This window comes from Leptonychotes weddellii, chromosome 16 (assembly GCF_054177405.1).
Source record: "Leptonychotes weddellii isolate Sample4059 chromosome 16, ASM5417740v2, whole genome shotgun sequence".
NCBI classification, from domain to species: domain Eukaryota; kingdom Metazoa; phylum Chordata; class Mammalia; order Carnivora; family Phocidae; genus Leptonychotes; species Leptonychotes weddellii.
The window spans coordinates 24,123,063-24,192,969 of NC_138384.1; the positions used below are offsets into that span (position 1 = coordinate 24,123,063).

Below are 69,907 nucleotides of genomic sequence, written 5' to 3' on the forward strand. Positions count from 1 at the left end.
CGCCCCTGACCCCACCCCCGCCACGTTTCCTTGACACCGTTCTCGTGTCTCACACATTCTATAATCCTCTGTCTCCTTCCGCCTTCTAAAAGCAACTCTGGGGGACTACGACGGAAAAAATAGTCCCTTGACTACAGAGTTCTTTCCACAAGGAGGCGGAACTGGGGCGGGGCTTAAGAGCGGAAGGGACCGGAAGTCCGTGATCCTTGTGGCAGGATTGGGCTCCGCGCGCTCAAGGGGCGGGTCAAGCAGGCGGAGGGATCCATGTTACGCGGCGCATGGCCCGCCGCCTCCACTTAAGGCGGGGAGAGCCCCTCGGGCGGCAGTTGCTGTGGTTTCCGAATTGAGGTTGTTTATTTCTTGTGGGAGCTGAAACTCGAGGACATAGCGTCTCGCGTCCGAGTTTAGCCGCGAGTGAATACAGATCAGGCGGTCAGGAGCGCAGCTTCTCATCTTCGGACCAGGGCCGGCCCCTGCTTTCCTTTCGCCACTTGGTGCCCGTATCTAGGTCGGCTCCGGCGCGGCTGGCCAGGCCGCGGGCGAGATGTTCAAAAACACATTCCAGAGCGGCTTCCTCTCCATCCTCTACAGCATTGGCAGCAAACCCCTGCAGATCTGGGACAAAAAGGTTAGGAGCTGGGGGGCGGTGGCTGGGCGGGGTGCTGGGGCCGCGCCCCCTCCTCGTCTGGGGGCTGGGGACGGGGTGGCGGGTAGTTGTGTCGAGTTGGAGCTCCGGGGTGGCCAGGCGGGCGCTGCTGTGACCTGTCCCCAGGCTGGCGTGACAGAGGCGCGAGGTGGGGACGTCGTGTCAGCAGCGGGGGGCGGGGGGTGCGTGTGGGGTGGGCGTAGCTGGGGTTTAAGTGTCCTGTGGCCGTGGTGTGGTTGGGACAGTGGTCCCTCGCCGCCGTCTTGACTTGGTCAGTCGGTTCCTCAGAGCCTCGGTTTCCCCATTTATATAGTGGGATCGATAGTGCCCATCTCCTACCGTGAAATGCATAAACTTACTTGAGATTGCTTTGGGAACACGCCGATGAAAGAAGCTGCTGTTCACTGATTTCACAAATATTTACTGATAGCCTGTTTTGTGCCAGGCACTGTGCTGGGCACAAGACACAGAGCCTTTGTTCCAGGCTACCTTATAAGGGCACAGCCAGAAGGCAGTTATGTTTGGATTTCATTCATTTGCTCCTTTCCTTCCAGTGATCTCAGGGCGGAATTCGGGGGCCTTTGGCACCTGCTCCACATTCATTGCTTCTTGGGGTCTGTGCTGTGCCTTCCGTGCTTGATGTCTACATCAGAAGAATGGCAAAATTGTGATAAAGTTTTGTTTGGAGTAATAAGCTCAGAGCCGGGTACCAGCCTCATTATTTTTATTGAGGTATCCACTGGATAACATTTTCACTGACCCCGGGAGATGATGACCCTCTCCTTCATCTCCTGTCTTTTTGGAGATATTGAATAGGGGATGTGCATGTCTAGCATGGTCTAGTTGTCTCGTGCATATTCCCAGTCAGCTATCCCTTTTTTTTTTTTTAAGGATAAGTTAAGACAGGCACTCTACTGTGGAAGACAGGTGATTCCTTAGGGGACAACTGAAAGAAGTGGTATGTTGAATGGTGTTTTTATAGAGATGGATGTGGAGTAATCTAAATAAGCAGTTTATTGGTAATGAAGCCAAGAATCTTGGATTTCATCTCAAAACAAGTCTTCCTGTATCCACAGATAAGCGTTTTGGGCCACCCAGAGATTGGGTGAGAACACAGATAGCCTTCTGCCTGTCATCACTAGGGAATTCTGCATTTCCAAAGCAGTTTTGAGGGTGGTGTGTTCTTAATGTCATTTTTATAAGATAGTTGAAAGATCTGAATATAGTGAGTTGTTTGGGCCTTATGCTTATGTGAAAAATCTGACCAATTTTCTTTCCTTTTTCACAGTGCTTCTATCCACAAATTCAGGGTAATACACAGGAAAGCAGTTCCTTAATTTTTTCCCTACATTTCTGAGGTTTTCAGTTCCTTGGTTTTGTTCACATTGGAATAAAAGCTGTAAACTGAAATCGCATCTCTGCAAAGAGAACCTGGAGTGAATGTACCTGAGAACTTTGTAAGGATGATGGCTTCCCAGCTGTGGCTTAACTTAGTTATGGGCTGTCAGGAGGCATGGAGAGAGTGACCTGTGTGCCGTTGAATATAAAATTGTAACAAAAGTGTCAATATGAGGCAGTCGAACTAGAGAATGGGACTTGATCTAGGAGAGGTTTACAGAGCAGGTCGGAGAACTTCCAGAACTTCCAGCGGTAGAGAGGCCTCAGCATTTCTAGTAGGTGAAACTTACCAGAGTTGTCCATTTTAACCCTTCCGGGGCTTGATCTTTTGTAGTGTGTTTTATTTTTCAAATGCAGCTCTTTGACTAGTCAACATGTTTACACACGGAATATAAAAGCAAAGTAACCATGGTGCACTGTGTCCCGTAACAACGCCAGTAGAGGTCGGATGGTACCCTAATAAACACGTGTGAAAACATTAGAACAACTGGCAGGGTTACATGGAGTAAATTAAACAGACATTTTGGCAAAGAAAACATTTAGAATAACACTCATTTTAATCAAAGTTCTTGTAATAGTAAAAGTTAATTACGTTTTCTACTTTTCGTATTTAGACTGAAAAGTGTTTAGGGGTGAATTTTTTCCCCTGGGGCAAGAAAAGGGAAGGGAGGAAAACGGCAAGTTTGGGGTCAGATCCATAGGCTTTGTTGTATGTGTGCCTTTTCTTGACTATATTACGAAGTCCTCAGGAAGTGTTGGGAATCCAACCCAGTTGGGGAAACACTGGGAATTGATATACTTATCAAAGATTTATTGAGCAACAGTTAAGTCACAGGTGCTGTGTAGATTTGGGGAGATACAAAGAGAAGAAGACATGTTCCCTGCTCTCAGGGAGTAAGGAAAAGTTTTAGTAAAGGCAAAGTTTGGAGGGAGGGATGGACAAATGACCCTGACCTTTGCCAGTAGGTATATATGGCTATTTTTGCTGTTTTGATTTCACAAACTTTACTATTCTCCTTCTCGAGTTTATGAAGACAGGATTTCTATAGTTTGTTTTCTGTGAAAAATTAGGTTTGGCTTCTGTTCAGGCTCTGTCTCCTTATGAACGTGAGGAGTGGATGCCATATTCTTGATACCAGTGAATGACAAACTCCGTTTTCACAGGTGTGGTTACTAACATTTGTAACACCTGCGTTTATCCATCACTCTTTGAAGTTCATACACTGCCCCCATCCCATCCTTCAAATCTCAAACATTATTTCACTGGGAGCTTAAGTTAGGTCTCCTGTGTGCGCCTGTGGCCCTCTACATCACACTGTATGGCAGTTGCCAGCTTATTGTGTATTTCCCACTAGACTGCAAGTTCCTTAAGGGGAAGAAAAGTATTTTACCTTAAAACCCCAGGGCTAGAGTTGGGACAGTGTGGATTTGTGTCCTGGCTCTGCCCTCTGTCCTCTGCCGTGTAACCTTGGGCAAGTACTTACCTACTCAGTTTTCTCATTTTGTAATGATGCCACCTCCTCCCATGGTTTTGGAGATTAAATGAAGATGTATATAAAATGCTTGGCAACAGAGTTACGGCGTACAGTATTAAATAGGGTAGGAAACTGAGGAATTTGCTCAAGAGTAAATAAGTCTATACCTGATGCCTAGGAATAGGAAGTGCAGTAAAGTCAGACTTCGGAAATTAGAATAATTTTGTCATTTACCAGGGCTTTTCCAGTCCAGAAACCTTAACATGGCTCTCAGGCCACACAGCACATGGTCTGGTGCCCGCTTCACTGGTTCTCCAGGCTCACCTCCCCCAGGTTCCCCCCTCAGCAGTGACCTCCCGCTCAAGTGAAAGAGGTCATGTTCTCGAACCTTCAGGCTTCTATACCTGACGGTCCCTCTGCTGGGACTCACCCTGCCACCTCTTCGTTAGTCTCTAGGTCACAGCGCAAAGGCACTTCCTCAGTTTACGTTAGTTTATATCCACTTGCCCCTCCAGGTTAAGTTCATTTATATCCCCTTATAGAATCTCTACTTCCTTTTCATCATACTCCTCATACTTGAAATTAGCTTCTGAAAATCTCTATGCCTGGCTACACTGTAAACTTCCTGATAAAGACCTCTGCGATTTTTTTTTAAAGACTTTATTTATTTATTTATTTGACAGAGAGAAATAGCAAGAACAGGAACACAAACGGGGAGTGGGAGAGGGAGAAGCAGGTTTCCTGCTGAGCAGGGAGCCTGAGGCAGGGCTTGATCCCAGGACCCTGGGATCATGACCTGAGCTGAAGGCAGATGGTTAACCACTGAGCCACCCAGGCGCCCCAAATAAACTTTTTTAAAAATTGCAGAGGCCTTGGGGTGCCTGGGTGGCTCAGTGGTTAGGCGTCTGCCTTTGGCTCAGGTCATGATCCCAGGGTCCTGGGATCGAGCCCCGCATCGGGCTCCCTGCTCAGCCAGGAGCCTGCTTCTCCCTCTCTCACTCCCCCTGCTTGTGTTCCCTCTCTCGCTGTGTCTCTCTCTGTCAAATAAATAAAAAATCTTTAAAAAAAAAAAAAGAGTATAAAAACATCTTTAAAAAAAAAAGTTTATTTATTTGAGAGCACAAGAGAGGGAGGGTGGGTGGTGGGGGGAGGGACAGAGAGAGAGGGAGAGAAAGTCTCAAGCAGACTCCCCACTGAGCCAGAGGCCAAAGTGGGACTTGATTCCATGACCCTAAGATCATGACCTGAGCCAAAACCAAGAGTCAGACCTTAACCAACTGTGCCACCCAGGAGCCCCAAGGCGGCTAATTTTTCAAACCAACACCTTAGGAGAAATTAAGGGTTTCTTGATGTTCCCTTAACTTCTGGGACCAGCAGATAATACATTTACTAAAGGACTTTTATGTTTAATGTAGACATTACTTCTGGTTTGTAAAGAAAATACCAGATGGTTCTCTTCCCATCTATGCTGTATAAAGCATAGTTTTCGTATTTCAACATATAAGTCTACTATACTAAAAGTCTACTAGATGAGAATGTTAATTCCTACCAGCCTCTCTGCCTTTCTCGCCTCTCACCTTGTCTTTCAGCTGCTGCTGATCTTCGCCTGTTCCAAAGCTAAATATTAGAACCAGACTTTTTGTGGTTGTTGCTGGATAGTATTAGATTCCCATTCCCCGTTCCTAATTTTATTTATTTTCCCTGTTCCCAATTTTAAAAATGAATTGTCTCCAGAAAAGTCGTTTCCACACCCTAGTTTTTAATTAGCAAACCTTATTGGTACGTTGTTAAACTGCTGTGGTTTCCAGTAGCAGAGTCGAGGGCATTTGGATGGGAAGGTAGTACAACTGTTGGTTTTTTTTTTTTTTTCCCAGACGTTCCCTGGATCAGTCTGATGATGTTTATTATTCTGAGTAACAGCTTTTACTATAATTGGGCGAAGGCATGGGTTTTAGTTATACTTGCCCTTGCAAGGCATTGCTAGGAAGACTGGTTAGCAATGCACTTAATTGACTCGTTGGAGCCTGCAAAGCCCTAGCCTTGAGACCGAGCTATGCCCAGCTCTCCCCACAGAGGTCTCCCTCTGCCTGTTTTCAGACTTAGATCCCAGCCCCTAGCTGCGGGCAGAAACTTTCCTGCTGAAATGGACAGCTCTAATGGCTTAATGTAAATTGGAATATGTGTCATTAAGACTAGGATGCCAGATGGCTGAGGGCTCAGCTGTCTGCCAGGGTAAGTGGGTGGAGCCAGAGAAATGAAAGGTGGGGGTAGGGAATGCATACAACTCATGTGTTATTTTTAAAACACTTGAAGAAATATGGAGCATTGGCCAGCTTCCTATCCCAGGAGTACTTTTTCCCCCTCAGCTTGACCCTCCTCCCTGGAGCTTACATTGAAAAAAAAAAAAAATCAGTGTTCTTTATTAGTTGCCCCAGCAACCATGGAAAGCCTGGGAGAGTGATTTCAAGAAGGGCTTGAAGGTTCCCTTCCTGGTGTCTGCAGAGGCTGAGAACCGTTCTCATTTGTAATAGCTAGCAGCCTGGGTTCTGCAGCTCATAGCTTGGGGATGGCAGTTGGGTGGGGGCGGTGGGGAGCAGGTAGGTGGGGATAGTGAGTTCATGAAAAAAAAATATAAGATTGGCTTTGTTTATTTTTTTGTAGGAATTAAACACTTGTAACCCACACCTTGATAGTGGGAATGTGTCATGAAATAAAAAAGAATTGAAAAGTCAAAAACAATTGGCACTTTCTCATTTAGAGAGGGAAGTAAAATAAAACCCACTTCTACCATAAGTAATAAATGCTGACCAGTTCATTTTTTCTTCATTTTAAAGCCAGGCCTGCTTAACAACCTCTGAACTAGAAGGAGCTAAGGAAAGGAAGTCCATGCTTTCTGAGGCCATGTATCTTGTTATATGTGTTTGTCAGAAGCTGGACTGAGGAGGGGGTGGCTTCCTGGAAGACCTTTACAATTTAAGGCGGTGACAGCCAGATTGCCAGGGCAGTTGGAAGGTCTTGCCCCCAATTGTCCATCCCCCTTTTCCCTTTGATCCTAGTTTTAGAGCCTAGAGAGGTTTTGGGAGATTTCCTTTAAGTGCTCATATCTCTGGTTGATTGCGCCCCCACCCCACCCTGCTTTTCCAATGAGTTTGTAGCCCTGTGAACTTAATAAAGGAGAAGAATCATACTTCACTAACAAATCAACTTAATTTGATTTCAAAGCTCTGGCAGCTGGTGATATGAGAATACTTAAAACTCCAGACAGACTGGTGGACATTCCTTTGAAAAAGCTGCCTTTTTTCCTGAGTTCTCTTGTTTTATGGATTACGTTAATTAATTTTGTAAGAATTAAGTCTGAGTGTGATGGTTGATGTGTTGTTGAGAGAAATTTCTCTTTAAGAAGTTATTGAAAGTCTAGCTAAAAATGAGCTTGCCTCTGGGGCAGAAGCAGAAGAGAATATACCAAGTCTGTTTTGGCTTCCAGTCTGTTGGCTTCTGCGTGCAGTGTAAGGCATTGTTTTCTTCTGTAAAGACTTGAATAATCGCATTTGCTGGAGTGAAGTCATCTGCTATAAACTTTGAGATGGGCAGAAGCAAGTTTCCTAACATTTCCTCCCTATGAAATCTGGCTGGGCTTTCTGAAGCTGAGAGAGAATTCTCACTGTGCTGGGAGAGACATAAGATTTGAGGCCATGCTTTCAAGCAGTGTTGGGTAAATTGCAACAAGTTGCCTTTTAGCTGTCCTTGAGCCCTTAATCTTTTCAAGTTAACCATCTGTTTGATAGTTGCATTATGTACCTTTTATTTTTATTTTATTTTTTTTAAAGATTTTATTTATTTGACGGAGGGAGACAGCGAGAGAGGGAACACAAACAGGGGGAGTGGGAGAGGGAGAAGCAGGCTTCCCGCTGAGCAGGGAGCCCCATGTGGGGCTCGATCCCAGGACCCCGGGATCATGACCTGAGCTGAAGGCAGATGCTTAACGACTGAGCCACCCAGGCGCCAGCATTATGTATCTTTTAAAGAAAGAATGAAGTTTTATTAGTTATAACTATAATTATATTAGCATAATTAGCAGTATGTCATAAAATTAGTGTTTGCATCTTGCTGGAATACTGGTGGCTCTTAGCAATGTGACTGCATCATGTTACTTGGAAATGGAAATAATTTCTCGTTTGATTCCTCCTTCACCAACAAGTCTGATTTTCCCCAGCAGCTGTGGGCTAGCAAACAGAGGAGGAATACTGCCACTTCGGTCCAGAGTGTTTATATGGGGGATGAGGTGGGCAGTGTTGGCATGTGCTACACAGACCCAAGGCTTTGTGCTCTTAATCTCCCTGGGAAAGTGGCCCAGAATTCGAAGCAGGAGGGCATTGGGTGTCACCAGCTTTGTTTGAGAAGCACTTCAATGTGACATTTGTGTCTTAAGAACCTAAGAAATGCTGCATTGGCAGAGATCTGGGGCCCATCCACCATGCATTCTGTCTCTGATAATGGGCACCAAAGGCTGATTTGTGGGAAAGCATTCTTCACACTGGCAGCCTCCTTGGCTTTGTGATAAACCCCAGGCTCTCTGGCTTCCTATAATAGTCCATGGTGGATATGTTATCCAGGAATTTTTAAAAAATCCTCCTTGAATCTATTCATCCTTGCCAACTCTCAGGGTGACAAATTCCAGAAGTCAGCAAATATTTGAATGCTTAGTTTATGCCTAGCATAGTACCAAGCATTGTGGAAGATACAAACGATGCTTAATACTTGATCCCTACCTTTGAGCTTAAAATACTTTTTTGAGGAGACAGGACTCAGTTGCATCTTGCAGAAAAAGATGGGCAGTGATATTACATATCCCATGGGAACACCAAGCACACCACAAGTGGATCAAATTCATAGTAACAGAGGTCACAGAGACTGAGGTCTTAACACAAAATGCCATATTATTAATAATCCGTTTTGAAAAATATAACTGTCTGTCAGACTTGGCACTGTGCTCTCTCTTTATATGCAAGCCTAGTGGAAGGCCAAAGGATTGAGTCATTGACTATGACAGGCCGATACAGCCATTTTCACTATACCTGGAAAAAGACTGCATGCTTTTGGTGCATACTATTCTAAAGCTGCTTGATCTTTTTCATGTGTGAATACATTCAGCCCTAATAGGCCAGCCCCGTGTCAAAAATGCCTGTGCCTATCTCTGCTCTATCCATATTAGGTGCTTCAGAGTTTAGAACTTGAAGGTAATTCTGCTTTCCTGAATTATTTTGAGAAGGGAAATCCGTACTGAGTATTGATCCCTCCCCATATTGTACCTCCTACATAGGCAGCAGACAATACAAAACAATGTGGGATGAAGTGCTAAATTATGTCCTCTAGGCTACATGAGCCGGACAAACAAATCAGAAAGAAGAGAGGTCGGTGTGGGATGAAATGCTAAAGAAGGGCTTCTGTGTATGGCAAAGATGAGACTTGAATTCTTACTTTAGAAAGTTGAAATTTAAGAGACTCTTAACAATAGAGAACAAACTGAGGGTTCCTAGAGGGGAGGTGGGTGGGGGAGGAGCTAGATGGGTGATGGGCATTAAGGAGGGCACTTGTTGTGATGAGCGCTGGGTGTTGTATCCCACCAATTCAGTGATTCACTGAATCCTCCTGAAACTAGTATTACACTGTGTTAACTAACTAGAATTTAATTTAAAAAAAAAAAAAAAGAAAACTTGAAAAAACGGAAATTTAGGGAACAGAAGGTAGGGAAGCAGGAAGTAGGAGCATAGTGTGAGAAGCATTGTGGAAGATAGAAATGATGCTTCATACTCGGGGCGTTATGCTTTCATGTTTTGGTTGCCCACCTCCTCCTCAGTGGCATCCAGCGTTCAGCCTTTCTGGCCGGAGTGCATGAGGCAGCGCGGGCCATGGAAAGCCTGGTCCTTAACCCTGACTCTCAGGATCCTTATTTGCATTACCCTGGGGCAGAAGCAGAGGAGAAAAATACCACCTACATCTGTAAAATACCACCTACCTTGAAGATTTTTGTTGTTGCTAGGATTAGTCAGAGAATGTATAAGAACGTCCCTGGTGCACAGTGCGTACAACGTTATCCTGACCTACAGATTGCCAGGTCACCTGCAATTCCTGTACTGGTTGATGGGACCCCGTAGAGAGGTAACATCGTGGCTTACTTCCATACAAGCTCAGTCTCCCATGTCGCAGAGATCTTTGCGTTACGCCCCAATGGCTACTGTGGTCTTCTTTAAATGGTCCATTCGGCCTTCACAATCTTAACAAAGTTATTGCCAAATATTTCAGTACTGATCAGTTTCATTTTCCTCATTGTAGGTGCGGAATGGCCACATCAAAAGAATCACTGATAACGACATCCAGTCCCTGGTGCTAGAGATTGAAGGAACAAATGTCAGGTAGGCAGCCTGCCTGTTCACCCGGAGACCCCCGCACCAGCGAGGCAGTACGTCGTGGAGGCTAATAGCAGGGACTGCGGGGCCGACCACCCACTGGGGATCCAGCTCTGCTGCTCACACCTTGCCCCGGGCAAGTTGCTTGATCCCCCAGGCCTTAGTTTTCTCATCTGTAAAATAGGGATAACAGGACACCTTCCTTACGGGGTTATTGTGAAGATTAAGTGAATTGTGTATAAACACACTTAGCGCCTGCTCAGCCCATAGTAAGTGCTGTGTGTTAGTTATGTTATTATACGTAACCAAGGCTCGTGGACATGCATGGGGGGGGCGGCACTAATCATCCAGTGGGTGGCCTGGGCCACAGTGTGGTTTTCCGGGCCACAGTGGTCTTAGTTGGGGTTTTCTATCACTTGATGGCTCTCTTAGACCAGAGGGGAGTCTTCTCTCACTGCAGGAAATTGCTCAGCTCACCAGCCTGGCTTTGTTTTTCAGGTATTTTCTTGTTGATATATAGTTCTGTGTGAAGCTTGTGTTTCAGAGTCCACCATTGTTTGTTTGTTTGTTTGTTTTTTAAAGCATCCGGATTGAGGGATTATTAGATGATGTATCTGGATCTTTTAGATCTACTCTCCAATTTACCTCTTGGACCGAGTGTTTTCACGGTGTATACCACAGAGGAAAAGGCAACTGGTGTGTTTACTAGTGTCCCCTCTCTCTGCAGCACCACATATATCACGTGTCCTGCAGACCCAAAGAAGACGTTGGGGATTAAGCTTCCCTTCCTCGTCATGATTATCAAAAATCTGAAGAAATATTTTACCTTTGAAGTACAGGTTAGTAGATGCACATGAATGTGTATACTCTTAGCTCTCCCAGAGGGATAGCCTGTCAACTTGCAGGAGAAAAGTAGCTCTAGGAAAGTATCCTTATTCTTTTGTGTGTCTTCTTTTCTGCCTCTGCTAGACACTTGATACGGCCATTATTATGACAACATAAAGTTGGTATTAGTAATCAGACTTTCATGCCAAGTCTTTTTTTTTTTTAATGTTTTATTTATTTATTCATGAGAGTCAGAGAGAGAGAGGCAGAGGGAGAAGCAGGCTCCCTGCTGAGCAGGGAGCCCGATGCGGTACTCGATCCCAGGACCCTGGGACCATGACCTGAGCCAAAGGCAGACGCTTAACCATCTGAGCCACCCAGGAGCCCCTCATGCCAAGTCTTTAAAGCAGCAGCAAGCACCTAGGAAATCTGAATGATAGCTATCAGATTTCAAAGCTTAAAGGTTAGAGTAGTGTCCGTTCCATACTGGTTATTGTTGGTCTCTGTTCTAATATTTGTGATTTTTCAAATGGGAGAACGTTTATGAAATCTTTCTATGGTCTGTGGGCCCTCGGCTGTGTCATGTGCCCTAAGAAGCTGGTGTTGTCTCAGCAACGGACAAGATAAACTTGCTACTTCCGGGCCATCTGCATCTAGTGTGACCTGTATCCGGTCTGTTTATTCTCCCTTGGGCCTCACTCAGCCTTGGGAAACCGGGCTGTGGGTGCTCAGGCCCTTGCCTCACCAAGGTTGTTTGCTTCTTCCAAGGTAGAGTTAATGTGGCTCTTTTTCTGTGTTTCATAGGTACTAGATGACAAGAATGTGCGTCGGCGGTTTCGGGCGAGTAACTACCAGAGCACCACCCGCGTCAAACCCTTCATCTGTACCATGCCCATGAGGCTGGATGATGGCTGGAACCAGATTCAGTTCAATCTGTCAGACTTCACTAGGCGGGCATATGGCACAAATTATATCGAGACCCTAAGAGTGCAGGTACTGGCTGGCTCCTTTTCTGATGGAGCCCCAAACGGGAGAGGGAAGTCTGCTCTGCCTGTTACTGGCTTGTGGCCCTTGTGACAGAACAGTGTGGCTTTCTGGCTGAGTGCCCAAGTCACTGTCTAGAGGTCTCAGAGAGGTCCAGGACACATCAGGTGTGTGCTCAGATACAGTGGGAGAACATAGCAAGCAAAATATCCCTGTTGCCAGAACCCACCCCTAAGCCATGCTGAGGAGATGCCAAAGAGATGAAGCTTTGACAGCATCATGGGAGGGGCTTCATGAGAAGCAGGACAAGAGGAAGGCCAGTCATATTTTGTTTCTTTTTTTTTTAAAGATTTTTTTATTTATTTGCGAGAGAGAGAATGAGAGAGAGCACATGAGAGGGAGGAGGGTCAGAGGGAGAAGCAGACCCCCCGCCGAGCAGGGAGCCCGATGTGGGACTCGATCCCGGGACTCCAGGATCATGACCTGAGCCTAAGGCAGTCGCTTAACCAACTGAGCCACCCAGGCGCCCCATATTTTGTTTCTTAAAAGAAGTCTTGCACCCACAGATCCATGCAAACTGTCGCATCCGACGGGTTTACTTCTCAGACAGACTCTACTCAGAAGATGAACTGCCAGCAGAGTTCAAACTGTATCTCCCAGTTCAGAACAAAGCAAAGGTAAGCCGGGCTTCCTCAGAGGAGTCCAGATGGTGAGTTGGGGCAGCCGGAAAGTGCACTCTGCTGAGGCCAGCTGCAGAGCATCTCCATGTTGACCTAGGGGCCGGAGTACCTTTCATCCTAAGGTCTTCCTAAGGTCTTCTTCCACCATCAGCACTGAATCAGGATTAGTCCTGTGAAATGTTCTGTTACTGCTGTCTCCACCTCCACAAGGTGGTCCTGCCCCTCCCTGCCTCCTGCTCACAGGCCTTCCTTGGAGAATGTCTTCCATCCTCTTCCATCCTCTTTAGCAGCCCCAAATTACTAGCAGCCCATTGGTCTCCTCTGACAAAATGGCGGCCGCTTACGTGCCTGACTGCTGCTGACATTACACATTTCCGTACAGCCCAGCGTCCCCTCCGGTGTCACCAGAGGTGGGAGGGGGGCGGTTAGTGGCACTGACCATCTATTTTCTGATAACTTAAACTGATACCTCTTCTGTTTGTTTCTTTTTCTCCAGCAATAACTGGAATGCAACTCAAGGGATAGCCGCCGGACATGGCTCTTAGTTTAAAAAGGAAACTATCTGGAGGACAACGCAAAAAACAAATATTTCTATTAGTTTACTGTGCTGTGGTTCTTTTATCTATTACTCGGTGTCCCCTGTTGTGGACACCAGTGACCATGCCATAATGCCATAATTGCATTGTAAGTGCAGTGGGAATAAGCTGTCCTTTGGAACATGAATGCTGGAATTTATCCTGCTGCCTGCCTCAGTGTGTGGGGAGATACACTTAACCACGAACTTAACAGATTTAAAGATGTCCCATATGGCAACCTCAGACCAATATTTCTTCCTACGGTTTGTGCATTGTTTTATATATTATCTAAATATATGTATATGCTGTGTAATACTCATAATCCGGAAATGAATAAAATACTATATTCTTGGTTTGTAAATTTGTTCTTAGTTTATTTTCATTCCTTTGTGATGTGAACATAGAGCTCTTTCCAGAGAACATCCCATAAACTTATGCTATGGAATAGCTTGCAGTAAGCACTTAAAGAGCAAGACAGAGCTATAGATACTGATTTAGAACAACTCCCAAGATCAACTAAATGGAAAAAAATTTGAACAGCGTTATGACCAGTAGAATCATCTTATTAGGGGTTGGGGCCCATGTTAAGCTTAAGACAAAGTGGCATCTAGTCCACTTTTTATTATTATTATTATTTATTTATTTACTTATTTAGAGAAAGTGAGAGTGGGGGGAGGGGCAGAAGGGAGAGGGTGAGAGAATCTGAAGCAGACTGAGCTGAGTGTGGGGCCTGACCTGGGGCTCGATCTCATGACCCTGAGATCACGACCTGAGCCAAAATCAGGAGTCAGATGCTCAGCCGACGGAGCCACCCAGGTACCCCCAGAATGCTCTTAAATACCTTAGGAAGTTATCCTATTGGAGCCCCACATGCTCTTCTGTAACAGCATACCCAGGGTCCCTCAGCATGGCAGCCGATCCCCATGTCCCTATTTGAGCTCCAGATGAAGTACTTGCCTTGAATTTAAGGACTTAGAGGAAAAGTGTTTCTTTAAACACCTAAAGCACATGAGAACTGAAACCATACCCCGCTTTCCCTGCTCACACTTCTTGGGCATATTCTTGGTTAGTGGAATGACCCACCCTGGCACAAATAGTTAACTTTACAAAAGTGAAACACATGATGCAACTCTCCCATATGTAACGTTTCTGGGGGAAAGCGGTCTCGGGGCAGAGAAGAGCATATGCAGATATACCTAGGGCTTGAAGGATACAGAAGAACGAGCACAGTGATGTCTAGAGAGAATGGTTATTGTACAGACTTTTTGTATGGTAAAATTTTTTTGAAAAGTAATATTTATGGGGGCGCCTGGGTGGCTCAGTCGTTGAGCGTCTGCCTTCGGCTCAGGTCATGATCCCAGGGTCGTGGGATCGAGCCCCGCATCGGGCTCCCTGCTCCGCGGGAGGCCTGCTTCTCCCTCTCCCACTCCCCCTGCTTGTGTTCCCTCTCTCGCTGTCTCTCTCTCTCTCAAATAAATAAATAAATAAAATCTTAAAAAAGAAAAGAAAAGTAATATTTATGTAATAAGAATTTCCAAGTCAAGGAAAGGACAAAAGGCCATCTTAGATCCCGTGCTCGCGCCAGGGAACTCGCCCCGGATCTGGTTCCATCCCACAGGGATGGCGCTGCAAACGTGCGCCCCGGCCATTTTGAACTTCGATGAGAGGTAAAAACAGCGCTGACTTCGACGTTGCCCTTGCCGCCTTCTGTGAAGTTAAATGGCAAGAAGCAGTGTCGTCGGGCGTGGTCGTCCCCCAGAGCGCGCTGCGGGTAAGCACCAGGGCTCGGAGGCGGCCGGGGGCTGCGCTGGGGGCGGGCCGTCTGGAGGGAACCGGGCTCCCCCACTACGTCGCGCGCCTCTCGGAGCTTCATTTCTCCCCACGGCTGCTGAGTGCCTGACAGTTTGGCGGGCTCAGTCAGGACAGCTCTGCCCTTTCTTTCCCTGCTAAAGACTAGACCGGGGCCGCCTTTCTCATGGATGCTGCTCCCCCCCGACAGGCACCGTCCGCCCAGGTGACAGTGCCTCTTCTTTCAGGGCCAACGCCAGACCCGGCTGAGTGTCGTCCCGCTTCTCCATCCTCAAACCTCCTGGCATTGCCGTTGTTAGACTCTATGTGCCTGTCTCCTGCGCCTTCAGGGTCACAGTACGGTTGGAATCCTCGGAAGTGGGTGGCAGTGGGGTGGCCAGGGACCTCACCAGAGCTCCCTGTCTCTGGTCACTGTACAGTGAAATCTTCCTTCCAATATGGGGTCTACTGTGGGATGAAAGATGCTTTTGTGCAGACGAGAAGACCCGGTTAACTTGCCGTCGCCCCTCAGCGCCAGGCCATCAGTGAAGTGCTCCTGGAAGTCCAGAGAAATACAGTAACACACTCTCCTCCACACAGAGCCCCTTTCACCCCGAGGCACTTGTCCGACTATGTATGGGGATTACCTCACCTCCCTCTTTGGGGTGGAAGGCGCAGCTGTTGACTTCCCAGATGCTTTACATATCCTTCCAAGCGGAAGTGAGGGGGCGTTGAGGGTGATGGGATGTATTATCTACACTGGCCCCAGGCCAGTGTGAATTGTGGCCCCTTGCCCTCAGCCTTCCAGCTCACCAGCAAGATGGCGACAACAAGTTATGAGGCCGAGGGAAGGAGGAAGGGACAGGCCGTGAGGGTTAGCGGCCTCCTTCATGGTGCTGGGGCCAGAGTGACCTTAGATTATAGAACTCGAAGCAGCCAGAGTTGCATTATGAGGCTCCCCGCAAGGTGTGTTTTAGAAGGAATTGCCTTCCAACTGAGAGTGTTAGTTAATTGTCATGGACTCGATGGGATAGGTGTGCAACCATTCCCAGCAGAACTCATCTTGGGGGGCAGTGGATCCACTATGGCCCTTATTCGCCACTGGCCCACTGAATGCTTTCCCTGTAGCCAGGCCAGCCCCCTCCTGGGGCATTTCTCAGGAAGACAGGTATGCCAGAGAACCACCTCCAAGCTGATTTCCCCAGCACCTCAGCGGCTTTCGCCCAAAGCCTCAAGGGTCAAGGAATTCACTGAGGAAGATCTTGGCACTCTCCTTGTCTAGCCCTCTGTCCCTCCATTTTACTGCTCAGGACATTGCAGCTCCAAGAGACGCGGGCTAGCCCCTCAGATAGTGGCAGGGGTGGAACAAGGACCCGGATCGCCTGACTGGAGTCCTGTGCCATCCCCATCCTCCTGGTGTCGGTGGCCTCCTGCCTCTTGTGTGGCTGGCTGTGCCCTTTTGGTAGAGGGCAGTGAGAAGTTGGAGAATCCCTCTGGGTGGCTGAACCAGGTCAGACGTTGCTGCTGGAGAGAGCTCGAGGACCAGACTCAGCTCGCCCTTGGTGGTGAGCGCTGGCCTGGTTGTCACTTCATGGTTGCATGTTAGTGGACCTTCAGCAACTGAGGCTAAAGGTACAAAGCGGTAGGGGCAAAGGTTTGTGTTTCACTAGCGGTTCACAAAAGTAACCCATGCTCATGGGGAGTTTAAACCACACAAAGAATATGAAGTAAGATGGAAGTCCCAGTTCCCATTTATGAACTGAAAGTATTTGAAGGGGCAAAGTTTTAACTGCTTCACATGCATTCGTGCTACGGAATGCCCTATTACTCTTATTTTACAGATGAGGAAACCAAGGCACAGAAATGAACGTGCCTGAGCTCACACAGTGATCCCCCCGCCGGCAGGGCTCTTAAATAGATTTCAGAGGTAAGGTTAGAGGTAGATTTCAAACTCAGGCTGTCGAACCCCCACGCCGGCCGGGCTCTTAAATCACTCAACATCTTTGACCCGCTGTTTCCTCCTCAACAAAGCAGCCAGATGAGGAGACTTACCTCAGTGTTGGGCTGCAAGAGACGCCCACGAATGAGGGCTCCGATCAGTTGTGTGGTTTTCACACGGCGGAATACAATACAGCCCTGAAGAGGGACACTGTGCCGCTAGGTGCAGCAAGAGCGGAAGCGCGCAAACAGCAAGGAAGCAAGGTACAGCGTGTTAGGAACGATTCCACTTCTCTCTGATTTCTAGATAAGCCAAACAGTGCACTGTTCTGGATGCACTGATGAACAGCAGTCCCTAGTGACAGGCCGGGGACTGAGTATCTGTGAACTCAGGAGACTGCTCTACAGGGGTGGGGCAGGGGGACAGGAGTGATGGGAGAGGTGCTGCTAGGGACTTCTGAGGGCCACTGGGGCTTTATTTCCTAATCTGGGCAGTATTGACACACAGATGTTTGCTTCAGTACAATTTGAATTACACACACTGTTGAATATATTCTTCTGATTATACTTCTCATTTTTAAAAAGGTCAAATTTAGATTACTTAGCCCTGGCCTATTAAAATGCAGGCTCTTGGGGCCCAGCTCATTAAGATGCAGATTCGCTGGCAATAGATCTAAATCTGGCCCAGAAATCTCCACGTTAACACTTTCCCCTGGTGATTTTTGCTGTTTCTGTCACTGGAGAAGCTGCTCCAAGTTGGAGTGAGCAAGAGTTGAGTGCAGAGAGGCCAGATGCTGGGAAGAAAGGAAAGCCTAAAGCAAAGCGCCCCTCAAGCTTTAAGTTCCTTTTATACAAAATTCTAGTATGTCACTTATATCTCTGCCCCTTTTCCAGAACCTGAAATATGGAGTCCTATAATGCAAACCACCAGGGCCTCTGGGCTGTGGCATGAGGCACTCCAGATCGTAAATCCACAAGGCACTGAACATCTGGATGGAACATGAGCCTTGGAAAAATTGTGCTTCTTGGTATCCATGGTGTCTGAAGCAAAGCAAAACAGTGTGCAAGGGGTGGGATATGGAAGCACACGGGATGGATCCCCTTACGAAGGGCTGGAAAATGCCACCAAGAGCTTATGCTCTTTCAGCGCAGGAGGGGAATAAGGATGAACAGGGACTTTCATGAGTTCTCTCGTCACTTGGGTCTCCCCCAGCTCTCTTCCATCAAGTCTTCAGTTGTGAACCCTCCCGGTAGTTGGGAGGGAATAGAGTCAGTTCGGGAAATACAGGAGAATCAGTCCATTCGCACAATAGCATTTGGGTTCCAAGGAGCCCTCCGAAGCGGTCTCCCTTCCAAGACCGCTCTCATGTTCACTTGAACTCTGAAGAATAGAATCCTTTCAAGCCTCTTTTCTTGGTATTGGAAACCTACCGAAGTCAGCATGTCAGGGTCCTGGGGACTGTCAGGAGCCACCACCCGCGAGAGGTAGCGCAGAGCTGTAGTTCTCTGTCCCTCGCGGCTGGCTACCAGGCGGGGTGCCGTTCTGAAAGCACAGCCTGGACCACGCGTAGGACGTTGCCCAGTAAGCAGGTGAGGAAGATTCCGGCCACCTGTTCCGAAAGCTTGGCCAAGTGTCTCTGTGCTCTTTTCGGGTGCATTTCCTTGGGGCGTGGGAGGATGTGTGGCAGGGGATCAAATGGGAAAGCAGGGTCACAGGGGAGTCCTCTGTAGGTCTCAGGTGGCTGGGCCTGCCAAATTCTTAGGCCCCATTTTACTGGGGACGCAGGTACCTGGATAACTTTTCTAGCCAGTCACGTATTTGGACTCATTTCCCCAATGAATAGGTATTTCTGAGATTCCTATATAATCACAGGGAGTAGAGATTCATTCCCAGAGTTTGTGCTCACGTTGGTTGGCGTGCTGGCACAGGGGTGTGGGAGGGGAGATGCTCCTTACTAGCCCCTGCCCTGGCCCCAGGAAATCCCAGCAACCTCAGATAAGGCCATTAGCCTTTGCTGTGGGAAGTGAGCATCAGCTGTCCCATTGTGCCCCACTTGCCTGAGGAAGTCGCTGGGACCTGAAGGGCGCTTCGGGGCACCTCCCGTCCCCCAGAAGGCTGAGCGCACATGGTATGGGGAACCCATGGTGGCGGCCACACTCCCCTCCCACTGGGGGCTCCGTGAACCTCAGAGGCACCCACAACTGGAAGCTCTCCAAACCCCGTACTTTAGAGATTTTTATGGAGGCCTTATCGTGGAGGTTAACTCAATCTCCAGCCCCTCTCCCCTCCCCCAGGGGATGGGTGTTGGCCGCTGAAAGTTCCAAGCTTCTGACCATGCTCGGCTGTTCAGGGCACCTGCCCAGGAGCCTGCCAAGAGTCACTTCATTAGAACAAAAGACACTCCTGTCACCCAGGAGACGCCAAGGGATTTAGGAGCTCTGTGTCAGGAACCAAGGTCAAAGAGCAAGTATCCGAAAAGATGCTCCTTAGCACCTTTATGGCATAGGAAATTACAAAGGTTTTAGGAGTTCTGGCCAGGAACTGGGGTCAAGCACCAAAATATATATTTCTTCTGACATCATAACATCACATTGTAACAAGGAGCTCACAGCTGTGCAAATCCCCTGGACATGAAGGGAGCCCGGCTGCAATTTTCTAGGTGTATAGACCTTTAAAAAAACGAAGTAGATTTAAAATGCGTGCTAATACAGTAGCCATTAGTGACCTGTGGCCATTTAAATTAAATCTTAATTAATTTAAACGTAACTTAAAATTCAGTTCTTTTGTCATACTAGCCACATTCCCAGTGCTCTGTAGCTGGCTAATGGCTACCATATTGGGCAGTGCAGATAGATAAAGGAAATTTTAATTGGACAGTGCTGTTTTAGATACTGCATTAAAATGAAATAAGACTTTATCACCGCCAAAAAAAAAGGCGGGCGGGTTCAATGTAGTATAATCATGTTTTTAAGAACAGGTTCGAACAGGTTTCCCAAATGTAATTGTGCATAAGAATCATCTGGGGATCTTGTTAAAATTCAAGTTCTGATTCAGCAGGTCTGGGGTGAGACCCTAAAATCTGCATTTCTAATAAGCCCACAGGTCGTGCTAATGCTGCTGATCTTTGGGCCACCCTTGGAGCAATGAGGGATCGCTGGATTAATTAAAAACACTCAGGGTGCATTTTAAGTGATGAGCCTTGGGAATGGGATGCATGTTCAGAATTGCATGGTGAGTGATGAGCATCATCTTCTTTCACTCCTGGCTGGATACTTCGGCCACTGTGAACCTCATTCAGACATGATGTCTCAAGCCTAAATTTCAGGCCTGTTGTAAATGTAAGGCCCAGCCCATTTTCCAATGAAGGCTCATTTCCCAGAGGGCTAGGCCCTGGCATCAGCAACAGCTTCCCTACCCTCTCAGGGCCCCATCAGGCAGAAGGCCCCAACTTCCCGGGAATCAAGGGGACTTGCCATGACAGCTGCCTGGGACAGCTCCACCCAGAAGAGTAAACTGGATGCCTCCTCTCAGCCTCCCCTTTATTTCTTGTCTTTTTTCAAATGTAAAAATAGAGACGTTCACAGACCCCATAGTCCCACCACCCCAGATTACCACTGTTACAATCTTTCACGTACTGCTTCCAGTGTGTCCCACGTATGTTGTGACAGCCTGTGAATGCAGTGGCCTGCAATGAACGTTGCCTCCTGGTATTGACGCCTTGTGCAGTGCTGGCCCTGTGACTTGCTTTAACTACGGGGTGTTCGCAGAGGTGACGCTGTGTCCGTTCCGAGCCAAAGCCTTAAGGAGGCCTAGCAGCTTCTGCGTTTTTACTGTTGGAAACACTCTTGGCTCTCCGCTGCTCTGCTGGAGCAATCATCTCTGCGACTGTGTGGAGAGGCCCCTGGACGAGGACGGACTGGGAGGCCCAAACTATGTGCGGAAGCATGGCCTCAGTTTCCAGCTGAGTGAGGCTACGCAGGTGGCTCCCAGCAAGACCAGCCAGGGAACTGCCCAGAGAGCTCAGCGAAGGTGCAGGAACCAGGAGCAAATAAAACAGTGGTGGTTTTAAGCCAGGAAGTTCTGGGGTGGTTCCCTAGGTAGCAACGGATTACCAAAACCTAAGTGACACAGGACACAGGTAACAGAAGCATAGCTGGCCCGTCCCCTTTAGTACCTACCCCTTCCCTGTGCTGCCACCTTTTTTTTTTTTTTTAAAGATTTTTATTTATTTATTTATTTGAGACAGAGAGAATGAGAGAGAGAGAGCACATGAGACGGGAGAGGGTCAGAGGGAGAAGCAGGCTCCCCGCCGAGCAGGGAGCCCGATGCGGGACTCGATCCCGGGGCTCCAGGACCATGACCCGAGCCGAAGGCAGTCGCCTAACCAACTGAGCCACCCAGGCGCCCTGCTGCCACCTTCTAAGACACCAAGGGCCTTCAGGCAAGGGTAGGAAAGGATAAATTAATGCACGGCACGGGGCAGATATTTATTTACTTGCTAACATATATCTCTCATCTCATTTAGTTAGGGGGTTGGGGGCAGGAGGAGGGCTTTCTGGAGGAGGACTTTGAGGGGTCAGGAGGCATGGACACCAGGCCGTTCCAAAAAGTATGAGGTGGTTTACCAAAAATACATGTAATGTAAGATTGTCTTCAAAGTTGGAAGAGTATGAGGGAGAAGCAGGGAAGGGGTGGAAGGGAGAAACAGGGCAGGAGGAAAAGTGCCGCCCACCAGGTGAAGGTCCGTGAGGATATGCCCGCTCTCGTGTTTGTGTGGGGTGCGGGCTCTGAACGTGGTCTTGACAGCCCTTGTGACCAAGACCTGGAGGAAGAAAGCAAGGATCAGGCTGCCCTAGGAAAGGGACGGCTGGGAAGGGGTGCGCAGCTCGGGGAGGGGCCGGCAGGTGGGAGGAGCCGGCAGGTGGGAGGAGCCGGCAGGTGGGAGGAGCCGGCAGGTGGGAGGAGCCGGCAGGTGGGAGGAGTGGGCGGAGAGAGTGGTCCCTGGGCAAGATGGCGAGTCCCGGCCAGACTCCATGTCTGGCACAGAGGACCCACTCTGAGAGAAAGGCAGCACCCTGGAAGGTAGGGAGCTCCCTATTCCTGGTAAGGCGTGCCTGGGGCGGGCACTGCGGTGATAGAGCCCTGCCTTGGGGACTCAGCTCCCACCTGACTCGGGGCCTCCCTCAGCCCAGTCATGTCTCCCCTTGTCCTTCCGCCTGAGCTAGCCCCGGGGTGAGAGGTCATTGCTCAGAGTGAGGCCTGGCTGGTCCATTTCAACAGTGGGGTCCAAAAGAGCTCCCCATCTCCTCCAGTGAAGGTGGTTCTTCCATTTCAGTTTTGTGTCAAACTTGCCAGGCATCTGTTCCTGTGAGAAATAAATACCATTAGAGACGGTGTGTGGTCAGGTAAAGGCTGTAATTTCCAGTCTTTGAATTTAGTTAGGGGGTTGGGGGCAGGAGGAGGGCTTTCTGGAGGAGGACTTTGAGGGGTCAGGAGGCATGGACACCAGGCCGTAAAGGGAAGGGCAATCCGGAGGGAACAGCAGGAGCAAAGGCCCAGAAGTGGGCACTGGGCTTCCTGATGTAGAAAGAGCATGCAGTTCCTTCTTCCTGACTTCTGGGCAGCAACCTCAGGCTTGGAGGTTGGCCCAGTGGCCACAGGTGGGCCTGGCTGGGGTCCGGGGCTCGGGGAGGCTGCGGCCCTCCAGCTCCCTTCGTGCTTCCTGCTGGGGTGGGGAGGAGGACTTTCTTCCACGGGGTAAGGCAGCCCCGGACACTGGAGTAGGCAGCCTCCTCGGCCCCACATCCACTGCCTCAGCCTCCAGCTGTGTGGGTTTGGGCCTGGGTGTAGGGCTGAGGGTGGGGGGCTCTCTGGTTCTGTTCCCCACCCCTAATCCCTTGCAGCTGTTGTCCTCCCCAGCAAAGACAGTTGTGTTGGAGGCAAGGGAAATAGTTATTTTGAATTGGTCACTGGCTTCTGACCACGAGACACGGCTGGCTGTGTTGGGGCCTGGCCGCAGGGTGGGCTGGAGGGGCCGGATCTGGGCCTGACTGGAAGGGCAGCCCGCATGATTAATTACAGGGGCTGTTGGGGAGCAGGACACGGTCCTCCCTGAGACCAGGGCTGTAGAGGACCACGACAGGCCAGGAAACAGGCTGGAGATGGGGGATGCAGAACATGAAGCTAGTGTCCTGAGTGTAGTCTGGATTGGCGGAGGGGGTGGGGAAGATGGACATAACCTCCCCATATTGGCCCCTGTGCCGCTGGCAACAGTGGGGATGGAAAGAAGGTCCCTGTGACAGAGACGGGCTGCAGGGGAGCCGCCTGAAAGGGACTGAGCTGGCTGGGCAGCCTGTGGTCAGTGCCCAGACCCCCCTCCTTCTAGTCAGACCTCCCCAGCACCTCCCTCCCAGCAGAAAGCAAGTTTGGTGGAGACAGTACTCTCTGGTGGCACCTGCCCTTCTTGCCTGTGGGGTCACTGCAGGGCAATGAGACGAACAGATGAGAGCACTCTGGGCAGGGAAGAGCCAAGTGGCCAGAGGTTACGCCCTTCCCTCTAGGACATGCCAATGTGGGCTTGAGTCCTGGCTCTTACCCGCCCTGTGAACTCAGGCCATAAAGTTGACCTCCTGAGCCTTCCCATTTTGTAGAAACAAGAATTACAGTAGTGATAGGCACCTCATAGGACTGTGGGGATCCACTGAGAATGGACGGACTGTGCTTAGGGCAGGACCCATCGGGATCATCAGGATTGGCCTCCCTCGAGGGCCCCAGCAGCGTGTCTGCCTTCATAGAGGGTGCCAGGAGGGGTTTCATGAAGAGGAGAAAGGAAGAAATCTTCGCCAGGGAGGAAGGCGGAGGTTCCCAGAAGCACAGGGAGGAGGGAGGAGCCCCCTGGCCTGTAAGCCCTGAGAGGCAGGGCCCGTGTCCATTTTTCACTGCTGTATCCCCAGCAGCTAGGATAGGGCCCGGCACAGATCTGGGGCTCAAAGCACATCTTTTGAATGAATGAATAGACTTTTGAGTGAATCACTGGCTCCCTGTAGTGTCGACCAGTCCTGCGCTTCTGGTGGGACTCAGCCTTCAAATCCTTGTGCCTGGAATCTGAACACGGAAATACAGAGAGGAGGGGACAGTTAGCAGCAGGGGCTCAGGAAGCCAAAGTGAGAAATGGGGCCAACAGAGCAGGGGTGGAGTGGGCCCTTCTAAGGGCTAGGCAACCGAGACAGCATGGGGGAGAGTGGCCCCTCCCCCTTGCAGGCACCCCCGAATCGCCCCAGCTACCGAAGTGGTCAGAGGAGGGAAGTGAGAGAGGGAGGAGCAAAGTGCTCCAAAGAGACCCTCCAGCATGGGGAGCTCATTCCCCTTCATCTGCAGGCCCCTCACCAAGTAAACCCTGAGTCCTGCTGTGTACAGGCCTTGGCACTGGGAGCTGGAGCTGAACGACAGCCCTTCAGTGTGGCCTCTAGGGTGGGTAGGAATCCAGAGAGGGCAGGAGGAGAGGGAGCACTCCTTGGGGAAGTCCATGTCTCCTGTCGGCACTGAGAATGGAAGGGGGGTACAGAGAAAAAAAAGGGCAATGACTTTCCAAGCAGAAGGAACAGCGTGGGCAAAGACCTGGAGGCCGGAGAGGGCCCGGCCAGTTTGGGGAACTGCAGGACATTCCGTGTGGCTGGATTGTGAGTGGGGTGGGGGGTGGAGAGAGATGGGGTGAGAGGGGGCACTGGACGGGATCTCCCCTCTGGAGTCAGAGGCTGCTTGTGCCTGAGCATCCGACCCAGCACCAGGAGGGGCAGCCGCACTTGAACGACTTGTCCTCAGAGCAGAGCCAAGGGCCAGGCCTTGGGGCTCAGCTCTGCCGCTAGCTGGTTGTGGTGGGACCCCTTCCTGGGATGATTCCCCCATCTGCCCAGCGAAGGGGCTGCCTTGCTGTTCCCTAAGGCCCTGTCCCTGGCTCAGAGGGGACTGGGCGGGGCGTGCACTGTGGGCTTGTGGGCCTGGGGCAGCGGAATGCAGAGGGGCATGAGGGCAGTCTGCGGGGAGGGTGCAGGCTGCCCCGTGTGGCCTTTGTCAGGAAGCTCCTTCCCAGGGACCACCGTGGTCCAGCAGGTGCTGCCAGCATCACTCCAGGTCGTTGGATCAGGCTCAGAAGAGACGGATTCTGATGGCTCCTGGCTGGGTGGCTTTGCTCTTCCCTGGAGAGACCCTCTCCACCTTCCCCACCCACAGAGGAGGTCTGGGTTCCATGGTGCCGGGCCCTGGGCTGCCTGGCTTTTCAGGGACGGCTCACTCACAGCCTTGGCAGTCCTGGCTCAGCCTTTTCCTCCAGCTGAGGGCTGAGGGGGACTGAGCCTTTCTCTGGCGTCCTTCCCACCCCTAGCTTCCTGTCAGTTTCAGGCCTTTGTAGATGGGGTGAGGGTCACGTTTTTATCTGGGGCTTTGCTCTCCAGGAGCCCTTTCCTGCAGATTTTCACCTGTGCTCTTCATAGATGCACCTGCCAGGCAGGTGTTCCCGCCCCACCTGGGGTGTGTGGGGGGCACTAACGTCCCAGAGGGCTCAGGAGCCCTGCCTGATGATGTATAACCGGGCAGGGTCAGACTTGCAGCTGTGAGGTGTAGAGAGCAGTCGAGCCACTCCCCGTTCTCACAGGGAGGGCGCTCTGCTGGAGGACCCCACATTGGATCCCATCCAACCTGCAGGGGAGGGATGGGGCCACTGGACCTCCAGAGCCGCTTCCCAGGGGCATCCTCAAGAACATTACCTAAGGGCTAAGCCCTTCTGTCCTTGGGATCCCGCCAGGCAGGGGGCCTGGTGTGTGCGGGGTGCCCGCCACAGGGAAGCAGGGAGCACAGCGGTTGGCTGGCTTGGCTTTGGGGCTCAGCCAGCCTTGACTCTAAATCCTAATTCTACCTCTTTCTCAGTGCCTGGCTTGAGAAAGATGCCTCAGTCCCAGGCCAGAGAACCCCTGTGCCTCCCTCTCTGGGTAGGAGGAAGAGTAAATGAAAGGAAATAATCAGTTCATTCCCTCCTAGAAATATGCAGCCTGCACCCACCGTGGGTCAGGCTCGGGGGCAAGATAAAGGAAAGAAATGAATGGAAGTGCTCTCACGGAGCTTACCTTCTAGCTGGGGAGACTAACAGAAATTGCACCACGACAGAGGATAAGGGACGAGGCCAGCTAGAGGGCGAGCAGGTGGGGAAGGGCAGGTAGAGTGGGGAGCCATGAGAGCAGGCTCCTGGGGAAGAACATTCGAGCTCCCCCGGGGGGATGGCCAGAAGTTCCGAAGCCTTGAAGACTGGCTGAGTGGCTGAGGGGTAGAGCAGGTGCGAAAGCCACCAGCGAGGAGGCGGGGAGGCCGGCCCTCCCCTGTGACAGGTCCGCAGGAAGTTGCCCCTCGGCAGCTGTGGAAGGTCAGGGCCTGTGGACACAGGACGTGGCAGCCTTGAGACCACTTCCTAGTGCTGCGGTGGGAGTGTGTCCTTTCTCCTTTCCTGCCACCACTCGCCTCTTCCTCAGGTCCTTGGGCCCGGCGGCCTCCCCCACTGTGGCCCGTGACCCGCCCCCCCCAGGGCCGAGCACCCCCCAGCTGCCTGCCACCACCTCATGCTTGGGGCGGGCTGTGTGTCTGCTCCGGCCAGTCTCAGGGGCTCCACAAAGGCGCCTTTCACCAGAGGGCACCGTGGGGGGACTGGGCGGGGATGTGATGCCCTTCTGCCCGTGGGCATAAAGACCGCCTTTCTCTTCTGCGCCAGCCTCTCGACTAGCGGGTGGAGGGGCCAGTGCGGGGAGATTCTTGTCCTTCCCTTTTGCAGTATGGGCGAGACTGGGGCCGGGTACACAATGGTGGTGATTTACAGTCTGCTGGGCCCCAGGGCCGCCCGCTGGGGTGGCACTGATCAGCCAGCAGCGCCCCGAGAGCAAAGAGCCGTGCACTGCCGGGTCTGGGGGTGCCTGCCTGGGACCCCACAGAGGGAGCCCTGACTCACCAGCTGTCAAGTGAAAGGTCTGGACTTGTGATTTCAGAACCCCTTCCCCCAGCTGTGTCATTCTGGAGTTCTGCCTCAACTGGCCTCCCCTTGGGTCGGTGAGGGATTCCTCCTGGCTAGCGTTTCCCTGGATCTCCCACCCTTAACCCAGGTCTCTCCACGGCGGCTTTGGCCTTCTCTGCTGGGCACATACCTGCCTTCAGACGGAGCTGAGCTGTGAAAGCCCAGGGGGTGGGGAGGGCTCCCAGTCAGGAAGTGAGTTGGGCGGGCACATGGCTTTCCAGGTGGAGGGGACAAGTGCAAAGGCCCAGAGGAAGGACGAGCCTGTGGCCCGAGATGTGCCAGGAGTGGGTGGAGGCGCCTGGCAAGGGGGGGCTGGGCCAGCGAGTCTGGCACCAGAGAAGGGACTTGGAAGGAAGGGAAGGTAATGGACCCTCCTCAGGGGTCTGGGACGGAGGGGAAAGAGGGAAGCCAGGAGAGGGGTCCAGGAGCGGGGGAGGTGGGAGAGAAGCCAGCAGGGACCTGCGGGTGGTGAAGAGGTGGCCAGGCCACTGCCCCGACAGAGAAATGCGAGGGAGAAAGGGGCAAGAAAGCTAAGGGAAGTGAGATCTGGTGATGGAGGGAGAAGGGAGAGGAAAGAGGAAGAGCACACGTGGACCAGAAAGCAGAGGCAGGGAGGGAGTGAGGGGCCATAGCCACTCGGAGGAGCCAGAGCCAAGGATGTCCCCCAGTCCTTCCTGGCTTAGAGCTTCCACCGCCTCCACACCAGGCCCGTCCAGCCCAGCCTCGCTGGCCAGGGAGGGAGGCGGGGACAAGGCAGGGGACAAGGCAGGGCCCAGTCTGTTCTCCAACTCACAGAGGAGGAAACGGGGATGATCCAGTTGGAAATAAGCAGCAACTTCTTGATTACGCAAGGGAAGTGGCCCCGCTTTGGACCCCTGGCATTCCCAAGGCAGGGGACTGGTCGCCATGACCCGTCGAAGGCCATGGACTGAACCGTGTTCCTCTGGGTTGACAGGACTCAGTCATGGAGGGAGGTGGTTTCCGGATGTCTGCCTCGGTTTCCCCCCATGAGGCAGAGATGTACTTAGGAGCCTGGGTTCGCCAATGGGGTGGGGGGCAGGGGCTTTGGAGCCCACACTGGGCCGGTGGCGTGACTGCCTGTGCAGCCAGGTGGGCCTTGGGACCTTCATTCCAGGAAAAGGAGAGGGGTGGAGGGCAGGACTCCATGGAGTGTTTCCAGGGAAAAACTGATCCTTCCATAGAATAGGCAGCTAGTGCCGCCTACCCCCACTTCACCCGTACACCCCCATCCCACTCCCCTCCCATTCCTTCCTCCCTCACTTTCTGGCAGAAGGAGCCCAGCAGCTGGAAAAACCATGCTCTGCTCCCGGCTCCCACCCTTAGCTCTGCTGAGCCCAGGGCAGCCCTGCAGAGGGGGCAGGGGCGTGTGTGTGTGTGGTGCAGCCCGAGTGCAGGTGGGAAATGGAGGCGCCTGGCCATCACCATGCGTAGCCATGGGTGTGCGAGAGGCAGGGTGCATCAGTGCGGGAAAGAGGCAAGCCTGAGCTCACCACCCAGAGTGTCAGTCTTGTCATCTGAGACATGGGCATGACACCTGCTCTGCTTTCCTAACAGGGCTGATGTGAGGATCACAGAAGCCAAGGTGGGAAGGGCAGGAACATGTCCCTGAGCTCCCTGGATTATTGGCTGTCCTCAGACCAACCCTTGAGGCAGGTGCTGTTCCTGTCCTCATTTGCCAGTGAGGATGCCACATTGGAGCAAGATTGCAAGGCACACCTGGGGCAGAGCTGGGATTCCAGTTTCCTGCCTGGTGGTCTATGTGGTGGCCTGTTTTTCTCTCTTCCTTCCTCCAAGCATGTACTGAGCCGATTCCTGGAGGAGCTGTCAACACAGGCACACTCCCCTTCCTCTCTGTCTTCTGCCTGGCCCAAACCCTACCACAATTTCCCTGCCATCCGCAAATAGGTTGCTCAGTGAGCTAGGAATGCTGAGTGAGGCTTCTGGACACCCCTCCAGCCCCTACCCCTTTTATGGGCATGGGCCCCTCCTCCTGTAGGTTGCTCAGAGGGACCCAGCCCTTCCCCAGACGCCCCTCTCTGCACCCTGACCCCCTCATCCCAGTGTGAATACCATTGCCACATGGCTGGATGACCTAGGTCCTTGAGATCAGCCCCTGGGTTGGTCAGGCTGGAGACCTGACCACCACCAGCAGGGGGCAGGAAGCAGCAAGACCAGTATCACCTTTTTCCTGACCAGTTCACCTCTCCCCTTCTCCAGAGACCTGTGAATCCTTATCGCCTCCTCCCTCCATACTGATATGCCTCCCAGATTGTGGGCTTGGGGTGCCCTAAGAATAAGCAAGGAATCCCAATTCTGCCATTTATTTGTGACCATGAGCAGGTAGCACTACCTCTTGGAACCCCATTTTCTCTATTTGTAAAGCAGGTACTTACCCATTCACTCACATCTACCCATTCAGCCATCCAGCCACCCACCTACCCATCTCCCCAGCTATTCAGCCACCCAACTACCCAGCCAGCTACCCAACTCTCCACCCATCCATCCGTCTACCCACCCACCCACCCTCCCATCTACCTAACTACCCAACTACCCATCCATCCACTGATACGTACTAAGTGCCAGGTCCTGGTGCAGGTTGTGGGGTGCTAAGTGAGCACATGAAGTATAGATTTGTTATCATTTAGTCCCTGTTTCCATAATTAACCTTATTTCTGAATGTTGGAGACCTTGATTTCAACTAAGCACAATGAGCATAGAAAGGCAAAGCTGAGGCCAATACATATACTCACTTCACGTCATGCAGCCTGTCAACAGTTGGCCACCCACCCAAGCCCATGATAACCAACCAGCACCACACTGAGGGTATCAGAGGACTGTGGGGACACTGCTGCCACCCCCCGACACAGGTCATCATGGGCCGGCACGGCCACCACAACCCAGGCAGGCTGGCTTCACAAGCTTGCACCACCACAGCAGGTCTGTCTCTGTGGAGGCATGATTGGAGAACTGGGTGATGTAAAAAAAAACAACTCCTTTTAGAAAGGCTATTTTGGAGCTTCTAATATTTAGGCTCTTGCACAAACCATCTCCTCTCATGTAAATCCCAAAGTTGTCTTTAGGGTGGGGAGTGGAGCTGAGAGGCCCCTTGGCTGGGCTGGGCAAGTCTGGGGAGGCTTCCAAGAGGAGGCAGCATTTGGGATCCTACTTGCCAGGCTAGAGGTGACCTGTGTAGGGATGATGCCTGGGCCTGAGAGAGGAGTAGAAGGTGGACAAGGCTGGGGACAGGCCCAGAACATCCTCTACACAGAGGCTTATGGCCTTCCCAGAGAGCCTGCTCAACATATAGCCAGGCTGAGTAACACAACCAAGGGGAGGGAAGTGGGACACAACCAGAAGGAGATGGGGCCCAGGGGCATAGACACTAGTCCTGCTGAGAAGGCACTGGGGCTCAGGCCGTGGACTCAGCCAGTATCAGCCCTAAGCTGCTGCCCTTTCTGGACTCAGCTTTGTCTATTGGATGCTAAGTGCTCTCAGGTGCCCAGTTCTGAGCTCCACAGTGCCCCAGACGCCATGCTATGGGCAGCTCACGCATGGTGGGGGCGCTGGACACTCCCAGAGGCAGGTGCTGTTCATGGCCACCCAGATCCCAAGGCTGGTGCCCCTTCCCTCGGCCGCCATGCTGTTGGCTGCTCTCTGCCCACCCCTATCCGAGGCTGACCTTGGCTGATGGGCGCTGCATTCTCTGGAGATGGCCTGGAGGTTATGAGCAATGACAGACGCGGGCATAGAGCAGCCCAGTCCCCATGCCTCCGGGGTCCACACATTCTTTGGTGCTGTTCATGCTCTGGAGTTCCCGGGGGATCCGGTTGATGCAAGATTTCTCCTGAAACCACATCTTGCTCAGCTTCTGCCTCTGCCCTAGTCTGTTTCCCTCACTTTCCTATGGATTGAGGCTTTCAATAAACCTCTTGCACAAGAATTCCCACCTTAGACTCTGCTTCTAGGGAACTTGACCTAAGATGCCCACAAAATTGATCTGGTGGTCTCTCCTTTAGAATGGTCTCAGGGCTGGGTGGGTTATGTGGCCCCATCTTGGGGGCATAGGAGAGCCTTCCAGAAGAAGCAACCTTTGAATTGGGGTCTTGAAGGTTGAGTAAGAACTGTTGAACTAAACAGCTAACTGGGGCTGAAAGTTCCATTTGATAAATCTTGCCTGATTTAATTGCTCAGGGTGAGGGAGGATGCAAGAGGCCAGAGGAGCAATACGAGCAAAGGCCCTGGGGCAGGAAAAGGCAGGGCATGTTCAAAGGAGAGCAGACCTGTGGCTGGAGGGGAGGAGCATGGAAGGGAGGTAGGAGATGAGACTAGAAGGGAAGTTGGGCCAGAGCAGAGGGTTGCTGTCACCAGGCTATAAGCTCATGTCCCTCAGCACCACATAGTGGTCATGATGGATGGACTGTCATACTCTCTCTTGCTGAGTCCAGATAGAGCCTCAGAATCCTCACCCTGCACCTGGCAGTCTCCATCAGTCTACTGAATCTGCATCTGAGGTGACACCCGTTTACTGTCCTTGCCCCAGGGCAAGCCCAGGCTGGGTCTGGGTTGTGACACGTTGGCCAAGTCCAGAGGCTCGAGGAGGATGGGCCCAAGTACAGTAGGAGCCTCCCCAGGGAAGCAGCCATTGTGGCCCATAAATAGGTTAGGCGGTCAGGAAACGGGACATCCTGACAACACAATGAGGCCTAGGGCGCAGGGGTTTCCTCCAGGCTGAGGGCTGGACAGAGGCTGCATCTTGGGCCAAGAGCCCTGCTGAAGCAAGACTCCTTGATGGCTGGCCCCCATACCCGGCTCTTCCCACAGTCCTCGGGGGACTCAGGGCCCTGCCAGGGCAGCTCAGGACAGGGAGGACAAGCCAGGACAGGCAGCAGAACCCTGAGGGGACGGCAGTTATGGGCTCGGCTCCCAGTGGAGCCTGGCAGCAGGCAGCGGGGGCTGCTGGGGCAGCCAGGCCAGGGGCCAGGGGAATGGGTTGCCCCCCCCCAGAATCAGTGGGTGCTTGTGCCAGGCTTTCTGACCCCAGGAGCCTGCACACCTCTAACATTGGGTCAGCCGGCCTGTCCCTGCCCAGGGCTCCCCAAGGGCATAGCAGGTAGCAGGCTGACCCTACCTGGACCCCAACTATGGAAAAATCATGTGGTTCCTCATTAAAGAACCCGACAGCCTGGAAAGCCACATCCCAGAAGAATTTTAAGAAAATCGAATAATAAAACACGATGTCCTATAGGATCCCAATTTTGTTCAAATGCACACAAACATAAAAATCTGTGAATGTGTGCATGTGTGCCCAGATATATGCACAGAAGAGGCAGGGAGGGGGCCGACAAAACGTCCGAGTGGGAGGTTTTCAGGGGATTTTTATTTTCTTCTTTGTTCTTTTATGTATATTCTAATTTTTCTACAATGAACTTTGTCATCATCAAAAACCAAACAAAACAAACCCAAACACCCAAATCCTGCAATACCTCTTTTCTTTTAAGTACAGTGTTTACAAAGATTGTTTAAAGAAGTTGGGGAATGTTGATAATCTAATGCTGAGAAAACAGGATACGACACTGTATACATTGTATGTAAAGGACCAGCGACTCAGGGAAGGAAGGGGACAGGAAGGAAGCACGCGGGGCATCAAGGCCAATGGCTTTGGCAGGGGTTCTGTGACAGACCCATCCATCTAGAGTATATGAGAATCCCCACACCCTCGCAGACACTGAGTATCACTAGTCTTGAACATTTTTGGCAATTCAGTGCTTGAGAGATAGAGTCTCATTGTATTTTGATCCAATAGGTGGAAGATAGAGTCTCATAATTTGCACCTCCCTGATCACTGATCCTCTTTGCCCCCAGAACCATTTAATTATGAAAATTTCAGCATACGGAAAAGTAGAAAGAATTGTACAAGGAGCACCCATTTACCCACCACGTAGATTCTGCAATTAACATTTTACCAGACTTGCTTTAGCACACATTGATCTATCCATCCATCGATTCTTATTTTTTTGACACATTTCAGAGTAAGTTACAGACATCAGTACACTTCATCTCTAAACACTGGAACATGCATATCATTAACTGGAGTTCAATATTTGCTTATGATTCTTTTTTTTTTTTTTTTGCTTTATATAAAATTTACACATGGTAATGCAAAAATCTTTTTTTTTTTTTTTAAGATTTTATTTATTAGAGAGAGAGCACACAGGAGAAGGACAAGCAGATTCCATCCTGAGCGCAGAGCCTGACACGGTGCTCCATCCCAGGACCCTGAGATCATCACCTGAGCCGAAATCAAGAGGTGGATACTTAACTGACTGAGACACCCAGGCGCCCCGGTAAGGCAAAAATCTTAAGTGTATCATTTGATTAGTTGTGACTATGCATACATTTGTGTAACCCAGATCTCGATCATGATACAGAACATGACCCCCAGAAGATTCCTTCTTGTCCCTACCTAGTCAATCTCTGCCCCATCCTTCAGCGGCAATGACGGTTCTTATGTTTTCCTCACAGATTAGTTTTGTCTGTTCTGGAACTTCCTATAAATGGAGTCAGACAGTTTGTACTCGTTTGTGCCTGGCTTCTTTCATTCCATATTATTTCTGTGAGACTGATCTACGTCATGGCAATAGTTAATTGTGATGTTGAGTAGTGTGGAATAAATCCAACATCCATTGCTTTATCTTTAGTGTATTGAATATCCATTGTATGGTATCCATTGTATGGATACACAAATATACATTCTCTTGGTGATGAAAACCTGGGCTGCTTAAGTTTTTATTTATGAATAAAGCTGCTGTGAACATTCATAGGCAAGTCTTTTTTGTGAACCCATGCTTTCATTTCTCTTGGATGAATACCAAGGAATGCAACTGAGCCAGTCTCTTTCTATGTTGGCTAAACTTGAATTTTCCTTTTGCCTATTTTTTGGTCTTTTTCTTACTGATTTGTAGGCCAAGAAAAGCCAGGACAGGCATTAAGGTTGAACCCTTGGGATGCAAAAAAATGTTAAGACATAGAACCTATCCTCAGGTTGCCCACGGTTTAGCAACATAGACAGACATGGACATAACTGGGATGGGATAGGGTGGCCGCTGTGCATTCATTTATTCCTTTGTGCATTTAAGCTGTAAGTCAATCATGTCACTCCTCTACTCAAACCCTCTCTTGGCTCTAACAAGGCCCTACATGATCTCATGATCGAGTCCCCTAAACCTCTGACCTCATCTCCCACCGAGCTGCCCCATTCAGTGTGCTCCAGCTGCTCTGGCCCCTTGGTCTTCTATAAACCCAAGTCTGGTCCCTGCCTCAGAGTCTTTGTCCTTGAGATTCTCTCTTCCTGGAACATTCTTCCCCAGATTCCCACATGATTTATATCCTGTATTCATTTCCTAGGGCTGCTCTAACAAGTTGCCACAAACTTGGTGGTCCAACAACAGAAATTCCTTCTCTAACACTTCTGCAAAAACCCTCTTCCCAAATAAGGTTACATCCATAAGTTCTGGGGCCTAGGACGTGGACATATATTCTGGGGGCCACCAATCTACTATACTTCCCAGTTCCCCTTCAGGCCTTTGCTCAAATGCTATGTTCTCAGAAAGACTTTCTCTGGCCACGTTCCAGCTCCCTCTATCCTCTTTCCCTGCTTGATTTTTCTTTCTAGTACTTACTCTCAGATATACCACGTGTGGTTTCCTGATTCATTGATTTTTATTGTCTGTTCCCCTATTAGATTGTAAGCTCCAGGAAGATTGATTTTTGTCTGTATTGTCCTTTGCTATATTCCTAATGCACAAAAGCACAGAAGATGCTCGGAAAATAACTGTTGTAAAAATGAGTGAATGAATGATCATACTGAGCACCATGCTCTGCTTTAAATAGGATAGAAACAGTAGGAGCACAGGAGGAGGAAAAAAAGGCATTCTCTTTGGAGTCTGGTCCAAGCCAGCCTTACAAAGAGGGTATTTTTGAGCTGGCTGGGGTGGCAATGGGGGGGTATGGGGATCCCCAGAGGCAGGAAGGGCGGGACCAAGATCCAGAGTGTAAGTGAGAAAGGGTGAGGAGCCTGGTGTGGCCAGGGTGTGGAGAAGGAAGGAGAGAGTAGCGAAAGCATGGTGCACGTGAGGCTGGAGCCTCTTTAGCCTCTATCTCCCACCTTTGCCGCCCTGGTTCCCATGATGAGGAAAATATCCCCTGTCTCCCACAGGGAGACCCAGACTAAAGGTCTGCCCCCAAAATGTATGGGCAAGGGAAGCCCCACAATTATTCTCAATGACCACATTTGTCAAGGTGCTTTGGTGCACTGGTTGGCACTCCATCGGCTGTAAGCAACAGAAGCCCATCTCAAGCTGGCTTAAGCTAAAAGGGACACTTAATTTGCCCTGGTATCTGAACGGTCCGAGGTGGACCTCACTTTAGGCTTGACTGCATCCAGGGCTCAAGGGGTCGCCAATAATCAGTCTCCACTTCCCTGCTGGGTTTTCCCTGAGTGGCTCTCAGGCAACAACCACCAACACGCAGACACCTCCTGATGACACGAGAGTGGCCCGCAGCTCCACACCCAACAAGCCCAGGCGGAGAAGAGCCCCATCTTCCCGGTAGCAGTGGCCGAAGTCTATGGAAGACCTTAGATGGGGCTGCTTGGATTATTTGATTATCTCTGAACCAATCACAATGCCCAGCAGCATGATGGTATCTCCTGATTGGTCACGTCAGAATCCTGTGACCCGCCCATATCTGAGGGGCGGGGCCAACTCCACCCCAACTCCAGGGACGGAGGATGGGACGTCGGCTGTGATTCCTCCAAGGAAAATCCAGAAGCTGGTATGAGGAGAAGGCAGAATGAGTTCTGGAAAGCCACAAGGCCTGTGGCTACAGCGAGATGAGCTGCTGGGGTGCAGATTTTCCTGCACCAGTTGCAGCTCTTCCTTTGTCTTACTCACTCAAGAAGACACAACAGGGAGACACAATTATAGGGTGTAGCAGAGGCTCTCAGCCCCCAGGCCTTTACTGGTCTAGGCAGGCTTGTTCAACTTGCAGCTGCCAGCTCTGCGTTTCTGGTACTACCCATGCACATAGTCAGCCAAAGGTGCCAGAGAATGAACATCCCAGAGCAGCCCCCAACCAGTTGATGGGTGTTGGTGCATAGCGCCCCAGCTCCCCACCTCTCAGGCGGGATGGCGGATGCGTGTGCTACCCCACCCTCCAGAGTCCTCCAGGGGGATAAGGTCTGGTTTCCCATGTTGGTAACAAGTTTGATAACATGCCGTTTATTCTGTCTTCCTTTCCCCTGTCACTTTCTTGCTCTTGTTCCTGGATCACCAGCCATAAACTACAGTATTTCCCTGGAATCCCTGTCTCAGGCTCATTTCTGGGGGAACCCAAAGTGAGACACAGGGGTCCCCTTGCAGCTGCTTTCATTGGTTTTCAAAAGCAAATCTCTGGCAAATTCCTGTTGAGACACCACACAACTACGTATGACGTGGAGCCCCCAGAGAGTTCCAAGCTTGGGGAGTGACTGTTTGAGAAAAATCCTTTGGGCTGCCTCTGTGGAGGGTAGGAGAGGATACTCGGGAGGGGAGTACTCTCTCCCGATACTCTCCTGATACACTCTCTGTGTCAAATAAATAAATACATAAAATCTTAAAAAAAAAAAAGCACACATCCTCTGATCCAGAAATTTCATGTTTGGGAATTTAACCCTGAGATAGGCATGCTTGCACATGTATATTAATAACAGCATATTGCCCTTATATATGACAATCTTCTATTTCCCAAAGAGATCAAAAACAGAAACAAAAGCAATGGCACATCTATTAGGCTATCATCAAAACCCAGAAAATGACACGTGTTGGAGAAGATGTGGAGAAATCAGAACCCTGTGCCTTGTTGGTGGGAATGTAAATTGGTGCTGCCATCGGCAAAACAGGGTGGGGTTCCTCAACAAGTTAATGATGGAGTTACCATATGACCCAGCAATTCCACTTCTGGGTAGGCACCCCAAATAATTGAAAGCAGGGTGTCAAAGAGAACACCCATGTTCGTAGCAGCATTGATCATAATAGCTAAAACGTGGAAGCAACTCAAGTGTCCATTAATGGATGAATGGATAAGCAAGATGTAGTATATCCATACAATGGAATGTAATTCAGCTTTTCAAAAGAAGGGGATTTGGACACATGCTACAATATGGTTGAAAGTTGAGAACAGGGCACCTGGGTGGCTCAGTCGTAAAGCGTCTGCCTTTGGCTCAGGTCATGATCCCAGGGTCCTGGGATCGAGCCCCACATCGGGCTCCCTGCTCTGCGGGAAGCCTGCTTCTCCCTCTCCCACTCCCCCTGCTTGTGTTCCTGCTCTCGCTATGTCTCTCTCTGTCAAATAAATAAATAAAATCTTAAAAAAAAAAAAAAAAAAAAGAAAGTTGAGAACATAAGTGAACTAAGCCAGTCACAAAAAGACGTTGACTATATGGTTACAATCAAATCCATAGAGACAGAAGGTACAATGGTGGTGGCCAGGGGCTGGGGGGAGGGGGAGTTACTGGGTAATGGGCATAGAGTTTCAGTTTTGCAAGAGGAACAGAGTTCTGGGGATAGATGGCAGAGACGGTTGCACGACAGTGTGAATGTACTTAATACCACTGCACTGCACACTTAAAATGGTTACGGTGGTAAATTTTATGCTATGTGTATTTTACTGCAATTTAAAATCATAAAAAAACGAAAACAAGCCAACAACACATTTGTGGGCCAGCTTGGCTCTAGAACTTTCAGGTATCTTGGTTAAATATTCAGATACTTCAGATATTTAATGTATTGACTTAGCTACACACAGATATTTTAAAATCACATATTAGCTAAAACAATATACCACTTTAGAAGTGTAGCTTTGTCTGCTTTGTCATATTTCATTAAATAATGATGTTCTGGGGCACCTGGGTGGCTCAGTGGTTAAGCGTCTGCCTTCAGCTCAGGTCATGATCCCAGGGTCCTGGGATCAAACCCGCATCGGGCTCCCTGCTCGGTGGGAGGCCTGCTTCTCCCTCTCCCACTCCCCCTGCTTGTGTTCCCTCTCTCACTGTCTCTCTGACAAAAAAAAAAAAATGGTGTTCTACTTTCTGCATTACACTCTGCCCACACGCCTCTTCATCACTGTCACTGTGATCACGCTCTGAGTGTCCCCCTCCACTTTCCAGTGTGACTACCATCTAAAAGTGTTTGCAAAACGCACCTAAGACGCTGTCCCCGAAATTTAACCCAGGTCCCAATTAGCCATCTGCCAAATACTAGATGGTGCAGGTCTGTTTCATCTCTTCATATGCATGCAGAAAAACACACAAATATTTTGATGAATTTTTCAGAAACAGATCCCATCCATGTAACCAGCATCTAGATCAAGAGAAAGAACATGCCCAGCTCACCAGAATCCACCCTCACTCCAGATTCCCTCCTGGCCACTATCCCTCACCCAAGTGGAACCACTGGCCTGATTTCTAACACCACAGGTTGGTTTGACCTGGGTTTTTTTTTTTTTTTTTTTAATCCCTCCTCTTAACTTCATTTCTTTATTTGCAATATAGGGATCTTTTTTAAAAATGTTATTTATTGTGGTAACTCATATATTATTAAAAAGTTGCCACCGAAACCATTTTTAGTTATACATTTAGTGACATTAATTATATTCACAACATTGTGTGACCGTCATCACTGTTTCCAAAGCTTTTCCATCACCCCAGACGGACCCTTTAAGCATAAAGCAATAATTCCTTATTTCCCCATCACCCCAGACCCTGGTAACCTCTAATCTACTCTGTCTCCAGATATTTCATATAAATGGAATCATCCAGTGTTTGTCCTTTTGTGACTGGCTAATTTCACTTGGCATCATGGTTTCAAAATTTATCCACATTGCAGCAGGGGTCAGAACTCCATTTCCTTTTATGGCAAATAATATTCCATATAAGGATAGATATATGGATATACCGCATTTTGTTTATCTGTTCATCTATTGTTCCCACCTGTTGGCTAGCTTAGCCTGCTTTTGAATTTTATATAAATGCAGTCATTTATGTCACTTTACGTCACTTCCTTGACTCATGTTTTTGAGATTCTTCTATGCCATTACCTGCAGTTATAGTCTGTTCATTTCCAATAGTCTGTAGTAGGTGTATGTTTATACCACAGTTATCCATTGTCCTGTTGAGGGACACTTGGTTTGTTTGGCTATCACAGGTAGCACTTAAAAGAGTACTTAATAGTACTAATGCTGCTATGTGTTTTGTCCCACATCGCAAAGCAATTAACTCAATTCTGACATCATCTACCTGGAGATAACATTGGAGCCCACAGGTTAAGGGCTCGGTCCTGCACGACTGCCCTCCCCCACCCGCTCAGATGCCCATAGCAAGTCCAGGCTGTTACCTGTGCTTTGGATCCACAGGTATCAGAGGTTCTAACGGCCCCTTCCTTGGGTTGGATTATTTTGCTAGAGTCACTTAACAGACCTCAGAGAAACATTTTCCTTCCTAGATTCTCAGTTTATTATAAAAGGATCTAACTCCGAAACCGATGGAAGAGATGCACAGGGCAAGGCATGGGGAAGGGGTGAACCTTTACAGGTTCAACAACCAGGAAGCTCTCAGAACCCTGTCCTTCTGGGGTTTTATGGAGACTTCATTACATAGGTGTGGTCCATTAAATCATGGGCAGGGGGTGATTGAACGCAATCGCTAGCCCCTCTTCCTTTCTGGAGGTGTGGGGTGGGTGGGGGACTAAACTTTCCAAGTCTCTAATCACTAATTGGTATCCCGGGCAACAAGCCCCCATCCATAGGTAACCTGGGGGCTTGCCAAACATCACCTTGTTAACATAACAAAAGACACCTTATAGCTCCCATCACTTAGGAAATTCCAAGGGTCTTAGAAGTCATGTGCCTGGAACCTTGAAGAAGACCAAATGTTTAGTTCTTATTAGAAATCACAATAACACAGTGCTGCTATGAATATTCATACACATGCCTTTTCATGAGCAGGTGTATGCATATTTGCCGAGTCTACATCGAGGAGTGAAGCTGCTGGGGCAGGGAGTGTGGGTATGTTCACCTCTCACAGATGATGCCACACAGTTTTCCAAAGTTTTGCCCTTTGTATTCCCATCAACAGGGTGTGAGAGTTCTGGTTGCTCCACATCCTTGTCAATGCTTGATAGTGGTTTTCTTCTTTTCTTTTTCATTTCAGCCCTTGTGGTGGGTTAATAGTGGTATTGCATTGTTCTAATCTGAATTTCTGTAATGGTTAATGGAGTGTGTTTTCATACGTTTGTTGGTCATTGGGGTATCCTTTTTTAATGAAGTGCTGACCAAGTCATGTATCCATTTTCCTTTTGGATCATCTGCTTTTTTGTCTCATTGTTCTGTGGGACATTTTTGTATATTTTGGATACAAGTCTTTAGTTGGACATGTGGATTCCGAGTATCTTCCACTCTGTGGCTTCCTGTTTATTCTCTTAATGGTGTCTGGTGAATGGGTGCTCTTAATTTTTAAAGCATTGCTTTCTAAGGTAATTTTTGAAAGGTTTGTTTACAGTGTTCTTTAACACTTGCAATTGTGAAGTCATATCCCCAGGAAAAGTACTAAATCTGTGTTAAATGTCTTTGCCTCCTTTTCTCCCCCCAACTTGTTCTGCTGGGTGTCCGCCATAAACATCCAAAATTAGAATTCGCTGAGGTCATTTCAGGCTATTGTGTCTTCTGCAAATAGTACTTCCTTGTTTAAAATAAAGGAATCAGAAAGCTTCAGGTAATGGGAGAGACTTTATCAAAACTTGTATAGAAAGAGACTCCTTTTCGGAGAGATTTGTTTGGAAGGAAGGAAAAAAGGTATTCTAGCGTGGCTGGTCTGTACGGAAGTGTTCGTGGTTCCATGGTTGGAATAGAATACTGACAATACCCAAATGTCCTAATTATGGTATCTTCATTCAGTGGAATACCAAAGAGCTATTCAACAAAGACAAGCTGCATTTATGCATAAGAATATAGACTTAAGGGGCGCCTGGGTGGCTCAGTTGGCTTAATGTCTGCTTTTGGCTCAGGTCATGATCCTGGGGTCCTGGGATCCAGCCCTGCGTCTTCCCAGCCCTGCGTCTTCCTTTCCCTCTGACCCTCCTCCCCGCTCCTGCTCTTGCTCTCTTGCTCTCTCTTTCTGAACAAATAAAAAATCTTACAAAAATTAAAAAAGAAAATAGATGTAAGAGGGGGAGAGGCCGGGAGTGGGACAGTGTGTGTGATAAACCCTGTGCATGCGTCCCTTCTTGTATATGCAGTCTGCTGGGAAAGAAATCACACCGGTGGCAGCAAGGGGGTGGGGATGCAGAGGTGGAAGGGAGAGTCACATTCCTTTGCAAATTATTTGAGACATTCAAAATATTTTTTAACCCACGGCCATCTATTATTTAGTCCAAAAAAAAACTGTTTAAAAATTTGAAAAATACAAAATATGGAAACTTGAAAAGAAATACTTTTTTTCAAAGATTTTATTTATTTATTAGAGAGAGACAACGCACAAGGAGGGAGGAGGGGGCAAAGGGAGAGGGAGAGGGCGCCTGGGTGGCTCAGTTGGTTAAGCGACTGCCTTCCGCTCAGGTCATGATCCTGGAGTCCCAGGATCGAGTCCCGCATCGGGCTCCCTGCTCGGCAGGGAGTCTGCTTCTCCCTCTGACCCTCCTCCCTCTCATGCTCTCTGTCTCTCATTCTCTCTGTCTCAAATAAATAAATAAAATCTTTAAAAAAAAAAAAAAGGGAGAGGGAGAAACAGGAGCAGGGAGCCCGATGAAGGGCTTGATTCCAGGACCCTGAGATCATGGCCTGAGCCGAAGGCAGACGCTTAACCGACTGAGCCACCCAGGTGTCCCATGAAATACTTTCATCCTAAGAAATATATGCAGTCATTTTCTCTGAGCCCTGAATGGTTCCCTTCCAACCCATCAAACTTCTCCCTGCCCCCTTACTATTGGAGTAAGGACCAAGGTGAGGGCTAACCATAGGGGTGTCTCCCTTTGGGACTTTACTCTGAGCAACGGGGGACCCAAAGTGTGGCAAACTCAGGGCCGATTTCTCCATGAGGCAGAATGGGTGCAGTGCCTAGGATCCACAGTTGTTCTACAGGCCCATGGAAATGTTTTAATTAATTTAAAATCACGAGAAAGGAGCGCCTGGGTGGCTCAGTTGGTTAAGTGTCTGCCTTCAGCTCAGGTCATGATCACGGGGTCCTGGGATTGAGCCCCACATCGGGCTCCCTGCTCAGAGGAAAGTCTGCTTCTCCCTCTGTTCCTCCCCTCACTCATGCTCTCTCTCTCTCTCAAATAAATAAATAAATAAGTAAATAATCTTTAAAAAGTAAATAAATAAAATCACTAGAAAAAAAGAGAATACAGTCCAGCCTGGATTATATTTGTCTTCATACCAATTCAGTCATAAAATATAATTTTATGCAACTATGGGTATATATATTTTTTTACAAGGCAGGGGCTTGTGATGGCATAAACATGCCTAGAAAGTCATAACGTGGCCCTAGCTACATAGTAATACTTTAGGTTTGGGGACCATGTGGTCTCTGATGTGACTGAACCCTGCACAGTAGTACCCCCACCCCTTATCTGCGGGGGGATGCATGAAATCACGGATAGAAGTGAACCTGTATCTACTGTGTTTTTTCCTATGAATACATGCCTACAATGACGTTGTTGTTGTTGTCGTTGTTAAAGATTTTATTTGACAGAAAGAGCACAAGCAGGGGGAGCGGCAGGCAGAGGGAGAAGCAGGCTCCCTGCTGAGCAAGGGGCCCGATGCGGGGCTCGATCCCAGGACTTAAAGTTTTTTTGTTTTTTTTTTTAGGATTTAAAAAAAATTTTGTTAAGTAATCTCTACACCCAGTGTGGGGCTCGAACTCACCATGCCGAGATCAAGAGAAGCATGCTCCATCAACTTAGCCAGCCAGGCGCCCCCAAGTTTAATTTATAAATCAGGCACAGTAAGAGATGAACAATAACTGATGATAAAATAGAGCAATTATAACAAGATACTGTAATACAAGTTAGGTGAATGTGGTGTCGTCTCTCTCTCTCTCCCTCTCGTCTTACTGGGCTGTGCGCACCCTTCTTCTTGCAATGATGCTGGGTGATAAAACGCCTGTGTGAGGAGATGGGGTGAGGCCAATGACCCAGGCATTGAGACATCGCAGCATCGGGCTGCCGTTGACCTTCTAACAATTCCAGAGGGAGGATCATGTACTTCCGGACCGCGGTTGACCTCGGGTAACTGAGGCTGCGGAAAGCGAACCGCGGATAAGGGGGGACGCCTGTACACAGCCGGTGTGGAATGGCAGCGATCCAACAGAACTTTATTTACAAAAACAGGTGGGGGGCAGGGTTTGGTCAAGGGCCAACCCTCTGCTGTGAGGGCCGGTCCATTTCTGCACTTGTTAATGAGTAAAAGGACTGGGAGAGGGGGATTGCCACCAGGCCTGGTCCCTCTGGTGGTTGAGTTGGGGTGGGTGGGTGGGTGGGGTAGGGTCCTGGGCTGGGGGGCACTTTGCGTGTCACCCCAGCCCCTAACCTGCGTAGGGGCCTTGAGCCAGCTGCCGTCCCCTGCCGGGCGTCGGCTCCCTGTCTGTCAGATGGAGGCAGTCCCTTCCATTTGCTGGACTATGAGGAGACAGTGAAATGGCACAGCGTACATGGAAGGGCCTGGAATAGGAACAGGAGATTCCCACCGAGCAGCGCAGGGCAGGAGCGGCCAGCTTCCTGGAGGCCTAGAAGCCCTGGGAACACACTTTGGCAGAGGAAAGAAAGAGGTGAGGGCAGCCAACAACGTGACCCGAAACACAAACAGTCCCCAAAGAGGGGCCGAAACTCTTAGGTTGGTGAAAACACGCTTGTCAGGTTTTTGTCCTGCCTTGGAGCAGGATGGGGGGGTGTGGGGGGGAAGGTGCGGCCGGCCGGTCTCCGTCGGCAGGGGCCTGGGCACGGGTCCAGACGGGTTCCCCGGGCGCACCTGTGTGCAGTGGGTGGTCAGCCAGGACGCCGGCTCCGAAACTGCAGCTTGCACCTCAGGAGCCAGACGCCCAGCCTCAGGGAGGGAGCCCCACGTTCCTGTCCCTCCCAGGGCTGCGCCACGGTCTGGTCAGGCCATTCAGGTCAGGTGGTCTACTGTGACCTGGAAGGGCGGTTTGGAAGCGTGTATTAAGATAGACAAGACGCATTTCCAGGGGTCTGGGGATTTGACCTTCTCTCTAGTGTAACGAACGGAGCCCTGGCAGGATACAGAATTCACTCCAGGCAGGCCAAGTAGAACATGGAGTTTTCATGACTTACACGGGTGTTGTCAGGTGTCACTGGACGCCACGAGGGAAGCTGAGAGACTAGACTAGCCCAGAGGTCAAGGCGAGGGAGAGCATCACCTGAGCCCATTTCGAGGGTCTGCCTGCGGGGAACTGTTTACCACTGCCAGAGACTCTGTGAAGTGAAGTGAAGCCAAGCGGGGCTAGGGTGAGGTGGGAAAGGTGCCCAGCCCTCCTTCTCTTCTGCCCTACAGACAACAGCAGGCACCTTCTATTAGTGGGACAGAGGCCGGAGGGCGAGCGAGCCTGCCGGGAAGTGGAGTTGCAGGGCCAGGCTCCCAGGGCAGGTGGAGCAGAGCAGAGATGCGTGGTCGGGGGCGCATGGAGAAACGCCTGGAGAAGTGCTCTCCAGCATGCACAGGGAGGCGGGTACGGGAACAGCAAACTGCACCGGGGTCTGTAATATGAACACGTTAGGAGCAGCCTATCGGTGGAGGGAGTTGTTTTGAAAATCGATTACACCCAGACTGCGTGGGTCAGCCAGGCCCTGGGCGCCCTTAAGCTGCAGAGCTGACTTTACCCGACATCGGCATGATTTAACACACACAGTTGTGTTTTGCTTTGCCTACGTGTCCAGTGCAGGTGAGGGTTGGGGGAAGGCGAGTCTTCTGCTCCACGCAGTCACTCAAGGAGCGACTCAGGCTGAGGCAGTCTCTGCCGTCGTAGAGGGCACCCCCTTCTCCACAAGAGGCTTCAGGGATCAGCCCTCCAGGGGGAGGGAAAAAGGGTTGGAACCGTTCTGTGTGAGCTGCCTCTCACCAAAAGTCCCACCTGCCGCTTCTACTGACAGGCCTATGTACGAAGGAGGTGGGGCCGCCTTCCTGTACACTTAGGACGGGGAACTTGCCATACTTATCCCTAGTGATCTCTTCTACACAAAATGTAGCGCAATGAAAAGGAACGAGGTCCATCTGTCCGTGCTGACATGGAAAGGTGTCCAGGACATAATATTGGGTGAAAACACATGCTGCAGAACACTGCACACAATATGGTAACATTTATGTTAAGCGAACAAATCGGTCATAAAACAAATACTACCTCAATGATGAATATATAGATATCGTCTATAAATGCACGGAAGTGTTCGGAAATGACCAACACCACACTGAAGGCGCAGTTACCTTTGAGCAGTAAGAAGGTTCTGGATTGTAGCCTTACCTGCAGTGTTTTCACTTTCTACACAGAGAATGGATGCCTATAGTGCAGGCGAGTAATTGAGTGAGGGCTGGGACCACCTTCCTCCAGGGACCACAGGACCAGGTCTGAGTCCAAATCTGCCACCAACTTTCTCTGGGACCCTGGGCAAACCATGGTGCCTTTTTGGACCTCAGTTTCCCCAATAGGAAATAGACCAGATGCACTTGAAGGCCCCTTTATGATACACTATGGTGCTAATTTCCCTTCTCCTCTGGCCTCTGTCCTCTGTGGTCCCGAGCAGAGCCCTCCCCCACTGCCCCTGCCCCCCACACACTGCCCCTCTGTGGCCGGATTCCATGCTGCTGCATGGACAATTTCCAGAATCACCATCTATGTAAACATGCTTGCATGCTGTTCCATCAAAGAATATGCTGCATCTTATTTAACAAATCTCCTGTTATTGGATCCTTTGGTTGCTTCCAGTTACTCCCACTGCAAATAAAGGTGAATGAACATTTTTGCACACAAAGGTCTTCTCATGTTTTGAAAATAGACTTCCTTCGTATTGGTTCCCAAACGGCTCCATGCATTTATGAAACTGAACAAGATCATGTGTTTGCAAAGCCTTCTGTTAACTTGCAAGTTCACCTGGCCGTGAGGGAAAGTGAGTGGGGCTGTGCGTCGTGCGACCTAGCAGACCTTGGTGAGCAGGGCACTGTGGCTGGGGACGGTGTGTCTGGGCTTCTAGAGCTGTCACTCTGCTCCCAAGTTGTATGTGACCTGAAGCAAGTCTGTTCTCACTGAGCCCCAGACTGGTGAAGAAGTACTGGATTAAGTGATGGTTGTGTTTGGCTGTATTTTTCTCAGTTACAAATCACAGAAATTCCAACTTAAATGATTGACTGAAGACAGTATTTATTGGCTCTTGCAAAAAAGTAAGCGTATTGACGTCAGGTCTGGCTATATCCAGGTGCTCAAACAATGTCATCTTTCTGTCTCGTGTCTCTGTTCCTTTATATGCTGCTCGCTTTCCATGCAGGCTCTTCCCACGTATGGGCAAAGGCCAGAGATGCCTTGGGTCACTGCCCAACCCTAGAAGGAATGCAGGAAGGGCTAGGGGACTCACTCCACCTGCTTCTCACCTGTCCTTACAGCTGGGGCGGGGGGGAAGGGCAGCCTTTCTGCAGGTCATCAGATGAGAGTGGGAGAGGGCTGGCTCTCTAGAGGAAAATCAAGGTGTGCAGCCAAGAAACAGGTGGATGGGTCCCGGGTGGGCAACACCACTGATGCCGCCGCAGTAAGCGGGGCCTCGTATTTGCCCGAATTTAAGTCCGCTGTTTAACTGAATCCCCATCTTACGGCAAGGGCTGATTGCTCATGAAAGTGGCCAGAGCTGGGCTCTCACCCTGAATTTCTGAGCCCTGATCCAGGACTTTTTCTGATTCATCCCACTACCCCTTCTCTGATGCCCCTTGCAAATGTTCTAAAGTCTGCTCCTGTTGTGTGGGGTGTGGGGTGTCTGTGTGGCCAGCCTCCCAATCAAATGGTGTGTCCCCTCCTGGTATCTGGGGACAAGGGGAGGACAGGAGCACAGCGCCCTCCCCCCCACACCCCACTCCACCCAGGAAACTAAATTCTGTTCTCTGGGACCCATTCTTTCGTGGGTGACATCACCTGCACACACAGCCCCTTGTCTACAGAATGGTTTCCTCTCCATTAGGAACTGAGTCAGAGGCTCCAGTGGGGAGTTGGGGGTGGAGACAGGGAAAGAACCTTATACACATCAGGAGGGGCTGGAGGGGGATTCTCACTAGGCAATGAACACAGCTGGCATGGACGTCCTCCTGGAACTAGCATGGCTCCAGAGAACTCAGAGCACTGACTAGGGCCAGTACCCAGTTTTGTTTAGGCCTCAGTTTGCCCATCTGTACACGAGGGGCTTGGGCTGAGAACTTTGTAGCTCTAAAACTCATTGCTTAACAAAAGGCCAATTTCCACACAATATAAAGAGTTCCTACAAATCAATAAGAAAAAACACCCTGAAAGAAAACTGGGCAGTGGGCATGAGCAGGCAATCCTCTCTTCCCTAAAAAATTCCCAGATTCTGCAAATTCAGCAGCAATCAAAGGACTGTAGGTAAAACCAACAAAGCAACATTACTTTCACCAATCATGTTGATAAAAATGATCTCATGGGGCGCCTGGGTGGCTCAGTTGGTTAAGCGTCTGCCTTGGGCTCAGATCATGATCCCAGGACCCTGGGATCGACCCCTGTGTCGGGCTCCCTGCTCAGTGGGGAGCTTGCTTCTCCCTCTCCCTCTGCTCTTCTCTCTCTCTCAAATAAATAAACAAAATCTTTAAAAAAACAAACAACAAAAAAGCGACCTCATACCTAGTGTGTGTTGTGGGGGTGGAGATGGGGATGGGCACTTAGTTACTAGAGAGAAGTGCTCCTTTCTTTCTGGAGAGTAATTTGTCAGTATGTAATAAAAGTCTTAGAACATCCTGGGCTGGTGATTTCACTTCTAGGACTCTCTCTGAAGGCAAGAGTCCTGGATGTTTGCAAAGGGAGCTTATCGAAATATATAGTAGCCAGACAAATATTTTGAAATCAGAGATCATGCCACCTTCCTCCTAACTCCTTAAAATTCTCTAAAGCCTTCTTGTCAGGCTTAGAATAAATCCAACACTTGACTCCATTGCTTGGACCTGCCCCCACTCACTCTATTCTCACCACCTCCCCTTTGTCATGCTGCTTGTCTCCTTTCTTCCTTAAACACTCCAGGCCTGGTCCAGCCTCAGGATCTTTGCACAGCCTATTCCCTCTGCCTGGGATGCCCGTCTCCTTCAAATGTGAGCCCCATGAGGGAAGGTCTCTGTGTTATTCACTGCTGGATCCTTGGTCTGACTCCTGACATCAGCAGATGTTTATTGAATAAATGAACAGTCAAGAGCATGAGCTTTGGGGTCAGAAGCAGATGTGGGCTTGAGTTCGCCACTGATTAGCTGTGTGACGTTGAGCAAATTCCTTCACCTCTCTGAGCCTTGTGCTCTTCTGGTATGAAGTGGAAACAGAAGAACTGCCCTGTGAAGTTCTTATCAAGATCAACTATAGTAAAGCATATAATGGCTGGTGCAGAGTGAGCCCTTGAGAACTATTAGCAATAATTATGGATGTTTCTAAAGTATTATCTGTAATTGCCGTGGGTTGAGGAAACTCCTCTGGGACATCCATAGAATGCATTCATCAAAAGGATGTTGTAGAAAATAACCTGTGGACACAAAAAGGGGTTAAAGGTTTACCATTTACTCACTTCTTTCATCATTATGGGCATATAATGCATACTCAAAAAAATGCAAGCAACTGATAAAGTGAAAGTTTTCTCCATCGTATGTTTCTCATCCAAAGCTCATGCTATATTAAATGGGAAAGACGGGTAAAAAAACAACATGCCTGGTATGAACTCACTTTTTAAACATAAACTATGTTAATATATACTCATAAGGGGAAGGCTGTGGGTTTACATTCAAATGTTAGGGCTGTTTGGCGGGAGAGTAGAAATTGTTGGCATAGTTCGTCGTCATCTTTGCCTTTTCTATGGTTTCCTGATTGTCCTCGATGGCTTTGTATTACCTTTTGCAACCTGGAAAAGCCAGGGAACAGTTAACTGAGCCTCCCCAACTCCCCACACCTGCCACCATCTGACTCCTTGATTTCCAGGGCCTCGTGGGAAGACTCAGGTGCCCCATGTTGTCTTAGGCAGCATTACTGAGGCTGGGGGGTTGTGTCAGGGACCCGAGAGAGAGGCCTGGTTCTCAGTAAACATTCAAGGGTTGAAGAGATGCGTGCCTTGTGGTCATGGGGTTTGGCGTTATCCTGTGAAGAGTCCTAGGTGGGCAAAAAGAAGGCGTTAAGCTAAGCACAAGTTTGGAACCCTGGGCATCAGTCAGGACAAAAATCTAAGAAGCCAAGACCCAAACCAATAACAGCCCACACTGGCTTAGGAAATAAAGGGAGTTTATTGGTACATGACACTGAAAGCCTAGGGCCCTAGAGCTTCAGGCATTGCTGGATCCAGGTACTCCAATGGTGCCTTCCAGAATCTTCAAGGCTCTGTTTCCCTCTGTGCTGTCTCTGCTCTGAGGCAGGCTGTCTACACGTGGTGTCAGGATAACCCACTGGCTCCTGCTCCAGTAGCTCAGCAGTCTTTGCAGGCACAGGGCTTCTCTCTCCCAGGGACTCCAGAAGAAGTCCTAGGGAGGCCCTGATTGGCCCGGCATGGGTTTTCTGCCCACCTCTGAACCCTGAGCTGGGGTGCTGATTGGCTAGTCCTGGGTCACAAGATCATCTGGCCACCAAAGGAATGGGGTCAGCTCTACCAGAATCCGAGGCCTGAGAGGGAGGGAGGGGTTGTTCCCACAGGACAATGGGGGGGCTATTTGCAGAGGGCAGAGCTCTTCTCCACGATCTGTGCTCTGTGAAGCACAGACATGCCCTTTATCAGGAAGGCAGGATTAATCACAGCACCCTGCCCTCAGCTCTCCAAAGAGCAGAAGAGGGAGGTTCCCATGTGGGGATGGGGGTGGGGCAGGGAGGGGAGTAAAAGACTTCAGGGCGGGGGGGGGGGTTGGGGGGGTTGGGGGGGAGGGGAGAAGGGGGTGGAAGAGAGTCCTGCCTAAGACCAGAAGACTGTTTCAGGGTCAGCAAGGGACTGACCTCAGTCAGTCAGACTGACCCTTCCAGACCTCAGTATCCCCATCTGTACAGAGAGGTTGATCTGACTGGAGCCGGCAGGTTTTAGGATGGTGCTGTGTGTTTTTGATGAAATGATTGGGGTATAGCTGCCTCTCCCTTTCCAGTGACTCGGAATGATTTCTTAATGGAATCCAGTTTATTGCTGTGATCCATGCTGACAGGGGACTGATACTGTTTTTTCCAGGAGGGGCCTTTTAGCCTGGCTGGAAATGAAGGGGGGTTTGGAGGCTATTTCTGGCAGATGGAGGTGGGTGAACAGTGTGGGGGTGGGAGGTGTCAGGGGCCCCTGGGGGGAAACCTGAGTCAGGGTCTGGGAAGAAGGGCTGGTGCCGAGGGCGAGGGCGAGGAGGGGCTCGGCAGCTGGGAGGGGAGCTGGTGGGACAGGAATGTCCCTCCTCCTGACACCTGTCCCCAGGCTCCTCGACCTTTGACCACATCCCACAAACACTCCCGGGGAGAAGGGCCAGGAGGTAAGCCTCAGTGCAGTCAGGTACACCCACACCTAAAATAGAGGTATTAGTAACAAACTGTTTAGAGTCTGACACGGGCCAGGGCCTGTTCCAAGTGTTCACAAGGCTTCACTCGGTCAAGCCTCCCAAGCGTATGAGCTACACATGCTCTTAGCCCCATTCGACAGATGGGGAATCTGGGCTCAGAGACATGAAGTGCCCTGCTCAAGGACACACAGCTCCTGAGCAGTGGGGCCCCTGGGTGCCTGTAAGGATGGGCGGGCTACCACTTGCAATGACATGGGTGGCGATAGAGTGTATTATGCTAAGTGAAATAAGTCAGTCAGAGAAAGACAAATACCATATGATCTCACTCATATGTGGAATTTGAGAAAGAAAACAGATGAACATATGGGAAGGGGGAAAAGAAAAAAAGGAGAGAGGGAAACAAGCCATAAGAGACTCTTAACAACAGAGAACAAACTGAGGGTTGCTGGAGGAGAGGGAGGTGGGGGATGGGCTAGATGGGTGACGGGCATTAAGGAGGGCACTTGTTGGGATGAGCACTGGGTGTTGTGTGTAAGTGATAAATCACTGAATTCTACTCCTGAAACCAGTATTGCACTGTATGTTAACCAACTAGAATTTAAATTAAAAAAGAAAAAAAAAGGATGGGTAGGCTAGGCTTGGAGACAAGGAATGGTCAGGACATGAGTGCTGGGTGAGCCAGAGGAGGAAGGAAACTCAACTATCTTGAGGAGGGAGGGTGGGAATCTGGAAAAGGCAAGCCTTCATCTGGGCCTTGAAGGATCGACACAATTGAGACAGCATGAAATGTGCAGGGAAGGGTTTTCCGGTAGGCGGGAACAGCATAAACCGAGGCATAGAGGCAAGCCAGGGCAGGGGACAGTTGGGACAGGGCAAGCAGCCTGGCAGGGGTCTCTACCAGTGCTTTGTGGGTCACAAGGCACTTTCTGCCCTGAAAGTGCCTTGAGGCCTGGAATCTCCGGCATTTTCTGGGAGGGCCGAGGGGTGGCTGACCCCTACCCTCTCTTGTGGTTTCACGAGTTGGAGGGTAAAGCCTGGCAGCCTTGGGCCCCAGAGGCAGGACTGGACATCGTGGAGGCACAGAGAGCCCTGTTCCTCTCGGACCTACGTGGAGAAGTCCACTGCAGTCTAGGAGGCTGTGGATGGACAGGAAGCTGGCCATTCCTTCCCGTGAGCCAGAGAATGGCCTCTGTGTGAGCCACAACAAAAAGGCTTTTCTGCCAAGTCGGAGGGGGAGGAAGCGGCCAGCTTGGCCCCTGCCCCAGCCTGAAAGGGGGCTCTGTTGGTGTCCCTGGGGTCTTCAGCGCCTAGAATGTGTGGGGAGGGAAGACCAGGGTGGGCAGGGGCCTCCTCATTGCTGTCTCTATTCTCCAGCAGCACCAGGGTAAGCTGGGGCTAAGCTGCTGTGCAAGTCAGTCTGTCTGGGTTCTTCTCCCAGCGTGGCCGTGTCCTGGCCGTGTGACCTTGGCCAAGTCACTTGAGCTCGCTGAGCCCCACTTTTCTCATGAATAAAATGTAAGCCGAGGAGTGTGCAAGTCGACACTGAGCACTTGCCATGTGCCAGGCACCGTGGTGGCCGGCGCTGTACAGTTGCCCATCCTCCGTTCACCCCCCCAGCGGCCCGTGCAGCAGGTCGCGTTACCCCCTCCGTGGAGATGTAAGCACCCAGGGCGTCGGGCCGAAGCCCAGGATTTTAGACTCTAAAACTCCAAGCTGTGCAAATGCGAGGGAAAAAAGGCTGGAAGAAACACACCAAACCGTCAACACTGGCCTGGGGAGAGATGGCTTAGATTTTGCTGCTTTTTGTGTATCTATTAAGTCTTAATTATCTTACTTAGGAATTAGCAAGACAGGTGCTGTGGGGCCCATGGTGAGTTTAGGTGCAGCCACATTAAACAAAACCAATTTAAAGATGCAGGTTCCTGTTAATCCTGGGGGAGGGGGAGGGGGAGGGGGTGTCAAGTTGTGAGGCAGGGCTGAGGCCTGACACCATACCTCAGAGACCTTCACACCCATGGGCTCACCAGATGAGCTGTTCCTCCAGCCACGGGGTGGTTTTGAGATTTTACCAGAGAGTTTGGGGGTAGAAGTCTCCTCAGGAGATTTCCTGAGAAGCCGAGGCCTCCTCTGCCAAGTCTCTTCCCTGGCCTGGGTTCTAAGGAAGAGCTCGGTGAGAGGTCTCGCGTCCTCTCCTTTTTCGCCCCTGTGCCCCCACTTGCCTGGTGACCGCTGGGCTTCAAGCAGAAGGCAGACCTGGGTGGGGCCCTGTGGCTTCTGCCACAAGAAAGCTGATAAGATGGTGTCTGCCCTGGACCCCCATGCTGCCCGCCAAGGCCCCTGTGGTGGGGATGGTTCACGGGCCATTTCCTAGCTGAGCCTGAGAGGCCTTTGGGGCTTCCTCAGCCAGTTTTCAACACAAAGAGAGGAAAGGGTGGGATCGAGGGGGGCTGGAAGGAGGTGTGCTGCTGAGGGGTGGGTGGGGCCTGGAACAGGTTGAAGGACCCTGCCCCAGCTATTGTGGAGGCCTGCTCCATGGTTGGGGTGGAACCCCACTACAGCAGACCATTGCATTTCTGGGGGTGCAGGCCAGTGCCCAGTAGCTTGGCCCAGAGGATGGATGTGGGGTCCAAGGCTTGCCAGCCATGCCCAGACCCCAGGGGCAGTAAAGCTTCAGTCTCGTACTCTCTTGGGCCTCGTCTGCAGGCTGCCCAGGGTGAGATCTCCTGCTTTTTCAAAGATGACAAGGCAGATCTTGGGTGCCCCACCCCACCCCCAGCCTTTGAGCGGAGCATGTGGTAAGGAGAACTTTCCAAATCCAAAGCGGTACCACTTCCCATCTCTTGCCTCCAAGCTGGGTCTTCAGGCTGCCCAGAACCCAGTCTGGATGGGTGGAAGAAAGGCGGGGGGCGTGGCCTGGCATTCCCACGCCTCCTAGACACACACTGCGTGTGGGAAGCTGGGACGCCCTTTCTCACTGGGAATGAATGTCCAGTAAATTCTGCACTCTTTCTCTGCCCCACCCCAGCAGGGCCAACCCCAGTCCCCTGCCAAACCTGCTTCTGGTGCCCTCACTCTTCCTCTGAGCTCTGCCCCTCCCAGGGCTACTGGGAAGGAACCCCGGAGAACTGGGAACAAGGTGTCTTCCGCATGGAGGGCAAGTGCCCTAATCGCGGCCTGGACTCCTGTCACCCACAGCCCCACCGGCCCAGGGCCTCTTACAATGAGGCCACACTTGCCAGCTGTACAATTTAATCAGTGCAGAGTATTTACAGAAAGAAATGTATGGGGGTGGACACTGCCCTCCACCCCCCATCCCTTGGCTGGCTCTCCGGTTCTGAGGATGGAGGGGGCAGTAAGCTGCCAGACCCGACCTCCAGGCCAGTCCATGAGATGCATCTCCCTCCAGGGGCCTTGGGGGTCTGGGTGGCAGACCCGCTTGCTCAGGGCTGAGGGGAAGCAGAGGGGATGGAGCCGGCCGTACAGTACCATTTCCACAGCAGCCTTGCCTCCTGCTTACTTTGGGAAGGAAAAGGAGGAGGAAGCGTCCCTGCCCTTAGGGCTGAGCCAAGGAGAAGGGGAGTCTCCAGGCCACAGTGGGCTCCTTTGGGGGCTCCACAGCCGCATCCCGCAAGTCTGTGTGAGGGGCTGAGCTGCTGGCCTCTCTCCACCAGTGTCCCTCCTCCCAGTGCCCTGGGGGACAGGGAGCTGGAGGGGAGGAACCCCCAAGCCGGGTGCATGGTGGGCTGTGGGCGCCCATCAGCCCCCTATCTTCCTGGGACCGCTGGGAGCCTGGCAGCTGGTGCCTGAGGCTGGTGGGGTTCCGAGACCCCTGAGGACGGTGGTGTGGGTGAGGGAGAGTGGAAGCCCAGGGAAGGAGTCCAGATGGGTCATAGCTCAGAGAGGAGTGGACAGGGGCTGGAAGCCCAGCCTGGGGGGGGGGTGAGGCCTCTGGGTGGAGGGGCCTTGGCAGACCCCCTTTGGTCCTTGGTAAGGCAGGCCCAGGGCCTCTTCTGCAGAGAGGGGAGGAGGTGCAGGCTCAAGGGGTATGTGGGAGCTGGGGAGTATGGGCCCCTCGGCTGGCCAGGGCCAGGGTAGGCGTTGGTAATGGGTTGACAGGGGTAGGCGGGGAAGGAATCAAAACTCCACAGGACTCAGGGCCAGTAGGCCACCTCACCCTTCTGTCCCCTGTGGCCAGGGGCTGCCCCTGGGTGAAAACTCTTCTAAGCCAGAGATTCAGGTGGGTGGAGACCAGTCAGGCCCCACCCGTCTCCAAAGCCAGCCCAGGCTGAGGAGGGCCCAGGGCGGTAAGGAGCCTCAGAAACCCTTTAGCCACTTTCCAGCTGGCCTTCTGACCCTCTGCTCCTCTGGCTGTCGCCAAGCCAGAGGTGTGTGTGGGGGGGAGGCGAGGGGCTCACTCCCTGTCCGGAGCAGGACTCCATTTAGAAAGCTCTAACCCCTGCCCGGAGGGACCGCTGCTCCTGGTCAGCAAAGTAGAAACAAATACTCAATTAGTGTGCAAAAACAAAACAAAAAAAACCACAAACCATCAACAACAAAACCTGGGCATAAATAAACAACGGGGCGGGGCCGGCAGGGACGGCGGAGGGCCTGCAGGCCCCCCTAGGGGCTGAGGGAGCCCTGGAAGGCTGCGGCTCGCTGCCCAGCAGCCCCGCCCCCGCAGCGCGGAGAGGGGCAGGAGGGCGGGGCGCGGCGCGTCAGACCCACTCCTGCAGGGAGCGCTTGCAGTAGAGGAGCGCGCGCGGCGCGCCCTTGCGCTGCATCCGCACCAGGGCGTAGCTGAGGCCCAGGACGGACAGGAGCAGCAGCAGCGGCGGCACCAGCACCAGCACCACGCTCACCGTCCGCGGCACGTCCTCCATCTGCACCACCACGCGGCTGCCCCCGTCCTCGCCTGTCCCCTCCCCGCCGCCCGCGCCGGCCTCACGGCCCTCCTCGCCCTCCTCGTCGTCCCCGCCCGCCGCGGGCTCTGCACCCCCGTCGGGGTTGAAGGGCGGACGGGCCACATCGGGCCATCGGGGTCCCGGCTCCACGTGCTCTTGGCAGCCCATGAAGTCCCGCAGAATGGATTTGGGGTAGCCCGGCTCCATCCGCAGGCGCTCGTTGTCGAACTTCCAGTACTTGGTGCCCTTGTAGAAGTATGTGTAGGCTGCGGGGGGGGGGGGGGGGGGGGGGGGGGGGGGGCAAGCGGGGATGAGTGGTGTCAGGCCGCGCCCCACCCACCCGCCCGAGACCCTCAAAGAAGACCAGGACATGCTGAAGGCGCCCCGGCTTTAAAGTACCCCCCCTCCTCACTTGCTGGCCTGACTACTTTCAAATCTGCCCCCTCCCAACATACAGAAGCCAGACCGGGCTCAGAGACGGGTGGGTTTGGGTCAAGGGCCTGACTATGCTTCGGTGCTTCCTGGCTGGGCTGACATTGACCGGGGTGGGACGCGGAAGGGTCTTGCAGCCCGCTGCGTCCCAGGCTACAGTCAGGCGGCCCTGCTACCCTGTCCCAGGACTGGCTCCAGCCCACACCAGAGAGGCCAGTGTCTTGCTCAGGGCCACATAGCCAGCCTGCAGCTTGGGCTGGAACAGAGCCCAACGCTGCCTTAGACAAGCTCTGCGGCCTTGGGCACCTTGCCCACATGCCTTCAGCCCCAGGAAGGGTCAAGTCTGAACTGTGGGTGAGTCTATACTCTGCTGGACACAATGAGATCAGAGCGGCTGCAGAGTGATGCCATCATACACAGACGCCATGTGACCTGCCTAAGCACCGGCAAAGCCAGCAGGGCCTCCCCTGAGCTCAAGAACCGGGAACCTGAGAACCAAGACTAATGGTTTTTCTTAAGGTCGCCGGAGACCCTGCTGGAGAAATAAAAGCCACAGCTCCCTTTTGCTCAGTTATAGTGACAGAGGTCAAGCTTCCTTTCCAGGTGGGAAAGTGGGCACCCTGGGAGGACCCTTGCCCCCCATTGACCTGAGCCAAGCTCACCCCCCTCAGGATTCAGACTCCCAGTGGGCTGCCCAGGCCCCGCTGGACTCTGCAGGGAGCAAGGCCATCCCGAGTGCCAGCTCTGGACACAGGCAGACCTGGGTTGGACTCTTGACTCCCCAACTCCCTTGTGGTGGGACTTGGGGCCCTTTACTCAAACTCGCTGGTTCAGTTTGACTGTCTGTAAAAAGGGGATGGAGACAATGCAGGAAGGATCAGGAGAGTCATGCTTTGGAAGCCCCTGGGCCAGGGCCTGACACAGTGTCCCCCATACCTGCCATCGCAATGCTGGGTGAATCCTGGGTGTGGAGGAGGGGGGATGGTGAGTGCTAGGCAGACTGCAGGGGGTTGGCCCTGGTACCTGCATCATTGCTCAGGAAGGCCCCTTTGGGAGAGGTAGGGATCCCTTGCCAGACACTAATGGGCTTGGGGTAGCCGGGGTCTCCACGCTGCGTCTCCTCATTGAAGCGCCAGTACCTGTGACCAAAAGCACCGGGTGTGGGTTTTCTTTGGGTGGGGGGGGGTTGGACTGGGGCCTTCTCGCTTTGGGGTAGGGGGTGCTCACCTGTCCTCCTGGAAGAAGAAGGTGTGACCTGTGGGTTCCCACCAGATGGCCGTGTCGATGTGGTCATAGGGGATGCCCAGGCCATAGCTGGTCAGTGGCTGTGGGTAGCCAGGCTCCAGGTTCGCTTCTCGGAAGAGCCAGTAGCGGTCACCTGCAGGAGTGGGGGATGGGCGAGGACAGGCCTGGGGCTGAGGGGGCTGGGTGGGGAGGGGACTCGGGGAATGCGATCCTGGGCCCACAAATCCATTCACATCCATGGCCACACTCACACACACACACACACTCTCTCTCTCACCACACATACACACAATCATACCCCTACACATACCCAAGACAACGCACAATGCAACTCACTTGCATGTCACCCGCACTTGGCACTCATGGGCACCTGCGACATACTCACACACGTACAAGTCACTCACTCACACCTACACACACCACACAGTCACCCTATACATGGCCTGCATTACCGCGTGAACATCTGCCCGCCCCCATAAACAGTTCTTGTACAGAGAGAGAAAAGAGGGGGAGCCCTGCTTGGCTTCTGGGCCCGGGGGCTTTTAGCATGAGCTGAGGCCGGCAGGGGGCTGGGGACACAGCTAGTCCGTTGGGGGGTGCTGCCCTTGAGGCCCTCCCAAGGGGGGTAAGGCCCCTGAGGGAGAGCTGGTGGTAGGGAGCTCTGTTGTCGCTGCTGGCAGAACCCAGAAATCCTGCCCTAGTGGGCTTGGGGGATCTGTTCTTACGAGGAGGGGCTGCGGAGGCACAAGAGGCCAGGAAGGAGGGAACTGATGCGGAGCCCCCACTTTGCGGAGGATGGACTCTCACCTCTAATAGGAGCAGCCTCTGGCCCTCAGGGGCTCGGGTGTCTCCTGGTTTCCGTCTACCTCCCCCACCCCTGCCTTGACTTGTCTCCCCCCACAGTGGACAACAGGATGACACATGCAACGTAGCCCTTTGCTCTCTTTCTCCCTCAGGCCCGCTGGGTCAGAGGCCAGGCCAGAGGCCAGGGCAGGAAGGCTGCCCAGGCCTCCCACCTGCCCCAGCTTACCTTTAAAGAAGACAAAACGCCCATCTTGGCGCTCGTAGGCAGCACTGATGTCACTGGGCAGACCACGCCAGAAGTGCCCGATGGGCATGGGATAGTTGTCCAGGACACGGTTGTGTCGAACCCGCCAGAACCAGCGGCCCTGGGGAAGGCGTGTGTGTGAGTGGGCAGAGCAAGCCTCCTCCTGGGAGAGGCATCTCCTTGATCCACCCCTTCCCAGGTCAGGGAGATCTGGAGGGGTAGCTCGGAAGGCCAGGGCGGCCCCAGGGAGGGAGCCCTGGGTGGGGCATAGGCCCCTGCAGGTCTGTGTCACCCTGGTCAAGCCCCTTGTCCCTCAGGCTGGTTTCTTCTTGGTCTAGGGTCTGATGGCTCCCCATAGGCTGCTCAGTGAAGGAGGGGTGGGGTTGCCTGGGCAGCCAGGTGGGGAAAGGCTCCAGGGAGTGGGTTGTGGGGCTTGCTCTCCTGCTCTGAGATGGGGCCAAGGGGCTAGGGGAGGCATGGGCAGGGACCAGACCTTGAACACGAACATCTCCCCACGCAGCATGGCTACTGTGTCAAAGTCCCCGTCGCAGATGTTGGGGCCATACTGGTCAGGCCGTTCCGTGGCTCGGGGCTGGGCTGGGGGGCCTGGCTTTGGGGGCCGCTCCGGCTTCCCACCTGGGGGTGGTGCCTGGGGGGGCCTGGGGGGCCGATGATCTGGCCGGCCTGGTCGCCGGGGAGTCACGGTGGGGAGAGGCCGGGTGGGCTGTGGCTGGCCATCCGGGGTGCCTGCAGAGTGGGGTGAGGGGAGTGGGAAGTCAGCAGGTAGCGCCAGAACCCAGCCAGGATGCCAGGTTCTCCTACTCAGAACCAGGGGACCCTGGGGCCCCCAGCCCGGAGGGATATTTGCCTCGGTGGTAGGCCTAGCCAGGTGCAAGTCCCTGTTTGTCCATAGTAGACCCCTCCCCCATACCAGCTATCACCCTCAGGACCTCCATCCTCCTCCATACAGCCCCCTCCTCGACCTCCCCACACTGGACGTGGGTCACTGTGCCCCTGAGGCTGCCCCTGACTCCACGTTCCCTTGGGGACAGTCCCCTCAGGACACTAGCCTGCTTCAGTGGACCAGGAAGTAGGGACACATGCAGAGGAGAGAACACGGCCCTGTGACCTCTGCCGAGGGCCCATCTCGTTGCCAGGTTGCCGGGGTGTCTGTAAGGGACTGTCTGCCATGTGCCCCGCAGGGCAGGTACCGCCAGCCCTAACAAGGGGCTCAGTGGGGCACTGGGCACAGGCCCTGACCCACAGTACTGGTCCTCAGGAGACCTTACCACTGGAGGCCTTCTTGGGTGGGGCCTGAGTGGGGGGTACCACCTGCCTCAAAGCCACTGGGCAGTGATAAGCCAACAACACTCACTGGAGAGGCTGCGGTTGGGAGCAAGAGTGGGAGGAACGGGGTCTGGGACCCCAGGGGCATTCCCAATCTGATAATATTACCACTGACCCCGAGGAGGAAAGGAGGGGTCAGTGAGGGGCTTTGGGGACCCCAGCCTGGAGCCCCCATGAAGGCCCTGGGGGAGGGCCAGGCCCTAGAGTCGGTCAGCCCTGGGTGTGATTTCTAGCCCCATCAGTTACTCACTGAGTGATGTGGACAAGTCACTAATCCTCTCTGGACCCGTTTCCTCATCTACGAAACAGGGTTAGCGGTGCTACTTATGCCTCGTCGGGCTGGGAGTTGAGAGCCGGCGTGCAGAGCTCCCCTAGCCATACGCACGCTGCCCGCTCACCGTAGAGCTGCTGGATGCCCCGGAGGTCGTCCTCGGGCAGCTGGAAGGTGTCGGTGTCCATCCACTGGTAGAACGGCGCCATGATGGCGCTGGGGTTGCTAGAGTGCTCCAGCCCTAGCGCATGGCCCAGCTCATGCACTGCCACCAGGAAGAGGCTGTTCCCTGCGGTGGGGGCGGGCAGCACAGTCAGACCTGGCCTAGCACCCGGCCACCACAGGCCCTGTGGGCTGACGCTATCAGAGAGCTGGCCCTTCTGCCAATCTTAGGAGAGGCTGAGCTGCTCTTGACTGCTGGGCCTCAAGCTTCCCCACCTGGGAAATGGGTACGATGATCCCTTCCCTTCCCTACCACCCCTTAGAGATCCTGGGATGATAGACTGAGATGGAGGGTCAGTGCTCCAGAGAAATGCGCAAGGGAAGCTCTCCCCTCCCAACCCTGTAACTGCTGAACCGGCTCAGAGGGCAATGCCCAGGGCCGGCTGTGCCTCCCCTCCCCTGCCCTGGCCAGGTGTCCTCACCATGCAGGTCAGTGCTGGAGAAGGTCCAGGGCTCATCTGCATCGAAATGGGTATCCCCGCCCAGACCAGGGCCAGGGAAATAGGCGTGAGCCAGAAAGCCCCCCGTGCCATCAAATGGTGAGCTGTCGCCGTGGAAACCAGAGGCAAAGAGTACCATGATGTCAGCCTCCTTCTGCCGCCGCAGTCGGATGTCCTCGTAGGGCACCTCCTGGAAGATCAGGGGTGTGGCCTGCTCCCACACGCGGAAGGCCCTTCGCACTGCCTCCAGTGAGTGGTACCATCCCAGCTTCTCTGTGTAGTTCTGGATGCTGCAGGTGGGCAGGGAGACAACGAGTGAACCCAGGGCCTACTGGGTTCCACTGTCCACTGCTAGCACCCACTGGGTGGGGAAGACACATGGTCCCAAGAGACATGCCTAAGATCTGAGCTGGTTCACCGACAGTGCCCATCAATACCAACCATTAGTTTATTCTGATGTGAATTTGAGAAGGAGAACTAACACTTCAAACCCGGGAGTTCATGAGGATATCACTAAATAAGGTTGCATGGCGCCCAATTAGCTTAAATAAGAAAACCATGAAGCAAATAAAAGAACAGGTGCTATGTAGCTAAGAGAAAGAACTAGACGGTTTGGAGACAAATGGCTGAGGTTTAGGAAATACTGGCCAAGCGGTTCTGATTATTGGACTGTAGGGTCAGGCTGTCCCGAGTTCAAGGCCGGGCTCTGACATGATTTACATGACCTTGGGCAAGCGACTTCGTCTTTCTGTATTTCAGTTTCTGCATCTGTAAAATGGGAAAAGGAGAGTCCTGCTCTCATCTTGGGGAGCTGGGAGGATGACGTGAATGAGCTCATGGAGAACACGGGCCCCGAGTCTGCACGTGATAAAGGCAGGAGGAGGCCTGGTATTAGCCACATAAATCAGATTAAGCTTCTGTGTGCTGGACAGATCTCCTCCATTAAAAGCTGGTTGGGCCATGACTTCGCTCTGGGGGCCTGGGGTCTAAGTGGCCACAGGAGCCGCTCTTCCTCGGGAGATGAGCTGCGGGTGGGGCCGTGGCTGGACTAAAACAGGAAGGGGATCCCTTGGGGACTGCCACGTGGCTGGGCGGCAGAGGGGGGGGATTCTTGCCAAAGGAGGAGGGTGCCTGGACCAGGGTTTTTGCAGGGGACTTGCTGTCTGCCCACTTGACAGATGCCTGGATTCCAACACCTTGCCACCCCCCCACCCCTTAGATGCCTGAAGCCCCGTGTGCCAGGCACTGCGGAGGCCCCCATCTGTGCGGCCAGCCCCCCAGCTGCTGGTGGGTGGGGCGGGGAGCCGGGAGGGAAGGAGGACAGAGCGGAAGCAGCTCCAAGGGTCCTGACCTTCGCTGGGGGAAGACTGCCTAGGATATGCGGCTGATCTTGTCAGCGTGGGAGCGGGTCGGACGGTCTATGCTGGGCACCCTGGGGTGGGCTTCTGGGAAAGGAAGCCTTCCAGACAAGCCCCCTGGGAAGCCTGAGGCCTCGGCCCAGGTGGGGAGGGGAGTAGGCAGTGTCCGGCCGATGCCGTGGGAGGGCTGCTGCCCTGGACAGCCGAGGTCCCTACCTGAAGGTCAGCTGGTAGCTGCTCCACCTCCTCCCCGTGAGGGCATAGCGTTTCCGCCGCCGTCGCAGGTTGGCTTTCACACGCACCCCAAACTGGTCTGGCACCCCGCAGCGGGGTCGCTTCATCCACCTGCATCACGGGCACAGAGTATTAAGCCCAGACCCTCCCTCCTGATGCCTGCCTGCTTTGGCTCTGCCTCTTCCAGGCAGTCCACCTTCTTCCATCCTTTTGCCTTTGGCCTCCAGTTGCCCTTTGTATGGGTGTCGTGGGGGTGGGACTCTCTCTGCCCTTCAGTTTCCTCATCAGAGAAACAGGCACGTTGACTCAGACTGGAAGACCGAGTGCCCAGCAGGGGCTCCACGAAGGTGAGCCCCCTTTCACCGGTATCACCCAGGAATGGGAGAGTTACTCCTGAGGCCCTCCGTCCGTGATACGTTATGCTCAGCGCGTGCTCAAGGATGCAATTTTGGGTCCCGTCACCTCGGTCAGACTCAGCGCGGCACCAAATGTCCCAGCCAGGGCCCAGGGCCCGCGTGCTGCTTCCCCCCATCCCCTGTGCCTGTGGCAGACATCACTAATCAATCCCGTGCTCCTTGCTGCCCAGCCCGATTCGCCTCAGGAGCTTCCGCAACACAAAGCTTCAGGCCGCCTCTCCCAGCCAGTGAGAACGAGCACAGGGAAGACCCAGCCATCTGCCATTTCTTATCTAAGCCTCTCTGTTCTGGAAACTCCACCTGCCAAACCCCTGTCAGAGCAGGCCAGAAGGAGGGCAGGTGCCACTGGGGCCTGGGAAGGGCCCGACGGAGGGACTCACGCCTTGGTTTCTTCATCGAGCACGCCCGTGACGGGAATCCCATAGAAGCGCTGCATCTCGGCCAGGGCTGAGGCCAGGATCTGGGCGGAGCGCATGGTGGACATGTGACGGCTCGGCTGGGGCAGGTAGCCGTAGAGCCTCAGCCAGTTCTGCAAAGGAGAGGCCACCCCTGCCTCAGCATGACTGGCGCCGCTACCTCTGAACACATGCAGCCTGCACCCGATGACCGCCTGCCAGGGCTGCCACCCCCTCCTGCTGCTGGTGACCGTGTGAGCCTTCGTACTGCTCTCCCCGTGTCCACTCCTGCGGTCTGTTCTCACACAAGAGCCAGAACAAAAGGCCTTTACAAGTCAGGTCTGGTCAATCTTCTGCTTCTGCTTAGAATCCTCCAAAGACTTCCCAGCTCAGAGAAAAAGCCAGTTCTTACAGGAGCTGCCAGGCCCTCCTTACCTGCCCCCTGCCTCAGCCCTCAGCCCTCACTCCCCGATGGTCACTACCCGCCTCCCCGATGGTCACACTCCTGCCTCAGGGCCTTTGCACTTGCTGTTCCTGCTGCCCAAATACTCTCTCTCAGGCATCTGTATGCTTCCCACCCCCGTTTTCCTCGGTCTCTGCTTTCACCTCACCTTGTTGGAGGGGTCTTCTCTGACAACACAATGTTAAAAGAAGACCCCCATGTGCATACTGTGCATTCTCTCTTGTCCTTCCCTGTACTTGTCGTCTAACACATTATATATTTCACTTTGCTGTTTATTGTTTGTCTTCCCCCATTAGGATGGGAACTGTGTCCGTGAGGACAGTCCACAGTAGCTGTCCTTATTATTGTACTGGCCGCTCCAGGGCGGGCCCCCTACCATTCCTGGCAGACTGCTGGGGACCCTGAAGGGTTCAGAACCTCTTGAGGTCTCACCACGTAGGAAAACCAGCCCCTTGGTGCTGCTCCCCTGCAGACTGTAAGCCTCTCGGAAGAAGAGCAGATGGATTAGGGCAGCCCACCCAGGCCCAATAGGGTGGGACAGGAGACCTGAAGTTCAGTCCCTGCTTTGCCACAAACGCTTTGTTCTCACCGGGCCTGAGTTTTCTCAGGGAACAATTGGGCAGCCCTGGGAAAAGTGGCTGGCACACAACGGGGGTGCCGTCCCCTTCCAGAGCTTGCGGGGCAAGTCTCCTCCTCCATCTATCCATCTGTCCATGCATCCACCGCCCCCCCACCTCCTGCCAAGTGTTTCTGTGGCGCCCTCTCCGTGCCAGACGCCGTACCAGCTGGAGGCTGTGGAGGACCGCGGGAGAGGTGTGCTGACCTCCAGGGGCTTCCAGGCTCCCTGGAGAGACCAGGTGTTCCCGCAGAGGGAGGGCTTCACGCCTGCGAGTCTGCGAGCAGACATGACTGTCACAGTCACAGCTGGAGGATGGGATCCCTGATGAGCCAAGCTGAATTGTGCTAAGAATCCATCCTGGCTGTGACAGCATGGTGACAGCCACGCGAGGCTGCTGGTGAGCACAGAGGCCGGGGACTGCTATGGGCTCTGGCCACATGGAAGTGTCCTTTGTACTTTTCCTGTTCCACCCTGGGTCTCTGGGGGCCCCCCAGGGTGAGGGCACCTGAGGCCTGCTCTCTGGGAGGCTCTGGAAGGTTAAGGCTGCACATCAAAGTCCCATAAGGCAGGGTGATGGCCAGATATGGTGGTTGCCGTGGACCAACAGCCCTGTGTCAGCTGGCCAGGGCCACGCCCATGTCTGTTTGCCACCAGCGTCACATCCAAGTCCTCAAGGACTTGCTCCCTGAGTGCCACCTGCCAGCCCCCCGGCATGGCTGGGCGGCCCACCCAGCCGGCTCAGCGGTGCCCAGGTGGCCGCTGGAGGGAGTGGCTGCTGAGCGAAAGAGGGTGACATGGACAGGTGCCCGGCCGTAGCTTCCAGGCCTCTCAGGCCCTGGGAAACAGCCATCAGCTCTGGTGACAGAGCTGGGGACAGATTCTGGCCCAGCCACTTCTGAGGTGTGGCTGCATGCCTCCTGTGTTTTAGGCTGTCGTCAGACTAAAGACCGCCAAGTTTTTATTTATTTCCAGGTGCACAAGTTAGTGCTGTTAAAAAAAAAAAAAAAATCAAACATCTACTCATCAAGTGCTGTATTTACTGAAAACCATGTCAGGCCGAAAAGGAGGCAGGAGAGGACCCCAGAACCCCGGCCATTCAGAGGGGAGCTTCTGTCGCCGAGCAGCTCCCCTGCCCTGGGACGGTGGCTGGAGCAGCGGAGCTGGGGCCGCCGGAGGGGTCAGCAGGCCGGCTGGCCCGGGGCACTGCCCTCCAGGAGGCACTGGGGAGGAACTTGCAGAGGTAAAAAAAAGCCCACTTACGGGGTGGGCCAGACCAGGACCTGCCTCATCGCACAGGTTTCTTTCTTTCTTTTTTTTTTTTTTAAGATTTTATTTATTTATTTGACAGAGAGAGACACAGAGAGAGAGGGAGCACAAGCAGGGGGAGCGGGAGAGGGAGAAGCAGGCTTCCCGCGGTACAGGGAGCCCGATGCGGGGCTCGATCCCAGGACCCTGGGATCATGACCTGAGCCGAAGGCAGATGCTTAACGACTGAGCCACCCAGGCGCCCCTCGCACAGCTTTCTGTGAGGATTTGATGGGGGGTCCTCACCACTGCCTGGCAATGTGCCGTGTAGGGAAAGGTGCTCAGTAAATGTATTATTAATGACAAAGGCCTGTCTGGTTGTCCCTGGAACGGCAGCCTTTTGCCTCTCCTGAGAGAGTTGAAGGGTTTGGTCTCCCACAGGGCCTTAGCGCCAGGTGGCCTCAGGTGAGGGCAAAGCAGCAGGGGGAGGCCCTGAGGCAGCCCCCCGCCCAACTGACCCTCCATGCCCCTCTGGCCCAGGGCTCCTTCCCTGTTCTTCCCAAGCACGGGAAACCTCTCCTGAGGGTCTGTGTGTATGGGAGGGGCAGGGTGGGAAGTCCACTGCCTGTAATGGGCAGTTTCCCAAAGAAGCCAGGGCAGACACAGAAGGCAAGGCGGAGATGCGAGGCCAGCTCTGACAGTGAGAGGGGGTGGCGGGAGAGGTGGAGCTGCCTGCTGACAGAGGAGGGCGCCTCTACATCACCTATTTGCATAAGGTAAAAATATCTCAGGGAGCGCAATCACAGGCCACCAAGGGGCTGATTAGTGGTGTCTGCAGTGACAGGGGGAGGCTCAGGCTGGGGCCCTGGGGAGGGAAAGGGAGGGGAGCTAGGCCTGTCTGCAGTAAAGAGCTCCAGAGCCCAGCAGGGCCGACGGGGATGAGAGGCCTCTACTCCTGGGGGCAGCTCAGGGGCTGCCAGGAAGGTCCCATGGGTGCCTGTGGACCCTCCTTCCCACAGACAAGCACCATTGAGGTCTTAGGGAGGCCAAGAGCTTCCATCTCAGCATCAGCCAAGCCTTGAGCCCTCAGTCTCCTGGTGACCAATGCCCTTGGCCACGGCCAGGATGAGAAGCCAGGCCGGGGAGCAATGGCCTGTGAGGGAGGAGAGCAGATACGCGGCCTGGGAGGAGAGCAGATACGCGGCCTGGGCCGAGCAGCCGAGCCCCAGAGCAAGGGCGGAGAAGCTGCTGGAGCCTGCCTGACTCTGGCAAACTTGTGCTCAAGGCTGACTGCCAAGTGCCCATGAGTCTACAACACCCGTAGGGCTGTGTGGGCTTTTCCTGTCCCGTGTGTCTGGGAGGATGTTTCTCTCCACCCTACTGCTGGACTGAGTGTGACAAACCCAGAAGGTGAGGACGCGGAGGGAAAAGAGCATGGGATCGGGGTGCACAGGTGTGTGACAGGGGCTGCTTGTACCCCTAAAGTCCTAGCTTGCTGACATGCTCTGCTGCCATGGGCGAAAAGGGGGTCGTGATTCCCAAGGTCATGACCAACCTCCTAGTCTCAAACTTGAGGGGGAGCTCCTGCTCCTATTGGTGACTGTAAAGTCTGTCCTTTACAAAAGTAGCCTCCTTTTCTTCCTTGTTACCTAGAGTCCCATAGGTGGGGTAATGCTAAGCAGTGAAACTTTGTTTCTCAGGTGGGGAAACTGAGGCACAGATGGGTCAGGAAGCAGCAAAGTAGGGAGGAGCTCCTCTATGAGAGCCACTGTCCAGGGGGAGGCAGGGAAGGTTGAAAAGAGCTCCAGGGCCCATGCAGAGAGCACCTACTCACCCGGCTTCTTCCAGCCATTTCTTTCCTGAGCTCTAGGCCCCATCCCATAAGTATGTATAGATGTGGGGCACCTGGGTGCCTCGGTAGGTTAAGTGGCTGCTTTCAGCTCAGGTCATGATCTCAAGGTCCTGGGATCGAGCCCCGGGCGTCAGGCTCCCTGCTCAGTCGGGAGTCTGCTTCTCCCTCTGCCTCTGCCCCTCCCCCCGCTCATGGTTTCTCTCAAATAAGTAAATAAAATCTAAAAAAAAAAAAAAAAAAGTATGTATAAATGCTTCAGGTGAGTAGCTAACCCCAGGTAAGGAAACGTGGGGCCATCAGGAGTCTGAGGAGAGATTCCTGGCCCCCCGGCCCCTGGGAGAGGCCATGAACACGGTAGCAGAAGGCTGAGAACCTGCCGCGGGCCGGGCAGTTTACCCTCATCCCATTCAACGCTCACAAGTACCCCGTCCCCATTATACAGACAGTGAGGTTCAGAGAGGGCGAGTGGCCCACCCAGGGTCACACAGCTGTCTGGCTAGAACTGGAGCCTACAAGCAGTGCTCCTGGCCCAGGCCGCTTGTGAAGTAGCACCAGCTCCCGAGGAGCAGAGCCAGCACAGCACTGGGGGAGGGCATCTAGTCCTCCCCACACCCCACCTCTCTGGCTGGGTCTGGGCGCTGGGCCGCGTCAGCAGGGCTGCCCCCCAGAATTGCTGAGACAATGCCAAGGCAGGCCCACGGGGAGGGTATGTCTGAGAAGGAGCTGCGGATCGATACTGTGCATGAAGCGGCTGTGGGGGGCGGGGGGAGGGGAGCACGCCTGCTGCCACCACAGCCAGCTCCCCAGCTGCCGGCCTCAGAGTGCTGGGGCCGCTCCCACCGCCTTATCGGACCCAGCTCTCTGCAGTCCAAGCACGCCCTGGCAGGGTTGCCGGTCAGGCATAAAAGGCATCTGGTCAGGGCTGCCGGTGACGGACCCGGACCTTCCATGGTGTGAAGTCCCTGTCTGTGCTGTCTCCCTTACCTGTATCTTGGTCTGTGGGCTCTTGGGAGCAGGCCAAGGCCTTGCCTGCCTCTGCACTCCCAGTCTTGGCCAGCACAGAGCCGGTGCCGAAAGAGATTAGTAATCCTGGGAAGCCACAGACCCTGCAGATGCAGAGCATGCACCCCGGGGCCACTGGGCCCACCCTCTCCAGGGGATCTGAGCCAGGAGCCCATTCACCAGGGAGGTGACCCAACCCAGCCCTAGACTCATCCAGCCTCAGTCTGCAGAAGACCTCAAGGCCGTCGAATCCAGCTACCTCACTGAAGCCTCTATGGACCATAGCGGGGCCCAGGACTCTTGCAGCCTGCACCCCTGCAGAGATGGGGTGCCCACTGCCACCAAGGTAGCCCATTCTGTCTTTGGGCATCAATTACTGTCGGAAAGCTGCTCCTCAGGCTGAGCAGAAACCTGCCTCCCAGGGACACCTGCCCCTGGGTCCCGACTGCTTGTCTGCCAAACAGGCCTTCGAGTGATGGAGGGGGGCTAATTAAGCTTCTTTGAGCCCCCTGTTCCTTCCTTGCAAAGCAGAGTCAGTATTATCACTCCCTTCCCACCACACAGGGATGATAGCACAGACGACCTAGATCAAGGCCAGTGAGGAGAGGGGGCACCAAGCCAGGCCCCCTGTCCTTGGTGGATCCTTTACCTTTCGAGGCAGCACGGTCCGTATTTTAGCAGTTCCAGAAGAACACACTTGCTTATTTGGGGCTCAAGCTGCCCTCCCCCACTATGTTACAGTTGCAGCTGGGGAAGGGGCTCTGGGTGGCAGGGGGAGTAGGAGGGGTGGGGGATGTCCAGCCAGGGAAGCAGGAAGGAGGTGGTTGCCTGAGTTCCTGGGTTTCTTTACCCTGCCCCCTACCAGCTTGCTCCTGCAATCCTTAACCTGGAGGGGAAAACAGATGGGTCCTTTGGCCAGTGGGGCGGGATGAAAGTGTCCTGTTTGCTAGTGGTTTGGGGGCTGGCTGAGAGCCAGGCCTTGAGGCCTCACCTGGAAACTCTCCTGTAGGCGTTATCATTGCTGATAGGGCTACTCACGGGGCAAAGCCTGGGTGGCTGGATAGGTTGGGGGATGGCCAAGGGCAGCTCTGCCCCACCCCTACAACCTCCTTCCCGCCTGGCTCCAGCCCCGCAGGCTCCCCACAGGATGGCACCCTGCAGCCTTTTGCCCAGCATGCAACAGCAAATGCTACTTGCTGCTCATTGTCACTGTGCTTGGCCACCATTTGCAGGCGCTTCCTGTGTACCCAGTGCCATGCTCCAAAATGCTCAACGTGAAGCTGGGCTCTCACCCCTCCAGGGCGGCAGTCAGTCCTGGGAGGACAAGGTAGTTCTCAGGGCTAAGGGCCAGCCCTGGAAAGCTGCTCCACACCCTGGCCTCCCGGCTCTGGCAGCTCGACCATCGGATGGCAGTAGGATGGGAAGCATCTCTACAGGCTGGATGATGGCTGGCACCTAGGACCTCATCTGTCTGTCCAGCTGTCAGAGATTGAGTTGGGTCTTCTTGCTTATTACCTGCTGTTCCCACCAGGGCCGTAGGATCTGGTAAGAGGCGCCCTTCTTTGTCTCTCTGATCCAAGCCCAGCTTGTGTACCTATGCTCTTCTTGCCTGGGGATGCAGCATCTGGGCTACCTCCCCCAAAGGGCCCAGTCACATTCATCTGTGGGGTCCTGCCAGGACCTTGTGTGGTGGAGGGCATCTGAGCAGACAGCCCCCGACCCCTCTCTGCTTCTGCTGCCTCAGAGACCACATCTCCAGGTCGGAAAGCAGAGCTGGCCATGGGGCTCGGCCCCCGCCTGAGTGGCCGGCTGTGTGAGCCACATCAACCTTGGGATGA

At 52.7% G+C, this 69,907-nt stretch overlaps 2 protein-coding genes across 2 annotated transcripts in view; one reads left to right on the forward strand and one right to left on the reverse strand.

Annotated features, from left to right (window-relative positions):
- Positions 1-270: 270 nt before the first annotated feature.
- Positions 271-13,351, forward strand: CFAP20 (cilia and flagella associated protein 20). Its single transcript, XM_081806518.1, has 6 exons — positions 271-628; positions 9,853-9,932; positions 10,654-10,765; positions 11,556-11,744; positions 12,302-12,412; positions 12,912-13,351. The coding sequence occupies exons 1-6, from the start codon at positions 545-547 to the stop codon at positions 12,915-12,917; spliced, it is 582 nt and encodes a 193-aa protein (XP_081662644.1). The 5' UTR covers positions 271-544; the 3' UTR covers positions 12,918-13,351.
- Positions 13,352-53,811: 40,460 nt separating this feature from the next.
- MMP15 (matrix metallopeptidase 15) overlaps positions 53,812-69,907 on the reverse strand; it is a 20,251-nt gene continuing 4,155 nt past the window's right edge. Inside the window, exons 2-10 of the mRNA XM_006732792.3 lie at positions 62,874-63,022; positions 62,060-62,188; positions 60,468-60,775; positions 59,951-60,112; positions 58,699-58,952; positions 58,188-58,326; positions 57,140-57,290; positions 56,936-57,051; positions 53,812-55,746 (exon numbers count right to left, since the gene is read on the reverse strand). Of these exons, the coding sequence (XP_006732855.2) occupies positions 55,295-55,746; positions 56,936-57,051; positions 57,140-57,290; positions 58,188-58,326; positions 58,699-58,952; positions 59,951-60,112; positions 60,468-60,775; positions 62,060-62,188; positions 62,874-63,022 (1,860 nt within the window). The 3' untranslated portion in view covers positions 53,812-55,294. The remainder of the gene's footprint in view (positions 55,747-56,935; positions 57,052-57,139; positions 57,291-58,187; positions 58,327-58,698; positions 58,953-59,950; positions 60,113-60,467; positions 60,776-62,059; positions 62,189-62,873; positions 63,023-69,907) is intronic.

Coding starts and splice junctions, on each gene's coding strand:
- CFAP20 (XM_081806518.1), top strand. CDS start 545: ATGTTCAAAAACACATTCCAGAGCGGCTTCCTCTCCATCCTCTACAGC. Junction 629..9,852: donor TGCAGATCTGGGACAAAAAG/GTTAGGAGCTGG, acceptor TCCTCATTGTAG/GTGCGGAATGGCCACATCAA. Junction 10,766..11,555: donor ATTTTACCTTTGAAGTACAG/GTTAGTAGATGC, acceptor TGTGTTTCATAG/GTACTAGATGACAAGAATGT.